Below are 71837 nucleotides of genomic sequence, written 5' to 3' on the forward strand. Positions count from 1 at the left end.
CTGTTGCTGGTCTTCACCTTCCCGTGGTAGCCCACACACAGGAACAACAGCACTAGGGATAAGTGCTTTCCCAGAGATGTCATATCTCATGGTGCTCGTCCTCGGCAGAGCCTGTTTCCGAAAAGGCAAACGTCTGGCAATTCCTCCTACGAGGAAGGAGACAGCCCTGAAAGCTGTTGCTGGTCTTCACCTTCCCGTGGTAGCCCACACACAGGAACAACAGCACTAGGGATAAGTGCTTACCCAGAGATGTCATATCTCATGGTGCTCGTTCACGACAGAGCCTGTTTCCGAAAAGACATACGACTGGCTCCTTCTCCCACAAGGAATGTGCCAGCCCTGAAAGCTGTTGCTGGTCCTGACCTTGCCATAGTAGCCCATACACAGGAACAACAGTACTGGGGATCTGTGCTTTCCCACAAATGTCATGTGTCATGGTGCTCGGTCTCGGCAGAGCCTGTTTCCGAAAAGGCAAACGTCTGGCTATTCCTCCTACGAGGAAGGAGACAGCCATGAAAGCTGTTGCTGGTCTTCACCTTCCCGTGGTAGCCCACACACAGGAACAACAGCACTAGGGATAAGTGCTTACCCAGAGATGTCATATCTCATGGTGCTCGTTCACGACAGAGCCTGTTTCCGAAAAAACATACGACTGGCTCCTTCTCCCACAAGGAATGTGCCAGCCCTGAAAGCTGTTGCTGGTCCTGACCTTCCCATAGTAGCCCATACACAGGAACAACAGTACTGGGGATCTGTGCTTTCCCACAAATGTCATGTGTCATGGTGCTCGGTCTCGGCAGAGCCTGTTTCCGAAAAGGCAAACGTCTGGCTATTCCTCCTACGAGGAAGGAGACAGCCCTGTAAGCTGTTGCTGGTGTTTACCTTCCCTTGGTGACCTACTCACAGGCACAACAACACTGGGGATCTGTGCTTTCCCAGAGATGTCATATCTCATGGTGCTCGTCCTCGGCAGAGCCTGTTTCTGAAAAGGCAAACGACTGGCTCCTTCTCCCACAAGGAATGTGCCAGCCCTGAAAGCTGTTGCTGGTCTTCACCTTCCCTTGGCATCCTACTCACAGGCACAACAGCACTGGGGATCTGTGCTTTCCCAGAGATGTCATATCTCATGGTGCTCGTTCTCGGCAGAGCCTGTTTCCGAAAAGACATACGACCGGCTCCTTCTCCCACAAGGAATGTGCCAGCCCTGAAAGCGGTTGCTGGTCTTCACCTTCCCTTGGTAGCCCACACACAGGAATAACAGCACTAGGGATCTGTGCTTTCCCAGAGATGTCATATCTCATGGTGCTCGTCCTCGGCAGAGCCTGTTTCCGAAAAGGCAAACGTCTGGCTATTCCTCCTACGAGGAAGGAGACAGCCCTGAAAGCTGTTGCTGGTCTTCACCTTCCCGTGGTAGCCCACACACAGGAACAACAGCACTAGGGATAAGTGCTTTCCCAGAGATGTCATATCTCATGGTGCTCGTCCTCGGCAGAGCCTGTTTCCGAAAAGGCAAACGTCTGGCTATTCATCCTACGAGGAAGGAGACAGCCCTGAAAGCTGTTGCTGGTCTTCACCTTCCCGTGGTAGCCCACACACAGGAACAACAGCACTAGGGATAAGTGCTTACCCAGAGATGTCATATCTCATGGTGCTCGTTCTCGGCAGAGCCTGTTTCCGAAAAGACATACGACCGGCTCCTTCTCCCACAAGGAATGTGCCAGCCCTGAAAGCGGTTGCTGGTCTTCACCTTCCCTTGGTAGCCCACACACAGGAATAACAGCACTAGGGATCTGTGCTTTCCCAGAGATGTCATATCTCATGGTGCTCGTCCTCGGCAGAGCTTGTTTCCGAAAAGGCAAACGTCTGGCTATTCCTCCTACGAGGAAGGAGACAGCCCTGAAAGCTGTTGCTGGTCTTCACCTTCCCGTGGTAGCCCACACACAGGAACAACAGCACTAGGGATAAGTGCTTTCCCAGAGATGTCATATCTCATGGTGCTCGTTCACGACAGAGCCTGTTTCCGAAAAGACATACGACTGGCTCCTTCTCCCACAAGGAATGTGCCAGCCCTGAAAGCTGTTGCTGGTCCTGACCTTCCCATAGTAGCCCATACACAGGAACAACAGTACTGGGGATCTGTGCTTTCCCACAAATGTCATGTGTCATGGTGCTCGGTCTCGGCAGAGCCTGTTTCCGAAAAGGCAAACGTCTGGCTATTCCTCCTACGAGGAAGGAGACAGCCCTGTAAGCTGTTGCTGGTGTTTACCTTCCCTTGGTGACCTACTCACAGGCACAACAACACTGGGGATCTGTGCTTTCCCAGAGATGTCATATCTCATGGTGCTCGTTCTCGGCAGAGCCTGTTTCCGAAAAGACATACGACCGGCTCCTTCTCCCACAAGGAATGTGCCAGCCCTGAAAGCGGTTGCTGGTCTTCACCTTCCCGTGGTAGCCCACACACAGGAATAACAGCACTAGGGATCTGTGCTTTCCCAGAGATGTCATATCTCATGGTGCTCGTCCTCGGCAGAGCCTGTTTCCGAAAAGGCAAACGTCTGGCTATTCCTCCTACGAGGAAGGAGACAGCCCTGAAAGCTGTTGCTGGTCTTCACCTTCCCGTGGTAGCCCACACACAGGAACAACAGCACTAGGGATAAGTGCTTTCCCAGAGATGTCATATCTCATGGTGCTCGTCCTCGGCAGAGCCTGTTTCCGAAAAGGCAAACGTCTGGCAATTCCTCCTACGAGGAAGGAGACAGCCCTGAAAGCTGTTGCTGGTCTTCACCTTCCCGTGGTAGCCCACACACAGGAACAACAGCACTAGGGATAAGTGCTTACCCAGAGATGTCATATCTCATGGTGCTCGTTCACGACAGAGCCTGTTTCCGAAAAGACATACGACTGGCTCCTTCTCCCACAAGGAATGTGCCAGCCCTGAAAGCTGTTGCTGGTCCTGACCTTCCCATAGTAGCCCATACACAGGAACAACAGTACTGGGGATCTGTGCTTTCCCACAAATGTCATGTGTCATGGTGCTCGGTCTCGGCAGAGCCTGTTTCCGAAAAGGCAAACGTCTGGCTATTCCTCCTACGAGGAAGGAGACAGCCCTGAAAGCTGTTGCTGGTCTTCACCTTCCCGTGGTAGCCCACACACAGGAACAACAGCACTAGGGATAAGTGCTTACCCAGAGATGTCATATCTCATGGTGCTCGTTCTCGGCAGAGCCTGTTTCCGAAAAGACATACGACCGGCTCCTTCTCCCACAAGGAATGTGCCAGCCCTGAAAGCTGTTGCTGGTCCTGACCTTCCCATAGTAGCCCATACACAGGAACAACAGTACTGGGGATCTGTGCTTTCCCACAAATGTCATGTGTCATGGTGCTCGGTCTCGGCAGAGCCTGTTTCCGAAAAGGCAAACGTCTGGCTATTCCTCCTACGAGGAAGGAGACAGCCCTGAAAGCTGTTGCTGGTCTTCACCTTCCCGTGGTAGCCCACACACAGGAACAACAGCACTAGGGATAAGTGCTTACCCAGAGATGTCATATCTCATGGTGCTCGTTCACGACAGAGCCTGTTTCCGAAAAGACATACGACTGGCTCCTTCTCCCACAAGGAATGTGCCAGCCCTGAAAGCTGTTGCTGGTCCTGACCTTCCCATAGTAGCCCATACACAGGAACAACAGTACTGGGGATCTGTGCTTTCCCACAAATGTCATGTGTCATGGTGCTCGGTCTCGGCAGAGCCTGTTTCCGAAAAGGCAAACGTCTGGCTATTCCTCCTACGAGGAAGGAGACAGCCCTGTAAGCTGTTGCTGGTGTTTACCTTCCCTTGGTGACCTACTCACAGGCACAACAACACTGGGGATCTGTGCTTTCCCAGAGATGTCATATCTCATGGTGCTCGTTCTCGGCAGAGCCTGTTTCCGAAAAGACATACGACCGGCTCCTTCTCCCACAAGGAATGTGCCAGCCCTGAAAGCGGTTGCTGGTCTTCACCTTCCCGTGGTAGCCCACACACAGGAATAACAGCACTAGGGATCTGTGCTTTCCCAGAGATGTCATATCTCATGGTGCTCGTCCTCGGCAGAGCCTGTTTCCGAAAAGGCAAACGTCTGGCTATTCCTCCTACGAGGAAGGAGACAGCCCTGAAAGCTGTTGCTGGTCTTCACCTTCCCGTGGTAGCCCACACACAGGAACAACAGCACTAGGGATAAGTGCTTTCCCAGAGATGTCATATCTCATGGTGCTCGTCCTCGGCAGAGCCTGTTTCCGAAAAGGCAAACGTCTGGCAATTCCTCCTACGAGGAAGGAGACAGCCCTGAAAGCTGTTGCTGGTCTTCACCTTCCCGTGGTAGCCCACACACAGGAACAACAGCACTAGGGATAAGTGCTTACCCAGAGATGTCATATCTCATGGTGCTCGTTCACCACAGAGCCTGTTTCCGAAAAGACATACGACTGGCTCCTTCTCCCACAAGGAATGTGCCAGCCCTGAAAGCTGTTGCTGGTCCTGACCTTCCCATAGTAGCCCATACACAGGAACAACAGTACTGGGGATCTGTGCTTTCCCACAAATGTCATGTGTCATGGTGCTCGGTCTCGGCAGAGCCTGTTTCCGAAAAGGCAAACGTCTGGCTATTCCTCCTACGAGGAAGGAGACAGCCCTGAAAGCTGTTGCTGGTCTTCACCTTCCCGTGGTAGCCCACACACAGGAACAACAGCACTAGGGATAAGTGCTTACCCAGAGATGTCATATCTCATGGTGCTCGTTCACGACAGAGCCTGTTTCCGAAAAGACATACGACTGGCTCCTTCTCCCACAAGGAATGTGCCAGCCCTGAAAGCTGTTGCTGGTCCTGACCTTCCCATAGTAGCCCATACACAGGAACAACAGTACTGGGGATCTGTGCTTTCCCACAAATGTCATGTGTCATGGTGCTCGGTCTCGGCAGAGCCTGTTTCCGAAAAGGCAAACGTCTGGCTATTCCTCCTACGAGGAAGGAGACAGCCCTGTAAGCTGTTGCTGGTGTTTACCTTCCCTTGGTGACCTACTCACAGGCACAACAACACTGGGGATCTGTGCTTTCCCAGAGATGTCATATCTCATGGTGTCCGTCCTCGGCAGAGCCTGTTTCTGAAAAGGCAAACGACTGGCTCCTTCTCCCACAAGGAATGTGCCAGCCCTGAAAGCTGTTGCTGGTCTTCACCTTCCCTTGGCATCCTACTCACAGGCACAACAGCACTGGGGATCTGTGCTTTCCCAGAGATGTCATATCTCATGGTGCTCGTTCTCGGCAGAGCCTGTTTCCGAAAAGACATACGACCGGCTCCTTCTCCCACAAGGAATGTGCCAGCCCTGAAAGCGGTTGCTGGTCTTCACCTTCCCTTGGTAGCCCACACACAGGAATAACAGCACTAGGGATCTGTGCTTTCCCAGAGATGTCATATCTCATGGTGCTCGTCCTCGGCAGAGCCTGTTTCCGAAAAGGCAAACGTCTGGCTATTCCTCCTACGAGGAAGGAGACAGCCCTGAAAGCTGTTGCTGGTCTTCACCTTCCCGTGGTAGCCCACACACAGGAACAACAGCACTAGGGATAAGTGCTTTCCCAGAGATGTCATATCTCATGGTGCTCGTCCTCGGCAGAGCCTGTTTCCGAAAAGGCAAACGTCTGGCTATTCATCCTACGAGGAAGGAGACAGCCCTGAAAGCTGTTGCTGGTCTTCACCTTCCCGTGGTAGCCCACACACAGGAACAACAGCACTAGGGATAAGTGCTTACCCAGAGATGTCATATCTCATGGTGCTCGTTCTCGGCAGAGCCTGTTTCCGAAAAGACATACGACCGGCTCCTTCTCCCACAAGGAATGTGCCAGCCCTGAAAGCGGTTGCTGGTCTTCACCTTCCCTTGGTAGCCCACACACAGGAATAACAGCACTAGGGATCTGTGCTTTCCCAGAGATGTCATATCTCATGGTGCTCGTCCTCGGCAGAGCTTGTTTCCGAAAAGGCAAACGTCTGGCTATTCCTCCTACGAGGAAGGAGACAGCCCTGAAAGCTGTTGCTGGTCTTCACCTTCCCGTGGTAGCCCACACACAGGAACAACAGCACTAGGGATAAGTGCTTTCCCAGAGATGTCATATCTCATGGTGCTCGTTCACGACAGAGCCTGTTTCCGAAAAGACATACGACTGGCTCCTTCTGCCACAAGGAATGTGCCAGCCCTGAAAGCTGTTGCTGGTCCTGACCTTCCCATAGTAGCCCATACACAGGAACAACAGTACTGGGGATCTGTGCTTTCCCACAAATGTCATGTGTCATGGTGCTCGGTCTCGGCAGAGCCTGTTTCCGAAAAGGCAAACGTCTGGCTATTCCTCCTACGAGGAAGGAGACAGCCCTGTAAGCTGTTGCTGGTGTTTACCTTCCCTTGGTGACCTACTCACAGGCACAACAGCACTGGGGATCTGTGCTTTCCCAGAGATGTCATATCTCATGGTGCTCGTTCTCGGCAGAGCCTGTTTCCGAAAAGGCAAACGTCTGGCTATTCCTCCTACGAGGAAGGAGACAGCCCTGAAAGCTGTTGCTGGTCTTCACCTTCCCGTGGTAGCCCACACACAGGAACAACAGCACTAGGGATAAGTGCTTTCCCAGAGATGTCATATCTCATGGTGCTCGTTCACGACAGAGCCTGTTTCCGAAAAGACATACGACTGGCTCCTTCTCCCACAAGGAATGTGCCAGCCCTGAAAGCTGTTGCTGGTCCTGACCTTCCCATAGTAGCCCATACACAGGAACAACAGTACTGGGGATCTGTGCTTTCCCACAAATGTCATGTGTCATGGTGCTCGGTCTCGGCAGAGCCTGTTTCCGAAAAGGCAAACGTCTGGCTATTCCTCCTACGAGGAAGGAGACAGCCCTGTAAGCTGTTGCTGGTGTTTACCTTCCCTTGGTGACCTACTCACAGGCACAACAGCACTGGGGATCTGTGCTTTCCCAGAGATGTCATATCTCATGGTGCTCGTTCTCGGCAGAGCCTGTTTCCGAAAAGGCAAACGTCTGGCTATTCCTCCTACGAGGAAGGAGACAGCCCTGAAAGCTGTTGCTGGTCTTCACCTTCCCGTGGTAGCCCACACACAGGAACAACAGCACTAGGGATAAGTGCTTACCCAGAGATGTCATATCTCATGGTGCTCGTTCACGACAGAGCCTGTTTCCGAAAAGACATACGACTGGCTCCTTCTCCCACAAGGAATGTGCCAGCCCTGAAAGCTGTTGCTGGTCCTGACCTTCCCATAGTAGCCCATACACAGGAACAACAGTACTGGGGATCTGTGCTTTCCCACAAATGTCATGTGTCATGGTGCTCGGTCTCGGCAGAGCCTGTTTCCGAAAAGGCAAACGTCTGGCTATTCCTCCTACGAGGAAGGAGACAGCCCTGTAAGCTGTTGCTGGTGTTTACCTTCCCTTGGTGACCTACTCACAGGCACAACAACACTGGGGATCTGTGCTTTCCCAGAGATGTCATATCTCATGGTGCTCGTTCTCGGCAGAGCCTGTTTCCGAAAAGGCAAACGTCTGGCTATTCCTCCTACGAGGAAGGAGACAGCCCTGAAAGCTGTTGCTGGTCTTCACCTTCCCGTGGTAGCCCACACACAGGAACAACAGCACTAGGGATAAGTGCTTTCCCAGAGATGTCATATCTCATGGTGCTCGTCCTCGGCAGAGCCTGTTTCCGAAAAGGCAAACGTCTGGCTATTCCTCCTACGAGGAAGGAGACAGCCCTGAAAGCTGTTGCTGGTCTTCACCTTCCCGTGGTAGCGCACACACAGGAACAACAGCACTAGGGATAAGTGCTTTCCCAGAGATGTCATATCTCATGGTGCTCGTTCTCGGCAGAGCCTGTTTCCGAAAAGACATACGACTGGCTCCTTCTCCCACAAGGAATGTGCCAGCCCTGAAAGCGGTTGCTGGTCTTCACCTTCCCTTTGTAGCCACACACAGGAATAACAGCACTAGGGATCTGTGCTTTCCCAGAGATGTCATATCTCATGGTGCTCGTCCTCGGCAGAGCCTGTTTCCGAAAAGGCAAACGTCTGGCTATTCCTCCTACGAGGAAGGAGACAGCCCTGTAAGCTGTTGCTGGTGTTTACCTTCCCTTGGTGACCTACTCACAGGCACAACAACACTGGGGATCTGTGCTTTCCCAGAGATGTCATATCTCATGGTGCTCGTTCTCGGCAGAGCCTGTTTCCGAAAAGACATACGACCGGCTCCTTCTCCCACAAGGAATGTGCCAGCCCTGAAAGCGGTTGCTGGTCTTCACCTTCCCGTGGTAGCCCACACACAGGAATAACAGCACTAGGGATCTGTGCTTTCCCAGAGATGTCATATCTCATGGTGCTCGTCCTCGGCAGAGCCTGTTTCCGAAAAGGCAAACGTCTGGCTATTCCTGCTACGAGGAAGGAGACAGCCATGAAAGCTGTTGCTGGTCTTCACCTTCCCGTGGTAGCCCACACACAGGAACAACAGCACTAGGGATAAGTGCTTTCCCAGAGATGTCATATCTCATGGTGCTCGTCCTCGGCAGAGCCTGTTTCCGAAAAGGCAAACGTCTGGCTATTCATCCTACGAGGAAGGAGACAGCCCTGAAAGCTGTTGCTGGTCTTCACATTCCCGTGGTAGCGCACACACAGGAACAACAGCACTAGGGATAAGTGCTTTCCCAGAGATGTCATATCTCATGGTGCTCGTCCTCGGCAGAGCCTGTTTCCGAAAAGGCAAACGTCTGGCTATTCCTGCTACGAGGAATGTGCAAGCCCTGAAAGCTGTTGCTGGTCTTCACCTTCCCGTGGTAGCCCACACACAGGAACAACAGCACTAGGGATAAGTGCTTTCCCAGAGATGTCATATCTCATGGTGCTCGTTCTCGGCAGAGCCTGTTTCCGAAAAGACATACGACCGGCTCCTTCTCCCACAAGGAATGTGCCAGCCCTGAAAGCGGTTGCTGGTCTTCACCTTCCCTTTGTAGCCACACACAGGAATAACAGCACTAGGGATCTGTGCTTTCCCAGAGATGTCATATCTCATGGTGCTCGTCCTCGGCAGAGCCTGTTTCCGAAAAGGCAAACGTCTGGCTATTCCTCCTACGAGGAAGGAGACAGCCCTGAAAGCTGTTGCTGGTCTTCACCTTCCCGTGGTAGCCCACACACAGGAACAACAGCACTAGGGATAAGTGCTTTCCCAGAGATGTCATATCTCATGGTGCTCGTTCACGACAGAGCCTGTTTCCGAAAAGACATACGACTGGCTCCTTCTGCCACAAGGAATGTGCCAGCCCTGAAAGCTGTTGCTGGTCCTGACCTTCCCATAGTAGCCCATACACAGGAACAACAGTACTGGGGATCTGTGCTTTCCCACAAATGTCATGTGTCATGGTGCTCGGTCTCGGCAGAGCCTGTTTCCGAAAAGGCAAACGTCTGGCTATTCCTCCTACGAGGAAGGAGACAGCCCTGTAAGCTGTTGCTGGTGTTTACCTTCCCTTGGTGACCTACTCACAGGCACAACAGCACTGGGGATCTGTGCTTTCCCAGAGATGTCATATCTCATGGTGCTCGTTCTCGGCAGAGCCTGTTTCCGAAAAGACATACGACCGGCTCCTTCTCCCACAAGGAATGTGCCAGCCCTGAAAGCGGTTGCTGGTCTTCACCTTCCCTTGGTAGCCCACACACAGGAATAACAGCACTAGGGATCTGTGCTTTCCCAGAGATGTCATATCTCATGGTGCTTGTTCTCGGCAGAGCCTGTTTCCGAAAAAGCAAACGTCTGGCTATTCCTTTTACGAGGAATGTGCCAGCCCTGAAAGCTGTTGCTGGTCTTTACCTTCCCGTGGCGACATACTCACAATAGCAACAGCACTAGGGATAAGTGCTTTCCCAGAGATGTCATGTCTCATGGTGCTCGGTCTCGGCAGAGCCTGTTTCCGAAAAGGCAAACGGATGGCTCCTTCTCCCACAAGGAATGTGCCAGCCCTGAAAGCTGTTGCTGGTCTTCACCTTCCCTTGGCATCCTACTCACAGGCACAACAGCACTGGGGTTCTGTGCTTTCCCAGAGATGTCATATCTCATGGTGCTCGTTCTCGGCAGAGCCTGTTTCCGAAAAGACATACGACCGGCTCCTTCTCCCACAAGGAATGTGCCAGCCCTGAAAGCGGTTGCTGGTCTTCACCTTCCCTTGGTAGCCCACACACAGGAATAACAGCACTAGGGATCTGTGCTTTCCCAGAGATGTCATATCTCATGGTGCTCGTCCTCGGCAGAGCCTGTTTCCGAAAAGGCAAACGTCTGGCTATTCCTCCTACGAGGAAGGAGACAGCCCTGAAAGCTGTTGCTGGTCTTCACCTTCCCGTGGTAGCCCACACACAGGAACAACAGCACTAGGGATAAGTGCTTTCCCAGAGATGTCATATCTCATGGTGCTCGTCCTCGGCAGAGCCTGTTTCCGAAAAGGCAAACGTCTGTCTATTCCTCCTACGAGGAAGGAGACAGCCCTGAAAGCTGTTGCTGGTCTTCACCTTCCCGTGGTAGCCCACACACAGGAACAACAGCACTAGGGATAAGTGCTTACCCAGAGATGTCATATGTCATGGTGCTCGTTCTCGGCAGAGCCTGTTTCCGAAAAGACATACGACCGGCTCCTTCTCCCACAAGGAATGTGCCAGCCCTGAAAGCTGTTGCTGGTCCTGACCTTCCCATAGTAGCCCATACACAGGAACAACAGTACTGGGGATCTGTGCTTTCCCACAAATGTCATGTGTCATGGTGCTCGGTCTCGGCAGAGCCTGTTTCCGAAAAGGCAAACGTCTGGCTATTCCTCCTACGAGGAAGGAGACAGCCCTGAAAGCTGTTGCTGGTCTTCACCTTCCCGTGGTAGCCCACACACAGGAACAACAGCACTAGGGATAAGTGCTTTCCCAGAGATGTCATATCTCATGGTGCTCGTTCACGACAGAGCCTGTTTCCGAAAAGACATACGACTGGCTCCTTCTCCCACAAGGAATGTGCCAGCCCTGAAAGCTGTTGCTGGTCCTGACCTTCCCATAGTAGCCCATACACAGGAACAACAGTACTGGGGATCTGTGCTTTCCCACAAATGTCATGTGTCATGGTGCTCGGTCTCGGCAGAGCCTGTTTCCGAAAAGGCAAACGTCTGGCTATTCCTCCTACGAGGAAGGAGACAGCCCTGTAAGCTGTTGCTGGTGTTTACCTTCCCTTGGTGACCTACTCACAGGCACAACAACACTGGGGATCTGTGCTTTCCCAGAGATGTCATATCTCATGGTGCTCGTTCTCGGCAGAGCCTGTTTCCGAAAAGACATACGACCGGCTCCTTCTCCCACAAGGAATGTGCCAGCCCTGAAAGCGGTTGCTGGTCTTCACCTTCCCGTGGTAGCCCACACACAGGAATAACAGCACTAGGGATCTGTGCTTTCCCAGAGATGTCATATCTCATGGTGCTCGTCCTCGGCAGAGCCTGTTTCCGAAAAGGCAAACGTCTGGCTATTCCTGCTACGAGGAAGGAGACAGCCCTGAAAGCTGTTGCTGGTCTTCACCTTCCCGTGGTAGCCCACACACAGGAACAACAGCACTAGGGATAAGTGCTTTCCCAGAGATGTCATATCTCATGGTGCTCGTCCTCGGCAGAGCCTGTTTCCGAAAAGGCAAACGTCTGGCAATTCCTCCTACGAGGAAGGAGACAGCCCTGAAAGCTGTTGCTGGTCTTCACCTTCCCGTGGTAGCCCACACACAGGAACAACAGCACTAGGGATAAGTGCTTACCCAGAGATGTCATATCTCATGGTGCTCGTTCACGACAGAGCCTGTTTCCGAAAAGACATACGACTGGCTCCTTCTCCCACAAGGAATGTGCCAGCCCTGAAAGCTGTTGCTGGTCCTGACCTTCCCATAGTAGCCCATACACAGGAACAACAGTACTGGGGATCTGTGCTTTCCCACAAATGTCATGTGTCATGGTGCTCGTTCTCGGCAGAGCCTGTTTCCGAAAAGGCAAACGTCTGGCTATTCCTCCTACGAGGAAGGAGACAGCCCTGAAAGCTGTTGCTGGTCTTCACCTTCCCGTGGTAGCCCACACACAGGAACAACAGCACTAGGGATAAGTGCTTACCCAGAGATGTCATATCTCATGGTGCTCGTTCACGACAGAGCCTGTTTCCGAAAAGACATACGACTGGCTCCTTCTCCCACAAGGAATGTGCCAGCCCTGAAAGCTGTTGCTGGTCCTGACCTTCCCATAGTAGCCCATACACAGGAACAACAGTACTGGGGATCTGTGCTTTCCCACAAATGTCATGTGTCATGGTGCTCGGTCTCGGCAGAGCCTGTTTCCGAAAAGGCAAACGTCTGGCTATTCCTTCTACGAGGAAGGAGACAGCCCTGTAAGCTGTTGCTGGTGTTTACCTTCCCTTGGTGACCTACTCACAGGCACAACAACACTGGGGATCTGTGCTTTCCCAGAGATGTCATATCTCATGGTGCTCGTCCTCGGCAGAGCCTGTTTCTGAAAAGGCAAACGACTGGCTCCTTCTCCCACAAGGAATGTGCCAGCCCTGAAAGCTGTTGCTGGTCTTCACCTTCCCTTGGCATCCTACTCACAGGCACAACAGCACTGGGGATCTGTGCTTTCCCAGAGATGTCATATCTCATGGTGCTCGTTCTCGGCAGAGCCTGTTTCCGAAAAGACATACGACCGGCTCCTTCTCCCACAAGGAATGTGCCAGCCCTGAAAGCGGTTGCTGGTCTTCACCTTCCCTTGGTAGCCCACACACAGGAATAACAGCACTAGGGATCTGTGCTTTCCCAGAGATGTCATATCTCATGGTGCTCGTCCTCGGCAGAGCCTGTTTCCGAAAAGGCAAACGTCTGGCTATTCCTCCTACGAGGAAGGAGACAGCCCTGAAAGCTGTTGCTGGTCTTCACCTTCCCGTGGTAGCCCACACACAGGAACAACAGCACTAGGGATAAGTGCTTTCCCAGAGATGTCATATCTCATGGTGCTCGTCCTCGGCAGAGCCTGTTTCCGAAAAGGCAAACGTCTGGCTATTCATCCTACGAGGAAGGAGACAGCCCTGAAAGCTGTTGCTGGTCTTCACCTTCCCGTGGTAGCCCACACACAGGAACAACAGCACTAGGGATAAGTGCTTACCCAGAGATGTCATATCTCATGGTGCTCGTTTTCGGCAGAGCCTGTTTCCGAAAAGACATACGACCGGCTCCTTCTCCCACAAGGAATGTGCCAGCCCTGAAAGCGGTTGCTGGTCTTCACCTTCCCGTGGTAGCCCACACACAGGAATAACAGCACTAGGGATCTGTGCTTTCCCAGAGATGTCATATCTCATGGTGCTCGTCCTCGGCAGAGCTTGTTTCCGAAAAGGCAAACGTCTGGCTATTCCTCCTACGAGGAAGGAGACAGCCCTGAAAGCTGTTGCTGGTCTTCACCTTCCCGTGGTAGCCCACACACAGGAACAACAGCACTAGGGATAAGTGCTTTCCCAGAGATGTCATATCTCATGGTGCTCGTTCACGACAGAGCCTGTTTCCGAAAAGACATACGACTGGCTCCTTCTCCCACAAGGAATGTGCCAGCCCTGAAAGCTGTTGCTGGTCCTGACCTTCCCATAGTAGCCCATACACAGGAACAACAGTACTGGGGATCTGTGCTTTCCCACAAATGTCATGTGTCATGGTGCTCGGTCTCGGCAGAGCCTGTTTCCGAAAAGGCAAACGTCTGGCTATTCCTCCTACGAGGAAGGAGACAGCCCTGAAAGCTGTTGCTGGTGTTTACCTTCCCTTGGTGACCTACTCACAGGCACAACAGCACTGGGGATCTGTGCTTTCCCAGAGATGTCATATCTCATGGTGCTCGTTCTCGGCAGAGCCTGTTTCCGAAAAGGCAAACGTCTGGCTATTCCTCCTACGAGGAAGGAGACAGCCCTGAAAGCTGTTGCTGGTCTTCACCTTCCCGTGGTAGCCCACACACAGGAACAACAGCACTAGGGATAAGTGCTTTCCCAGAGATGTCATATCTCATGGTGCTCGTTCACGACAGAGCCTGTTTCCGAAAAGACATACGACTGGCTCCTTCTCCCACAAGGAATGTGCCAGCCCTGAAAGCTGTTGCTGGTCCTGACCTTCCCATAGTAGCCCATACACAGGAACAACAGTACTGGGGATCTGTGCTTTCCCACAAATGTCATGTGTCATGGTGCTCGGTCTCGGCAGAGCCTGTTTCCGAAAAGGCAAACGTCTGGCTATTCCTCCTACGAGGAAGGAGACAGCCCTGTAAGCTGTTGCTGGTGTTTACCTTCCCTTGGTGACCTACTCACAGGCACAACAGCACTGGGGATCTGTGCTTTCCCAGAGATGTCATATCTCATGGTGCTCGTTCTCGGCAGAGCCTGTTTCCGAAAAGGCAAACGTCTGGCTATTCCTCCTACGAGGAAGGAGACAGCCCTGAAAGCTGTTGCTGGTCTTCACCTTCCCGTGGTAGCCCACACACAGGAACAACAGCACTAGGGATAAGTGCTTACCCAGAGATGTCATATCTCATGGTGCTCGTTCACGACAGAGCCTGTTTCCGAAAAGACATACGACTGGCTCCTTCTCCCACAAGGAATGTGCCAGCCCTGAAAGCTGTTGCTGGTCCTGACCTTCCCATAGTAGCCCATACACAGGAACAACAGTACTGGGGATCTGTGCTTTCCCACAAATGTCATGTGTCATGGTGCTCGGTCTCGGCAGAGCCTGTTTCCGAAAAGGCAAACGTCTGGCTATTCCTCCTACGAGGAAGGAGACAGCCCTGTAAGCTGTTGCTGGTGTTTACCTTCCCTTGGTGACCTACTCACAGGCACAACAACACTGGGGATCTGTGCTTTCCCAGAGATGTCATATCTCATGGTGCTCGTTCTCGGCAGAGCCTGTTTCCGAAAAGACATACAACCGGCTCCTTCTCCCACAAGGAATGTGCCAGCCCTGAAAGCGGTTGCTGGTCTTCACCTTCCTGTGGTAGCCCACACACAGGAATAACAGCACTAGGGATCTGTGCTTTCCCAGAGATGTCATATCTCATGGTGCTCGTCCTCGGCAGAGCCTGTTTCCGAAAAGGCAAACGTCTGGCTATTCCTGCTACGAGGAAGGAGACAGCCATGAAAGCTGTTGCTGGTCTTCACCTTCCCGTGGTAGCCCACACACAGGAACAACAGCACTAGGGATAAGTGCTTTCCCAGAGATGTCATATCTCATGGTGCTCGTCCTCGGCAGAGCCTGTTTCCGAAAAGGCAAACGTCTGGCTATTCATCCTACGAGGAAGGAGACAGCCCTGAAAGCTGTTGCTGGTCTTCACCTTCCCGTGGTAGCGCACACACAGGAACAACAGCACTAGGGATAAGTGCTTTCCCAGAGATGTCATATGTCATGGTGCTCGTTCTCGGCAGAGCCTGTTTCCGAAAAGACATACGACCGGCTCCTTCTCCCACGAGGAATGTGCCAGCCCTGAAAGCGGTTGCTGGTCTTCACCTTCCCGTGGTAGCCCACACACAGGAATAACAGCACTAGGGATCTGTGCTTTCCCAGAGATGTCATATCTCATGGTGCTCGTCCTCGGCAGAGCCTGTTTCCGAAAAGGCAAACGTCTGGCTATTCCTCCTACGAGGAAGGAGACAGCCCTGAAAGCTGTTGCTGGTCTTCACCTTCCCGTGGTAGCCCACACACAGGAACAACAGCACTAGGGATAAGTGCTTTCCCAGAGATGTCATATCTCATGGTGCTCGTTCACGACAGAGCCTGTTTCCGAAAAGACATACGACTGGCTCCTTCTCCCACAAGGAATGTGCCAGCCCTGAAAGCTGTTGCTGGTCCTGACCTTCCCATAGTAGCCCATACACAGGAACAACAGTACTGGGGATCTGTGCTTTCCCACAAATGTCATTTGTCATGGTGCTCGGTCTCGGCAGAGCCTGTTTCCGAAAAGGCAAACGTCTGGCTATTCCTCCTACGAGGAAGGAGACAGCCCTGTAAGCTGTTGCTGGTGTTTACCTTCCCTTGGTGACCTACTCACAGGCACAACAGCACTGGGGATCTGTGCTTTCCCAGAGATGTCATATCTCATGGTGCTCGTTCTCGGCAGAGCCTGTTTCCGAAAAGGCAAACGTCTGGCTAGTCATCCTACGAGGAATGTGCCAGCCCTGAAAGCGGTTGCTGGTCTTCACCTTCCCGTGGTAGCCCACACAGCGGAACAACAGCACTAGGGATAAGTGCTTTCCCAGAGATGTCATATCTCATGGTGCTTGGTCTCGGCAGAGCCTGTTTCTGAAAAGGCAAACGACTGGCTCCTTCTCCCACAAGGAATGTGCCAGCCCTGAAAGCTGTTGCTGGTGTTTACCTTCCCTTGGTGACCTACTCACAGGCACAACAGCACTGGGGATCTGTGCTTTCCCAGAGATGTCATATCTCATGGTGCTCGTTCTCGGCAGAGCCTGTTTCCGAAAAGGCAAACGTCTGGCTATTCCTCCTACGAGGAAGGAGACAGCCCTGAAAGCTGTTGCTGGTCTTCACCTTCCCGTGGTAGCCCACACACAGGAACAACAGCACTAGGGATAAGTGCTTTCCCAGAGATGTCATATCTCATGGTGCTTGTTCTCGGCAGAGCCTGTTTCCGAAAAAGCAAACGTCTGGCTATTCCTTTTACGAGGAATGTGCCAGCCCTGAAAGCTGTTGCTGGTCTTTACCTTCCCGTGGCGACATACTCACAATAGCAACAGCACTAGGGATAAGTGCTTTCCCAGAGATGTCATGTCTCATGGTGCTCGGTCTCGGCAGAGCCTGTTTCCGAAAAGGCAAACGGATGGCTCCTTCTCCCACAAGGAATGTGCCAGCCCTGAAAGCTGTTGCTGGTCTTCACCTTCCCTTGGCATCCTACTCACAGGCACAACAGCACTGGGGATCTGTGCTTTCCCAGAGATGTCATATCTCATGGTGCTCGTTCTCGGCAGAGCCTGTTTCCGAAAAGACATACGACCGGCTCCTTCTCCCACAAGGAATGTGCCAGCCCTGAAAGCTGTTGCTGGTCTTCACCTTCCCGTGGTAGCCCACACACAGGAACAACAGCACTAGGGATAAGTGCTTTCCCAGAGATGTCATATCTCATGGTGCTCGTCCTCGGCAGAGCCTGTTTCCGAAAAGGCAAACGTCTGGCTATTCCTCGTACGAGGAAGGAGACAGCCCTGAAAGCTGTTGCTGGTCTTCACCTTCCCGTGGTAGCCCACACACAGGAACAACAGCACTAGGGATAAGTGCTTACCCAGAGATGTCATATGTCATGGTGCTCGTTCTCGGCAGAGCCTGTTTCCGAAAAGACATACGACCGGCTCCTTCTCCCACAAGGAATGTGCCAGCCCTGAAAGCTGTTGCTGGTCCTGACCTTCCCATAGTAGCCCATACACAGGAACAACAGTACTGGGGATCTGTGCTTTCCCACAAATGTCATGTGTCATGGTGCTCGGTCTCGGCAGAGCCTGTTTCCGAAAAGGCAAACGTCTGGCTATTCCTCCTACGAGGAAGGAGACAGCCCTGAAAGCTGTTGCTGGTCTTCACCTTCCCGTGGTAGCCCACACACAGGAACAACAGCACTAGGGATAAGTGCTTTCCCAGAGATGTCATATCTCATGGTGCTCGTTCACGACAGAGCCTGTTTCCGAAAAGACATACGACTGGCTCCTTCTCCCACAAGGAATGTGCCAGCCCTGAAAGCTGTTGCTGGTCCTGACCTTCCCATAGTAGCCCATACACAGGAACAACAGTACTGGGGATCTGTGCTTTCCCACAAATGTCATGTGTCATGGTGCTCGGTCTCGGCAGAGCCTGTTTCCGAAAAGGCAAACGTCTGGCTATTCCTCCTACGAGGAAGGAGACAGCCCTGTAAGCTGTTGCTGGTGTTTACCTTCCCTTGGTGACCTACTCACAGGCACAACAACACTGGGGATCTGTGCTTTCCCAGAGATGTCATATCTCATGGTGCTCGTCCTCGGCAGAGCCTGTTTCTGAAAAGGCAAACGACTGGCTCCTTCTCCCACAAGGAATGTGCCAGCCCTGAAAGCTGTTGCTGGTGTTTACCTTCCCTTGGTGACCTACTCACAGGCACAACAGCACTGGGGATCTGTGCTTTCCCAGAGATGTCATATCTCATGGTGCTCGTTCTCGGCAGAGCCTGTTTCCGAAAAGGCAAACGTCTGGCTATTCCTCCTACGAGGAAGGAGACAGCCCTGAAAGCTGTTGCTGGTCTTCACCTTCCCGTGGTAGCCCACACACAGGAACAACAGCACTAGGGATAAGTGCTTTCCCAGAGATGTCATATCTCATGGTGCTTGTTCTCGGCAGAGCCTGTTTCCGAAAAAGCAAACGTCTGGCTATTCCTTTTACGAGGAATGTGCCAGCCCTGAAAGCTGTTGCTGGTCTTTACCTTCCCGTGGCGACATACTCACAATAGCAACAGCACTAGGGATAAGTGCTTTCCCAGAGATGTCATGTCTCATGGTGCTCGGTCTCGGCAGAGCCTGTTTCCGAAAAGGCAAACGGATGGCTCCTTCTCCCACAAGGAATGTGCCAGCCCTGAAAGCTGTTGCTGGTCTTCACCTTCCCTTGGCATCCTACTCACAGGCACAACAGCACTGGGGATCTGTGCTTTCCCAGAGATGTCATATCTCATGGTGCTCGTTCTCGGCAGAGCCTGTTTCCGAAAAGACATACGACCGGCTCCTTCTCCCACAAGGAATGTGCCAGCCCTGAAAGCTGTTGCTGGTCTTCACCTTCCCGTGGTAGCCCACACACAGGAACAACAGCACTAGGGATAAGTGCTTTCCCAGAGATGTCATATCTCATGGTGCTCGTCCTCGGCAGAGCCTGTTTCCGAAAAGGCAAACGTCTGGCTATTCCTCGTACGAGGAAGGAGACAGCCCTGAAAGCTGTTGCTGGTCTTCACCTTCCCGTGGTAGCCCACACACAGGAACAACAGCACTAGGGATAAGTGCTTACCCAGAGATGTCATATGTCATGGTGCTCGTTCTCGGCAGAGCCTGTTTCCGAAAAGACATACGACCGGCTCCTTCTCCCACAAGGAATGTGCCAGCCCTGAAAGCTGTTGCTGGTCCTGACCTTCCCATAGTAGCCCATACACAGGAACAACAGTACTGGGGATCTGTGCTTTCCCACAAATGTCATGTGTCATGGTGCTCGGTCTCGGCAGAGCCTGTTTCCGAAAAGGCAAACGTCTGGCTATTCCTCCTACGAGGAAGGAGACAGCCCTGAAAGCTGTTGCTGGTCTTCACCTTCCCGTGGTAGCCCACACACAGGAACAACAGCACTAGGGATAAGTGCTTTCCCAGAGATGTCATATCTCATGGTGCTCGTTCACGACAGAGCCTGTTTCCGAAAAGACATACGACTGGCTCCTTCTCCCACAAGGAATGTGCCAGCCCTGAAAGCTGTTGCTGGTCCTGACCTTCCCATAGTAGCCCATACACAGGAACAACAGTACTGGGGATCTGTGCTTTCCCACAAATGTCATGTGTCATGGTGCTCGGTCTCGGCAGAGCCTGTTTCCGAAAAGGCAAACGTCTGGCTATTCCTCCTACGAGGAAGGAGACAGCCCTGTAAGCTGTTGCTGGTGTTTACCTTCCCTTGGTGACCTACTCACAGGCACAACAACACTGGGGATCTGTGCTTTCCCAGAGATGTCATATCTCATGGTGCTCGTTCTCGGCAGAGCCTGTTTCCGAAAAGACATACGACCGGCTCCTTCTCCCACAAGGAATGTGCCAGCCCTGAAAGCGGTTGCTGGTCTTCACCTTCCCGTGGTAGCCCACACACAGGAATAACAGCACTAGGGATCTGTGCTTTCCCAGAGATGTCATATCTCATGGTGCTCGTCCTCGGCAGAGCCTGTTTCCGAAAAGGCAAACGTCTGGCTATTCCTCCTACGAGGAAGGAGACAGCCCTGAAAGCTGTTGCTGGTCTTCACCTTCCCGTGGTAGCCCACACACAGGAACAACAGCACTAGGGATAAGTGCTTTCCCAGAGATGTCATATCTCATGGTGCTCGTCCTCGGCAGAGCCTGTATCCGAAAAGGCAAACGTCTGGCTATTCATCCTACGAGGAAGGAGACAGCCCTGAAAGCTGTTGCTGGTCTTCACCTTCCCGTGGTAGCCCACACACAGGAACAACAGCACTAGGGATAAGTGCTTACCCAGAGATGTCATATCTCATGGTGCTCGTTCTCGGCAGAGCCTTTTTCCGAAAAGACATACGACCGGCTCCTTCTCCCACAAGGAATGTGCCAGCCCTGAAAGCGGTTGCTGGTCTTCACCTTCCCTTGGTAGCCCACACACAGGAATAACAGCACTAGGGATCTGTGCTTTCCCAGAGATGTCATATCTCATGGTGCTCGTCCTCGGCAGAGCTTGTTTCCGAAAAGGCAAACGTCTGGCTATTCCTCCTACGAGGAAGGAGACAGCCCTGAAAGCTGTTGCTGGTCTTCACCTTCCCGTGGTAGCCCACACACAGGAACAACAGCACTAGGGATAAGTGCTTTCCCAGAGATGTCATATCTCATGGTGCTCGTTCACGACAGAGCCTGTTTCCGAAAAGACATACGACTGGCTCCTTCTCCCACAAGGAATGTGCCAGCCCTGAAAGCTGTTGCTGGTCCTGACCTTCCCATAGTAGCCCATACACAGGAACAACAGTACTGGGGATCTGTGCTTTCCCACAAATGTCATGTGTCATGGTGCTCGGTCTCGGCAGAGCCTGTTTCCGAAAAGGCAAACGTCTGGCTATTCCTCCTACGAGGAAGGAGACAGCCCTGAAAGCTGTTGCTGGTGTTTACCTTCCCTTGGTGACCTACTCACAGGCACAACAGCACTGGGGATCTGTGCTTTCCCAGAGATGTCATATCTCATGGTGCTCGTTCTCGGCAGAGCCTGTTTCCGAAAAGGCAAACGTCTGGCTATTCCTCCTACGAGGAAGGAGACAGCCCTGAAAGCTGTTGCTGGTCTTCACCTTCCCGTGGTAGCCCACACACAGGAACAACAGCACTAGGGATAAGTGCTTACCCAGAGATGTCATATCTCATGGTGCTCGTTCACGACAGAGCCTGTTTCCGAAAAGACATACGACTGGCTCCTTCTCCCACAAGGAATGTGCCAGCCCTGAAAGCTGTTGCTGGTCCTGACCTTCCCATAGTAGCCCATACACAGGAACAACAGTACTGGGGATCTGTGCTTTCCCACAAATGTCATGTGTCATGGTGCTCGGTCTCGGCAGAGCCTGTTTCCGAAAAGGCAAACGTCTGGCTATTCCTCCTACGAGGAAGGAGACAGCCCTGTAAGCTGTTGCTGGTGTTTACCTTCCCTTGGTGACCTACTCACAGGCACAACAACACTGGGGATCTGTGCTTTCCCAGAGATGTCATATCTCATGGTGCTCGTCCTCGGCAGAGCCTGTTTCCGAAAAGGCAAACGACCGGCTCCTTCTCCCACAAGGAATGTGCCAGCCCTGAAAGCTGTTGCTGGTCTTCACCTTCCCTTGGCATCCTACTCACAGGCACAACAGCACTGGGGATCTGTGCTTTCCCAGAGATGTCATATCTCATGGTGCTCGTCCTCGGCAGAGCCTGTTTCCGAAAAGGCAAACGTCTGGCTATTCATCCTACGAGGAAGGAGACAGCCCTGAAAGCTGTTGCTGGTCTTCACCTTCCCGTGGTAGCGCACACACAGGAACAACAGCACTAGGGATAAGTGCTTTCCCAGAGATGTCATATGTCATGGTGCTCGTTCTCGGCAGAGCCTGTTTCCGAAAAGACATACGACCGGCTCCTTCTCCCACAAGGAATGTGCCAGCCCTGAAAGCTGTTGCTGGTCCTGACCTTCCCATAGTAGCCCATACACAGGAACAACAGTACTGGGGATCTGTGCTTTCCCACAAATGTCATGTGTCATGGTGCTCGTTCTCGGCAGAGCCTGTTTCCGAAAAGGCAAACGTCTGGCTATTCCTCCTACGAGGAAGGAGACAGCCCTGAAAGCTGTTGCTGGTCTTCACCTTCCCGTGGTAGCCCACACACAGGAACAACAGCACTAGGGATAAGTGCTTTCCCAGAGATGTCATATCTCATGGTGCTCGTTTTCGGCAGAGCCTGTTTCCGAAAAGACATACGACTGGCTCCTTCTCCCACAAGGAATGGGCCAGCCCTGAAAGCTGTTGCTGGTCCTGACCTTCCCATAGTAGCCCATACACAGGAACAACAGTACTGGGGATCTGTGCTTTCCCACAAATGTCATGTGTCATGGTGCTCGGTCTCGGCAGAGCCTGTTTCCGAAAAGGCAAACGTCTGGCTATTCCTCCTACGAGGAAGGAGACAGCCCTGTAAGCTGTTGCTGGTGTTTACCTTCCCTTGGTGACCTACTCACAGGCACAACAACACTGGGGATCTGTGCTTTCCCAGAGATGTCATATCTCATGGTGCTCGTTCTCGGCAGAGCCTGTTTCCGAAAAGACATACGACCGGCTCCTTCTCCCACAAGGAATGTGCCAGCCCTGAAAGCGGTTGCTGGTCTTCACCTTCCCGTGGTAGCCCACACACAGGAATAACAGCACTAGGGATCTGTGCTTTCCCAGAGATGTCATATCTCATGGTGCTCGTCCTCGGCAGAGCCTGTTTCCGAAAAGGCAAACGTCTGGCTATTCCTGCTACGAGGAAGGAGACAGCCATGAAAGCTGTTGCTGGTCTTCACCTTCCCGTGGTAGCCCACACACAGGAACAACAGCACTAGGGATAAGTGCTTTCCCAGAGATGTCATATCTCATGGTGCTCGTCCTCGGCAGAGCCTGTTTCCGAAAAGGCAAACGTCTGGCAATTCCTCCTACGAGGAAGGAGACAGCCCTGAAAGCTGTTGCTGGTCTTCACCTTCCCGTGGTAGCCCACACACAGGAACAACAGCACTAGGGATCTGTGCTTTCCCAGAGATGTCATATCTCATGGTGCTCGTTCACGACAGAGCCTGTTTCCGAAAAGACATACGACTGGCTCCTTCTCCCACAAGGAATGTGCCAGCCCTGAAAGCTGTTGCTGGTCCTGACCTTCCCATAGTAGCCCATACACAGGAACAACAGTACTGGGGATCTGTGCTTTCCCACAAATGTCATGTGTCATGGTGCTCGGTCTCGGCAGAGCCTGTTTCCGAAAAGGCAAACGTCTGGCTATTCCTCCTACGAGGAAGGAGACAGCCCTGTAAGCTGTTGCTGGTGTTTACCTTCCCTTGGTGACCTACTCACAGGCACAACAACACTGGGGATCTGTGCTTTCCCAGAGATGTCATATCTCATGGTGCTCGTCCTCGGCAGAGCCTGTTTCTGAAAAGGCAAACGACTGGCTCCTTCTCCCACAAGGAATGTGCCAGCCCTGAAAGCTGTTGCTGGTCTTCACCTTCCCTTGGCATCCTACTCACAGGCACAACAGCACTGGGGATCTGTGCTTTCCCAGAGATGTCATATCTCATGGTGCTCGTTCTCGGCAGAGCCTGTTTCCGAAAAGACATACGACCGGCTCCTTCTCCCACAAGGAATGTGCCAGCCCTGAAAGCGGTTGCTGGTCTTCACCTTCCCGTGGTAGCCCACACACAGGAATAACAGCACTAGGGATCTGTGCTTTCCCAGAGATGTCATATCTCATGGTGCTCGTCCTCGGCAGAGCCTGTTTCCGAAAAGGCAAACGTCTGGCTATTCCTGCTACGAGGAAGGAGACAGCCATGAAAGCTGTTGCTGGTCTTCACCTTCCCGTGGTAGCCCACACACAGGAACAACAGCACTAGGGATAAGTGCTTTCCCAGAGATGTCATATCTCATGGTGCTCGTCCTCGGCAGAGCCTGTTTCCGAAAAGGCAAACGTCTGGCAATTCCTCCTACGAGGAAGGAGACAGCCCTGAAAGCTGTTGCTGGTCTTCACCTTCCCGTGGTAGCCCACACACAGGAACAACAGCACTAGGGATCTGTGCTTTCCCAGAGATGTCATATCTCATGGTGCTCGTTCACGACAGAGCCTGTTTCCGAAAAGACATACGACTGGCTCCTTCTCCCACAAGGAATGTGCCAGCCCTGAAAGCTGTTGCTGGTCCTGACCTTCCCATAGTAGCCCATACACAGGAACAACAGTACTGGGGATCTGTGCTTTCCCACAAATGTCATGTGTCATGGTGCTCGGTCTCGGCAGAGCCTGTTTCCGAAAAGGCAAACGTCTGGCTATTCCTCCTACGAGGAAGGAGACAGCCCTGTAAGCTGTTGCTGGTGTTTACCTTCCCTTGGTGACCTACTCACAGGCACAACAACACTGGGGATCTGTGCTTTCCCAGAGATGTCATATCTCATGGTGCTCGTCCTCGGCAGAGCCTGTTTCTGAAAAGGCAAACGACTGGCTCCTTCTCCCACAAGGAATGTGCCAGCCCTGAAAGCTGTTGCTGGTCTTCACCTTCCCTTGGCATCCTACTCACAGGCACAACAGCACTGGGGATCTGTGCTTTCCCAGAGATGTCATATCTCATGGTGCTCGTTCTCGGCAGAGCCTGTTTCCGAAAAGACATACGACCGGCTCCTTCTCCCACAAGGAATGTGCCAGCCCTGAAAGCGGTTGCTGGTCTTCACCTTCCCTTGGTAGCCCACACACAGGAATAACAGCACTAGGGATCTGTGCTTTCCCAGAGATGTCATATCTCATGGTGCTCGTCCTCGGCAGAGCCTGTTTCCGAAAAGGCAAACGTCTGGCTATTCCTCCTACGAGGAAGGAGACAGCCCTGTAAGCTGTTGCTGGTGTTTACCTTCCCTTGGTGACCTACTCACAGGCACAACAACACTGGGGATCTGTGCTTTCCCAGAGATGTCATATCTCATGGTGCTCGTTCTCGGCAGAGCCTGTTTCCGAAAAGACATACGACCGGCTCCTTCTCCCACAAGGAATGTGCCAGCCCTGAAAGCGGTTGCTGGTCTTCACCTTCCCGTGGTAGCCCACACACAGGAATAACAGCACTAGGGATCTGTGCTTTCCCAGAGATGTCATATCTCATGGTGCTCGTCCTCGGCAGAGCCTGTTTCCGAAAAGGCAAACGTCTGGCTATTCCTGCTACGAGGAAGGAGACAGCCATGAAAGCTGTTGCTGGTCTTCACCTTCCCGTGGTAGCCCACACACAGGAACAACAGCACTAGGGATAAGTGCTTTCCCAGAGATGTCATATCTCATGGTGCTCGTCCTCGGCAGAGCCTGTTTCCGAAAAGGCAAACGTCTGGCTATTCATCCTACGAGGAAGGAGACAGCCCTGAAAGCTGTTGCTGGTCTTCACCTTCCCGTGGTAGCGCACACACAGGAACAACAGCACTAGGGATAAGTGCTTTCCCAGAGATGTCATATGTCATGGTGCTCGTTCTCGGCAGAGCCTGTTTCCGAAAAGACATACGACCGGCTCCTTCTCCCACAAGGAATGTGCCAGCCCTGAAAGCGGTTGCTGGTCTTCACCTTCCCTTTGTAGCCACACACAGGAATAACAGCACTAGGGATCTGTGCTTTCCCAGAGATGTCATATCTCATGGTGCTCGTCCTCGGCAGAGCCTGTTTCCGAAAAGGCAAACGTCTGGCTATTCCTCCTACGAGGAAGGAGACAGCCCTGAAAGCTGTTGCTGGTCTTCACCTTCCCGTGGTAGCCCACACACAGGAACAACAGCACTAGGGATAAGTGCTTTCCCAGAGATGTCATATCTCATGGTGCTCGTTCACGACAGAGCCTGTTTCCGAAAAGACATACGACTGGCTCCTTCTGCCACAAGGAATGTGCCAGCCCTGAAAGCTGTTGCTGGTCCTGACCTTCCCATAGTAGCCCATACACAGGAACAACAGTACTGGGGATCTGTGCTTTCCCACAAATGTCATATGTCATGGTGCTCGGTCTCGGCAGAGCCTGTTTCCGAAAAGGCAAACGTCTGGCTATTCCTCCTACGAGGAAGGAGACAGCCCTGTAAGCTGTTGCTGGTGTTTACCTTCCCTTGGTGACCTACTCACAGGCACAACAGCACTGGGGATCTGTGCTTTCCCAGAGATGTCATATCTCATGGTGCTCGTTCTCGGCAGAGCCTGTTTCCGAAAAGACATACGACCGGCTCCTTCTCCCACAAGGAATGTGCCAGCCCTGAAAGCGGTTGCTGGTCTTCACCTTCCCTTGGTAGCCCACACACAGGAATAACAGCACTAGGGATCTGTGCTTTCCCAGAGATGTCATATCTCATGGTGCTCGTCCTCGGCAGAGCCTGTTTCCGAAAAGGCAAACGTCTGGCTATTCCTCCTACGAGGAAGGAGACAGCCCTGAAAGCTGTTGCTGGTCTTCACCTTCCCGTGGTAGCCCACACACAGGAACAACAGCACTAGGGATAAGTGCTTTCCCAGAGATGTCATATCTCATGGTGCTCGTTCACGACAGAGCCTGTTTCCGAAAAGGCAAACGACTGGCTCCTTCTCCCACAAGGAATGTGCCAGCCCTGAAAGCTGTTGCTGGTCCTGACCTTCCCATAGTAGCCCATACACAGGAACAACAGTACTGGGGATCTGTGCTTTCCCACAAATGTCATGTGTCATGGTGCTCGGTCTCGGCAGAGCCTGTTTCCGAAAAGGCAAACGTCTGGCTATTCCTCCTACGAGGAAGGAGACAGCCCTGTAAGCTGTTGCTGGTGTTTACCTTCCCTTGGTGACCTACTCACAGGCACAACAACACTGGGGATCTGTGCTTTCCCAGAGATGTCATATCTCATGGTGCTCGTCCTCGGCAGAGCCTGTTTCTGAAAAGGCAAACGACTGGCTCCTTCTCCCACAAGGAATGTGCCAGCCCTGAAAGCTGTTGCTGGTCTTCACCTTCCCTTGGCATCCTACTCACAGGCACAACAGCACTGGGGATCTGTGCTTTCCCAGAGATGTCATATCTCATGGTGCTCGTTCTCGGCAGAGCCTGTTTCCGAAAAGACATACGACCGGCTCCTTCTCCCACAAGGAATGTGCCAGCCCTGAAAGCGGTTGCTGGTCTTCACCTTCCCTTGGTAGCCCACACACAGGAATAACAGCACTAGGGATCTGTGCTTTCCCAGAGATGTCATATCTCATGGTGCTCGTCCTCGGCAGAGCCTGTTTCCGAAAAGGCAAACGTCTGGCTATTCCTCCTACGAGGAAGGAGACAGCCCTGAAAGCTGTTGCTGGTCTTCACCTTCCCGTGGTAGCCCACACACAGGAACAACAGCACTAGGGATAAGTGCTTTCCCAGAGATGTCATATCTCATGGTGCTCGTCCTCGGCAGAGCCTGTTTCCGAAAAGGCAAACGTCTGGCTATTCATCCTACGAGGAAGGAGACAGCCCTGAAAGCTGTTGCTGGTCTTCACCTTCCCGTGGTAGCCCACACACAGGAACAACAGCAGTAGGGATAAGTGCTTACCCAGAGATGTCATATCTCATGGTGCTCGTTCTCGGCAGAGCCTGTTTCCGAAAAGACATACGACCGGCTCCTTCTCCCACAAGGAATGTGCCAGCCCTGAAAGCGGTTGCTGGTCTTCACCTTCCCTTGGTAGCCCACACACAGGAATAACAGCACTAGGGATCTGTGCTTTCCCAGAGATGTCATATCTCATGGTGCTCGTCCTCGGCAGAGCTTGTTTCCGAAAAGGCAAACGTCTGGCTATTCCTCCTACGAGGAAGGAGACAGCCCTGAAAGCTGTTGCTGGTCTTCACCTTCCCGTGGTAGCCCACACACAGGAACAACAGCACTAGGGATAAGTGCTTTCCCAGAGATGTCATATCTCATGGTGCTCGTTCACGACAGAGCCTGTTTCCGAAAAGACATACGACTGGCTCCTTCTGCCACAAGGAATGTGCCAGCCCTGAAAGCTGTTGCTGGTCCTGACCTTCCCATAGTAGCCCATACACAGGAACAACAGTACTGGGGATCTGTGCTTTCCCACAAATGTCATGTGTCATGGTGCTCGGTCTCGGCAGAGCCTGTTTCCGAAAAGGCAAACGTCTGGCTATTCCTCCTACGAGGAAGGAGACAGCCCTGTAAGCTGTTGCTGGTGTTTACCTTCCCTTGGTGACCTACTCACAGGCACAACAGCACTGGGGATCTGTGCTTTCCCAGAGATGTCATATCTCATGGTGCTCGTTCTCGGCAGAGCCTGTTTCCGAAAAGGCAAACGTCTGGCTATTCCTCCTACGAGGAAGGAGACAGCCCTGAAAGCTGTTGCTGGTCTTCACCTTCCCGTGGTAGCCCACACACAGGAACAACAGTACTGGGGATCTGTGCTTTCCCACAAATGTCATGTGTCATGGTGCTCGGTCTCGGCAGAGCCTGTTTCCGAAAAGGCAAACGTCTGGCTATTCCTCCTACGAGGAAGGAGACAGCCCTGTAAGCTGTTGCTGGTGTTTACCTTCCCTTGGTGACCTACTCACAGGCACAACAGCACTGGGGATCTGTGCTTTCCCAGAGATGTCATATCTCATGGTGCTCGTTCTCGGCAGAGCCTGTTTCCGAAAAGGCAAACGTCTGGCTATTCCTCCTACGAGGAAGGAGACAGCCCTGAAAGCTGTTGCTGGTCTTCACCTTCCCGTGGTAGCCCACACACAGGAACAACAGCACTAGGGATAAGTGCTTACCCAGAGATGTCATATCTCATGGTGCTCGTTCACGACAGAGCCTGTTTCCGAAAAGACATACGACTGGCTCCTTCTCCCACAAGGAATGTGCCAGCCCTGAAAGCTGTTGCTGGTCCTGACCTTCCCATAGTAGCCCATACACAGGAACAACAGTACTGGGGATCTGTGCTTTCCCACAAATGTCATGTGTCATGGTGCTCGGTCTCGGCAGAGCCTGTTTCCGAAAAGGCAAACGTCTGGCTATTCCTCCTACGAGGAAGGAGACAGCCCTGAAAGCTGTTGCTGGTCTTCACCTTCCCGTGGTAGCCCACACACAGGAACAACAACACTGGGGATCTGTGCTTTCCCAGAGATGTCATATCTCATGGTGCTTGTTCTCGGCAGAGCCTGTTTCCGAAAAGACATACGACCGGCTCCTTCTCCCACAAGGAATGTGCCAGCCCTGAAAGCGGTTGCTGGTCTTCACCTTCCCGTGGTAGCCCACACACAGGAATAACAGCACTAGGGATCTGTGCTTTCCCAGAGATGTCATATCTCATGGTGCTCGTCCTCGGCAGAGCCTGTTTCTGAAAAGGCAAACGTCTGGCTATTCCTGCTACGAGGAAGGAGACAGCCATGAAAGCTGTTGCTGGTCTTCACCTTCCCGTGGTAGCCCACACACAGGAACAACAGCACTAGGGATAAGTGCTTTCCCAGAGATGTCATATCTCATGGTGCTCGTCCTCGGCAGAGCCTGTTTCCGAAAAGGCAAACGTCTGGCTATTCATCCTACGAGGAAGGAGACAGCCCTGAAAGCTGTTGCTGGTCTTCACCTTCCCGTGGTAGCGCACACACAGGAACAACAGCACTAGGGATAAGTGCTTTCCCAGAGATGTCATATCTCATGGTGCTCGTCCTCGGCAGAGCCTGTTTCCGAAAAGGCAAACGTCTGGCTATTCCTGCTACGAGGAATGTGCAAGCCCTGAAAGCTGTTGCTGGTCTTCACCTTCCCGTGGTAGCCCACACACAGGAACAACAGCACTAGGGATAAGTGCTTTCCCAGAGATGTCATATGTCATGGTGCTCGTTCTCGGCAGAGCCTGTTTCCGAAAAGACATACGACCGGCTCCTTCTCCCACAAGGAATGTGCCAGCCCTGAAAGCGGTTGCTGGTCTTCACCTTCCCTTGGTAGCCCACACACAGGAATAACAGCACTAGGGATCTGTGCTTTCCCAGAGATGTCATATCTCATGGTGCTCGTCCTCGGCAGAGCCTGTTTCCGAAAAGGCAAACGTCTGGCTATTCCTCCTACGAGGAAGGAGACAGCCCTGAAAGCTGTTGCTGGTCTTCACCTTCCCGTGGTAGCCCACACACAGGAACAACAGCACTAGGGATAAGTGCTTTCCCAGAGATGTCATATCTCATGGTGCTCGTTCACGACAGAGCCTGTTTCCGAAAAGACATACGACTGGCTCCTTCTCCCACAAGGAATGTGCCAGCCCTGAAAGCTGTTGCTGGTCCTGACCTTCCCATAGTAGCCCATACACAGGAACAACAGTACTGGGGATCTGTGCTTTCCCACAAATGTCATTTGTCATGGTGCTCGGTCTCGGCAGAGCCTGTTTCCGAAAAGGCAAACGTCTGGCTATTCCTCCTACGAGGAAGGAGACAGCCCTGTAAGCTGTTGCTGGTGTTTACCTTCCCTTGGTGACCTACTCACAGGCACAACAGCACTGGGGATCTGTGCTTTCCCAGAGATGTCATATCTCATGGTGCTCGTTCTCGGCAGAGCCTGTTTCCGAAAAGGCAAACGTCTGGCTATTCATCCTACGAGGAATGTGCCAGCCCTGAAAGCGGTTGCTGGTCTTCACCTTCCCGTGGTAGCCCACACAGCGGAACAACAGCACTAGGGATAAGTGCTTTCCCAGAGATGTCATATCTCATGGTGCTTGGTCTCGGCAGAGCCTGTTTCTGAAAAGGCAAACGACTGGCTCCTTCTCCCACAAGGAATGTGCCAGCCCTGAAAGCTGTTGCTGGTGTTTACCTTCCCTTGGTGACCTACTCACAGGCACAACAGCACTGGGGATCTGTGCTTTCCCAGAGATGTCATATCTCATGGTGCTCGTTCTCGGCAGAGCCTGTTTCCGAAAAGGCAAACGTCTGGCTATTCCTCCTACGAGGAAGGAGACAGCCCTGAAAGCTGTTGCTGGTCTTCACCTTCCCGTGGTAGCCCACACACAGGAACAACAGCACTAGGGATAAGTGCTTTCCCAGAGATGTCATATCTCATGGTGCTCGTTCACGACAGAGCCTGTTTCCGAAAAAGCAAACGTCTGGCTATTACTTTTACGAGGAATGTGCCAGCCCTGAAAGCTGTTGCTGGTCTTTACCTTCCCGTGGCGACATACTCACAATAGCAACAGCACTAGGGATAAGTGCTTTCCCAGAGATGTCATGTCTCATGGTGCTCGGTCTCGGCAGAGCCTGTTTCCGAAAAGGCAAACGGATGGCTCCTTCTCCCACAAGGAATGTGCCAGCCCTGAAAGCTGTTGCTGGTCTTCACCTTCCCTTGGCATCCTACTCACAGGCACAACAGCACTGGGGATCTGTGCTTTCCCAGAGATGTCATATCTCATGGTGCTCGTTCTCGGCAGAGCCTGTTTCCGAAAAGACATACGACCGGCTCCTTCTCCCACAAGGAATGTGCCAGCCCTGAAAGCGGTTGCTGGTCTTCACCTTCCCTTGGTAGCCCACACACAGGAATAACAGCACTAGGGATCTGTGCTTTCCCAGAGATGTCATATCTCATGGTGCTCGTCCTCGGCAGAGCCTGTTTCCGAAAAGGCAAACGTCTGGCTATTCCTCCTACGAGGAAGGAGACAGCCCTGAAAGCTGTTGCTGGTCTTCACCTTCCCGTGGTAGCCCACACACAGGAACAACAGCACTAGGGATAAGTGCTTTCCCAGAGATGTCATATCTCATGGTGCTCGTCCTCGGCAGAGCCTGTTTCCGAAAAGGCAAACGTCTGGCTATTCCTCCTACGAGGAAGGAGACAGCCCTGAAAGCTGTTGCTGGTCTTCACCTTCCCGTGGTAGCCCACACACAGGAACAACAGCACTAGGGATAAGTGCTTACCCAGAGATGTCATATCTCATGGTGCTCGTTCTCGGCAGAGCCTGTTTCCGAAAAGACATACGACCGGCTCCTTCTCCCACAAGGAATGTGCCAGCCCTGAAAGCTGTTGCTGGTCCTGACCTTCCCATAGTAGCCCATACACAGGAACAACAGTACTGGGGATCTGTGCTTTCCCACAAATGTCATGTGTCATGGTGCTCGGTCTCGGCAGAGCCTGTTTCCGAAAAGGCAAACGTCTGGCTATTCCTCCTACGAGGAAGGAGACAGCCCTGAAAGCTGTTGCTGGTCTTCACCTTCCCGTGGTAGCCCACACACAGGAACAACAGCACTAGGGATAAGTGCTTTCCCAGAGATGTCATATCTCATGGTGCTCGTTCACGACAGAGCCTGTTTCCGAAAAGACATACGACTGGCTCCTTCTGCCACAAGGAATGTGCCAGCCCTGAAAGCTGTTGCTGGTCCTGACCTTCCCATATTAGCCCATACACAGGAACAACAGTACTGGGGATCTGTGCTTTCCCACAAATGTCATGTGTCATGGTGCTCGGTCTCGGCAGAGCCTGTTTCCGAAAAGGCAAACGTCTGGCTATTCCTCCTACGAGGAAGGAGACAGCCCTGTAAGCTGTTGCTGGTGTTTACCTTCCCTTGGTGACCTACTCACAGGCACAACAACACTGGGGATCTGTGCTTTCCCAGAGATGTCATATCTCATGGTGCTCGTTCTCGGCAGAGCCTGTTTCCGAAAAGACATACGACCGGCTCCTTCTCCCACAAGGAATGTGCCAGCCCTGAAAGCGGTTGCTGGTCTTCACCTTCCCGTGGTAGCCCACACACAGGAATAACAGCACTAGGGATCTGTGCTTTCCCAGAGATGTCATATCTCATGGTGCTCGTCCTCGGCAGAGCCTGTTTCCGAAAAGGCAAACGTCTGGCTATTCCTCCTACGAGGAAGGAGACAGCCATGAAAGCTGTTGCTGGTCTTCACCTTCCCGTGGTAGCCCACAGACAGGAACAACAGCACTAGGGATAAGTGCTTACCCAGAGATGTCATATCTCATGGTGCTCGTTCACGACAGAGCCTGTTTCCGAAAAGACATACGACTGGCTCCTTCTCCCACAAGGAATGTGCCAGCCCTGAAAGCTGTTGCTGGTCCTGACCTTCCCATAGTAGCCCATACACAGGAACAACAGTACTGGGGATCTGTGCTTTCCCACAAATGTCATGTGTCATGGTGCTCGTCCTCGGCAGAGCCTGTTTCCGAAAAGGCAAACGTCTGGCTATTCCTGCTACGAGGAATGTGCAAGCCCTGAAAGCTGTTGCTGGTGTTTACCTTCCCTTGGTGACCTACTCACAGGCACAACAGCACTGGGGATCTGTGCTTTCCCAGAGATGTCATATCTCATGGTGCTCGTTCTCGGCAGAGCCTGTTTCCGAAAAGGCAAACGTCTGGCTATTCCTCCTACGAGGAAGGAGACAGCCCTGAAAGCTGTTGCTGGTCTTCACCTTCCCGTGGTAGCCCACACACAGGAACAACAGCACTAGGGATAAGTGCTTACCCAGAGATGTCATATCTCATGGTGCTCGTTCACGACAGAGCCTGTTTCCGAAAAGACATACGACTGGCTCCTTCTCCCACAAGGAATGTGCCAGCCCTGAAAGCTGTTGCTGGTCCTGACCTTCCCATAGTAGCCCATACACAGGAACAACAGTACTGGGGATCTGTGCTTTCCCACAAATGTCATGTGTCATGGTGCTCGGTCTCGGCAGAGCCTGTTTCCGAAAAGGCAAACGTCTGGCTATTCCTCCTACGAGGAAGGAGACAGCCCTGTAAGCTGTTGCTGGTGTTTACCTTCCCTTGGTGACCTACTCACAGGCACAACAACACTGGGGATCTGTGCTTTCCCAGAGATGTCATATCTCATGGTGCTCGTTCTCGGCAGAGCCTGTTTCCGAAAAGACATACGACCGGCTCCTTCTCCCACAAGGAATGTGCCAGCCCTGAAAGCGGTTGCTGGTCTTCACCTTCCCGTGGTAGCCCACACACAGGAATAACAGCACTAGGGATCTGTGCTTTCCCAGAGATGTCATATCTCATGGTGCTCGTCCTCGGCAGAGCCTGTTTCCGAAAAGGCAAACGTCTGGCTATTCCTGCTACGAGGAAGGAGACAGCCATGAAAGCTGTTGCTGGTCTTCACCTTCCCGTGGTAGCCCACACACAGGAACAACAGCACTAGGGATAAGTGCTTTCCCAGAGATGTCATATCTCATGGTGCTCGTCCTCGGCAGAGCTTGTTTCCGAAAAGGCAAACGTCTGGCTATTCATCCTACGAGGAAGGAGACAGCCCTGAAAGCTGTTGCTGGTCTTCACCTTCCCGTGGTAGCGCACACACAGGAACAACAGCACTAGGGATAAGTGCTTTCCCAGAGATGTCATATCTCATGGTGCTCGTCCTCGGCAGAGCCTGTTTCCGAAAAGGCAAACGTCTGGCTATTCCTGCTACGAGGAATGTGCAAGCCCTGAAAGCTGTTGCTGGTCTTCACCTTCCCGTGGTAGCCCACACACAGGAACAACAGCACTAGGGATAAGTGCTTTCCCAGAGATGTCATATGTCATGGTGCTCGTTCTCGGCAGAGCCTGTTTCCGAAAAGACATACGACCGGCTCCTTCTCCCACAAGGAATGTGCCAGCCCTGAAAGCGGTTGCTGGTCTTCACCTTCCCTTTGTAGCCACACACAGGAATAACAGCACTAGGGATCTGTGCTTTCCCAGAGATGTCATATCTCATGGTGCTCGTCCTCGGCAGAGCCTGTTTCCGAAAAGGCAAACGTCTGGCTATTCCTCCTACGAGGAAGGAGACAGCCCTGAAAGCTGTTGCTGGTCTTCACCTTCCCGTGGTAGCCCACACACAGGAACAACAGCACTAGGGATAAGTGCTTTCCCAGAGATGTCATATCTCATGGTGCTCGTTCACGACAGAGCCTGTTTCCGAAAAGACATACGACTGGCTCCTTCTGCCACAAGGAATGTGCCAGCCCTGAAAGCTGTTGCTGGTCCTGACCTTCCCATAGTAGCCCATACACAGGAACAACAGTACTGGGGATCTGTGCTTTCCCACAAATGTCATGTGTCATGGTGCTCGGTCTCGGCAGAGCCTGTTTCCGAAAAGGCAAACGTCTGGCTATTCCTCCTACGAGGAAGGAGACAGCCCTGTAAGCTGTTGCTGGTGTTTACCTTCCCTTGGTGACCTACTCACAGGCACAACAGCACTGGGGATCTGTGCTTTCCCAGAGATGTCATATCTCATGCTGCTCGTTCTCGGCAGAGCCTGTTTCCGAAAAAGCAAACGTCTGGCTATTCCTTTTACGAGGAATGTGCCAGCCCTGAAAGCTGTTGCTGGTCTTTACCTTCCCGTGGCGACATATTCACAATAGCAACAGCACTAGGGATAAGTGCTTTCCCAGAGATGTCATGTCTCATGGTGCTCGGTCTCGGCAGAGCCTGTTTCCGAAAAGGCAAACGGATGGCTCCTTCTCCCACAAGGAATGTGCCAGCCCTGAAAGCTGTTGCTGGTCTTCACCTTCCCTTGGCATCCTACTCACAGGCACAACAGCACTGGGGATCTGTGCTTTCCCAGAGATGTCATATCTCATGGTGCTCGTTCTCGGCAGAGCCTGTTTCCGAAAAGACATACGACCGGCTCCTTCTCCCACAAGGAATGTGCCAGCCCTGAAAGCGGTTGCTGGTCTTCACCTTCCCTTGGTAGCCCACACACAGGAATAACAGCACTAGGGATCTGTGCTTTCCCAGAGATGTCATATCTCATGGTGCTCGTCCTCGGCAGAGCCTGTTTCCGAAAAGGCAAACGTCTGGCTATTCCTCCTACGAGGAAGGAGACAGCCCTGAAAGCTGTTGCTGGTCTTCACCTTCCCGTGGTAGCCCACACACAGGAACAACAGCACTAGGGATAAGTGCTTTCCCAGAGATGTCATATCTCATGGTGCTCGTCCTCGGCAGAGCCTGTTTCCGAAAAGGCAAACGTCTGGCTATTCCTCCTACGAGGAAGGAGACAGCCCTGAAAGCTGTTGCTGGTCTTCACCTTCCCGTGGTAGCCCACACACAGGAACAACAGCACTAGGGATAAGTGCTTTCCCAGAGATGTCATATCTCATGGTGCTCGTTCACGACAGAGCCTGTTTCCGAAAAGACATACGACTGGCTCCTTCTCCCACAAGGAATGTGCCAGCCCTGAAAGCTGTTGCTGGTCCTGACCTTCCCATATTAGCCCATACACAGGAACAACAGTACTGGGGATCTGTGCTTTCCCACAAATGTCATGTGTCATGGTGCTCGGTCTCGGCAGAGCCTGTTTCCGAAAAGGCAAACGTCTGGCTATTCCTCCTACGAGGAAGGAGACAGCCCTGTAAGCTGTTGCTGGTGTTTACCTTCCCTTGGTGACCTACTCACAGGCACAACAACACTGGGGATCTGTGCTTTCCCAGAGATGTCATATCTCATGGTGCTCGTTCTCGGCAGAGCCTGTTTCCGAAAAGGCAAACGTCTGGCTATTCCTCCTACGAGGAAGGAGACAGCCCTGAAAGCTGTTGCTGGTCTTCACCTTCCCGTGGTAGCCCACACACAGGAACAACAGCACTAGGGATAAGTGCTTACCCAGAGATGTCATATCTCATGGTGCTCGTTCACGACAGAGCCTGTTTCCGAAAAGACATACGACTGGCTCCTTCTCCCACAAGGAATGTGCCAGCCCTGAAAGCTGTTGCTGGTCCTGACCTTCCCATAGTAGCCCATACACAGGAACAACAGTACTGGGGATCTGTGCTTTCCCACAAATGTCATGTGTCATGGTGCTCGGTCTCGGCAGAGCCTGTTTCCGAAAAGGCAAACGTCTGGCTATTCCTCCTACGAGGAAGGAGACAGCCCTGTAAGCTGTTGCTGGTGTTTACCTTCCCTTGGTGACCTACTCACAGGCACAACAACACTGGGGATCTGTGCTTTCCCAGAGATGTCATATCTCATGGTGCTCGTTCTCGGCAGAGCCTGTTTCCGAAAAGACATACGACTGGCTCCTTCTCCCACAAGGAATGTGCCAGCCCTGAAAGCGGTTGCTGGTCTTCACCTTCCCGTGGTAGCCCACACACAGGAATAACAGCACTAGGGATCTGTGCTTTCCCAGAGATGTCATATCTCATGGTGCTCGTCCTCGGCAGAGCCTGTTTCCGAAAAGGCAAACGTCTGGCTATTCCTGCTACGAGGAAGGAGACAGCCATGAAAGCTGTTGCTGGTCTTCACCTTCCCGTGGTAGCCCACACACAGGAACAACAGCACTAGGGATAAGTGCTTTCCCAGAGATGTCATATCTCATGGTGCTCGTCCTCGGCAGAGCCTGTTTCCGAAAAGGCAAACGTCTGGCTATTCCTCCTACGAGGAAGGAGACAGCCCTGAAAGCTGTTGCTGGTCTTCACCTTCCCGTGGTAGCCCACACACAGGAACAACAGCACTAGGGATAAGTGCTTTCCCAGAGATGTCATATCTCATGGTGCTCGTTCACGACAGAGCCTGTTTCCGAAAAGACATACGACTGGCTCCTTCTCCCACAAGGAATGTGCCAGCCCTGAAAGCTGTTGCTGGTCCTGACCTTCCCATATTAGCCCATACACAGGAACAACAGTACTGGGGATCTGTGCTTTCCCACAAATGTCATGTGTCATGGTGCTCGGTCTCGGCAGAGCCTGTTTCCGAAAAGGCAAACGTCTGGCTATTCCTCCTACGAGGAAGGAGACAGCCCTGTAAGCTGTTGCTGGTGTTTACCTTCCCTTGGTGACCTACTCACAGGCACAACAACACTGGGGATCTGTGCTTTCCCAGAGATGTCATATCTCATGGTGCTCGTTCTCGGCAGAGCCTGTTTCCGAAAAGGCAAACGTCTGGCTATTCCTCCTACGAGGAAGGAGACAGCCCTGAAAGCTGTTGCTGGTCTTCACCTTCCCGTGGTAGCCCACACACAGGAACAACAGCACTAGGGATAAGTGCTTACCCAGAGATGTCATATCTCATGGTGCTCGTTCACGACAGAGCCTGTTTCCGAAAAGACATACGACTGGCTCCTTCTCCCACAAGGAATGTGCCAGCCCTGAAAGCTGTTGCTGGTCCTGACCTTCCCATAGTAGCCCATACACAGGAACAACAGTACTGGGGATCTGTGCTTTCCCACAAATGTCATGTGTCATGGTGCTCGGTCTCGGCAGAGCCTGTTTCCGAAAAGGCAAACGTCTGGCTATTCCTCCTACGAGGAAGGAGACAGCCCTGTAAGCTGTTGCTGGTGTTTACCTTCCCTTGGTGACCTACTCACAGGCACAACAACACTGGGGATCTGTGCTTTCCCAGAGATGTCATATCTCATGGTGCTCGTTCTCGGCAGAGCCTGTTTCCGAAAAGACATACGACCGGCTCCTTCTCCCACAAGGAATGTGCCAGCCCTGAAAGCGGTTGCTGGTCTTCACCTTCCCGTGGTAGCCCACACACAGGAATAACAGCACTAGGGATCTGTGCTTTCCCAGAGATGTCATATCTCATGGTGCTCGTCCTCGGCAGAGCCTGTTTCCGAAAAGGCAAACGTCTGGCTATTCCTGCTACGAGGAAGGAGACAGCCATGAAAGCTGTTGCTGGTCTTCACCTTCCCGTGGTAGCCCACACACAGGAACAACAGCACTAGGGATAAGTGCTTTCCCAGAGATGTCATATCTCATGGTGCTCGTCCTCGGCAGAGCTTGTTTCCGAAAAGGCAAACGTCTGGCTATTCATCCTACGAGGAAGGAGACAGCCCTGAAAGCTGTTGCTGGTCTTCACCTTCCCGTGGTAGCGCACACACAGGAACAACAGCACTAGGGATAAGTGCTTTCCCAGAGATGTCATATCTCATGGTGCTCGTCCTCGGCAGAGCCTGTTTCCGAAAAGGCAAACGTCTGGCTATTCCTGCTACGAGGAATGTGCAAGCCCTGAAAGCTGTTGCTGGTCTTCACCTTCCCGTGGTAGCCCACACACAGGAACAACAGCACTAGGGATAAGTGCTTTCCCAGAGATGTCATATGTCATGGTGCTCGTTCTCGGCAGAGCCTGTTTCCGAAAAGACATACGACCGGCTCCTTCTCCCACAAGGAATGTGCCAGCCCTGAAAGCGGTTGCTGGTCTTCACCTTCCCTTTGTAGCCACACACAGGAATAACAGCACTAGGGATCTGTGCTTTCCCAGAGATGTCATATCTCATGGTGCTCGTCCTCGGCAGAGCCTGTTTCCGAAAAGGCAAACGTCTGGCTATTCCTCCTACGAGGAAGGAGACAGCCCTGAAAGCTGTTGCTGGTCTTCACCTTCCCGTGGTAGTCCACACACAGGAACAACAGCACTAGGGATAAGTGCTTTCCCAGAGATGTCATATCTCATGGTGCTCGTTCACGACAGAGCCTGTTTCCGAAAAGACATACGACTGGCTCCTTCTCCCACAAGGAATGTGCCAGCCCTGAAAGCTGTTGCTGGTCCTGACCTTCCCATAGTAGCCCATACACAGGAACAACAGTACTGGGGATCTGTGCTTTCCCACAAATGTCATGTGTCATGGTGCTCGGTCTCGGCAGAGCCTGTTTCCGAAAAGGCAAACGTCTGGCTATTCCTCCTACGAGGAAGGAGACAGCCCTGTAAGCTGTTGCTGGTGTTTACCTTCCCTTGGTGACCTACTCACAGGCACAACAGCACTGGGGATCTGTGCTTTCCCAGAGATGTCATATCTCATGGTGCTCGTTCTCGGCAGAGCCTGTTTCCGAAAAGGCAAACGTCTGGCTATTCATCCTACGAGGAATGTGCCAGCCCTGAAAGCGGTTGCTGGTCTTCACCTTCCCGTGGTAGCCCACACAGCGGAACAACAGCACTAGGGATAAGTGCTTTCCCAGAGATGTCATATCTCATGGTGCTTGGTCTCGGCAGAGCCTGTTTCTGAAAAGGCAAACGACTGGCTCCTTCTCCCACAAGGAATGTGCCAGCCCTGAAAGCTGTTGCTGGTGTTTACCTTCCCTTGGTGACCTACTCACAGGCACAACAGCACTGGGGATCTGTGCTTTCCCAGAGATGTCATATCTCATGGTGCTCGTTCTCGGCAGAGCCTGTTTCCGAAAAGGCAAACGTCTGGCTATTCCTCCTACGAGGAAGGAGACAGCCCTGAAAGCTGTTGCTGGTGTTTACCTTCCCGTGGTAGCCCACACACAGGAACAACAGCACTAGGGATAAGTGCTTTCCCAGAGATGTCATATCTCATGGTGCTTGTTCTCGGCAGAGCCTGTTTCCGAAAAAGCAAACGTCTGGCTATTCCTTTTACGAGGAATGTGCCAGCCCTGAAAGCTGTTGCTGGTCTTTACCTTCCCGTGGCGACATACTCACAATAGCAACAGCACTAGGGATAAGTGCTTTCCCAGAGATGTCATGTCTCATGGTGCTCGGTCTCGGCAGAGCCTGTTTCCGAAAAGGCAAACGGATGGCTCCTTCTCCCGCAAGGAATGTGCCAGCCCTGAAAGCTGTTGCTGGTCTTCACCTTCCCTTGGCATCCTACTCACAGGCACAACAGCACTGGGGATCTGTGCTTTCCCAGAGATGTCATATCTCATGCTGCTCGTTCTCGGCAGAGCCTGTTTCCGAAAAGACATTTGACCGGCTCCTTCTCCCACAAGGAATGTGCCAGCCCTGAAAGCGGTTGCTGGTCTTCACCTTCCCTTGGTAGCCCACACACAGGAATAACAGCACTAGGGATCTGTGCTTTCCCAGAGATGTCATATCTCATGGTGCTCGTCCTCGGCAGAGCCTGTTTCCGAAAAGGCAAACGTCTGGCTATTCATCCTACGAGGAAGGAGACAGCCCTGAAAGCTGTTGCTGGTCTTCACCTTCCCGTGGTAGCCCACACACAGGAACAACAGCACTAGGGATAAGTGCTTACCCAGAGATGTCATATCTCATGGTGCTCGTTCTCGGCAGAGCCTGTTTCCGAAAAGACATACGACCGGCTCCTTCTCCCACAAGGAATGTGCCAGCCCTGAAAGCGGTTGCTGGTCTTCACCTTCCCTTGGTAGCCCACACACAGGAATAACAGCACTAGGGATCTGTGCTTTCCCAGAGATGTCATATCTCATGGTGCTCGTCCTCGGCAGAGCTTGTTTCCGAAAAGTCAAACGTCTGGCTATTCCTCCTACGAGGAAGGAGACAGCCCTGTAAGCTGTTGCTGGTGTTTACCTTCCCTTGGTGACCTACTCACAGGCACAACAGCACTGGGGATCTGTGCTTTCCCAGAGATGTCATATCTCATGGTGCTCGTTCTCGGCAGAGCCTGTTTCCGAAAAGGCAAACGTCTGGCTATTCCTCCTACGAGGAAGGAGACAGCCCTGAAAGCTGTTGCTGGTCTTCACCTTCCCGTGGTAGCCCACACACAGGAACAACAGCACTAGGGATAAGTGCTTTCCCAGAGATGTCATATCTCATGGTGCTCGTTCACGACAGAGCCTGTTTCCGAAAAGACATACGACTGGCTCCTTCTCCCACAAGGAATGTGCCAGCCCTGAAAGCTGTTGCTGGTCCTGACCTTCCCATAGTAGCCCATACACAGGAACAACAGTACTGGGGATCTGTGCTTTCCCACAAATGTCATGTGTCATGGTGCTCGGTCTCGGCAGAGCCTGTTTCCGAAAAGGCAAACGTCTGGCTATTCCTCCTACGAGGAAGGAGACAGCCCTGTAAGCTGTTGCTGGTGTTTACCTTCCCTTGGTGACCTACTCACAGGCACAACAACACTGGGGATCTGTGCTTTCCCAGAGATGTCATATCTCATGGTGCTCGTTCTCGGCAGAGCCTGTTTCCGAAAAGACATACGACCGGCTCCTTCTCCCACAAGGAATGTGCCAGCCCTGAAAGCGGTTGCTGGTCTTCACCTTCCCGTGGTAGCCCACACACAGGAATAACAGCACTAGGGATCTGTGCTTTCCCAGAGATGTCATATCTCATGGTGCTCGTCCTCGGCAGAGCCTGTTTCCGAAAAGGCAAACGTCTGGCTATTCCTCCTACGAGGAAGGAGACAGCCATGAAAGCTGTTGCTGGTCTTCACCTTCCCGTGGTAGCCCACACACAGGAACAACAGCACTAGGGATAAGTGCTTTCCCAGAGATGTCATATCTCATGGTGCTCGTCCTCGGCAGAGCCTGTTTCCGAAAAGGCAAACGTCTGGCAATTCCTCCTACGAGGAAGGAGACAGCCCTGAAAGCTGTTGCTGGTCTTCACCTTCCCGTGGTAGCCCACACACAGGAACAACAGCACTAGGGATAAGTGCTTACCCAGAGATGTCATATCTCATGGTGCTCGTTCACGACAGAGCCTGTTTCCGAAAAGACATACGACTGGCTCCTTCTCCCACAAGGAATGTGCCAGCCCTGAAAGCTGTTGCTGGTCCTGACCTTCCCATAGTAGCCCATACACAGGAACAACAGTACTGGGGATCTGTGCTTTCCCACAAATGTCATGTGTCATGGTGCTCGGTCTCGGCAGAGCCTGTTTCCGAAAAGGCAAACGTCTGGCTATTCCTCCTACGAGGAAGGAGACAGCCCTGTAAGCTGTTGCTGGTGTTTACCTTCCCTTGGTGACCTACTCACAGGCACAACAACACTGGGGATCTGTGCTTTCCCAGAGATGTCATATCTCATGGTGCTCGTCCTCGGCAGAGCCTGTTTCTGAAAAGGCAAACGACTGGCTCCTTCTCCCACAAGGAATGTGCCAGCCCTGAAAGCTGTTGCTGGTCTTCACCTTCCCTTGGCATCCTACTCACAGGCACAACAGCACTGGGGATCTGTGCTTTCCCAGAGATGTCATATCTCATGGTGCTCGTTCTCGGCAGAGCCTGTTTCCGAAAAGACATACGACCGGCTCCTTCTCCCACAAGGAATGTGCCAGCCCTGAAAGCGGTTGCTGGTCTTCACCTTCCCTTGGTAGCCCACACACAGGAATAACAGCACTAGGGATCTGTGCTTTCCCAGAGATGTCATATCTCATGGTGCTCGTCCTCGGCAGAGCCTGTTTCCGAAAAGGCAAACGTCTGGCTATTCCTGCTACGAGGAAGGAGACAGCCCTGAAAGCTGTTGCTGGTCTTCACCTTCCCGTGGTAGCCCACACACAGGAACAACAGCACTAGGGATAAGTGCTTTCCCAGAGATGTCATATCTCATGGTGCTCGTCCTCGGCAGAGCCTGTTTCCGAAAAGGCAAACGTCTGGCTATTCATCCTACGAGGAAGGAGACAGCCCTGAAAGCTGTTGCTGGTCTTCACCTTCCCGTGGTAGCCCACACACAGGAACAACAGCACTAGGGATAAGTGCTTACCCAGAGATGTCATATCTCATGGTGCTCGTTCTCGGCAGAGCCTGTTTCCGAAAAGACATACGACCGGCTCCTTCTCCCACAAGGAATGTGCCAGCCCTGAAAGCGGTTGCTGGTCTTCACCTTCCCTTGGCATCCTACTCACAGGAATAACAGCACTAGGGATCTGTGCTTTCCCACAAATGTCATGTGTCATGGTGCTCGGTCTCGGCAGAGCCTGTTTCCGAAAAGGCAAACGTCTGGCTATTCCTCCTACGAGGAATGTGCCAGCCCTGTAAGCTGTTGCTGGTGTTTACCTTCCCTTGGTGACCTACTCACAGGCACAACAGCACTGGGGATCAGTGCTTTCCCAGAGATGTCATATCTCATGGTGCTCGTCCTCGGCAGAGCTTGTTTCCGAAAAGGCAAACGTCTGGCTATTCCTCCTACGAGGAAGGAGACAGCCCTGAAAGCTGTTGCTGGTCTTCACCTTCCCGTGGTAGCCCACACACAGGAACAACAGCACTAGGGATAAGTGCTTTCCCAGAGATGTCATATCTCATGGTGCTCGTTCACGACAGAGCCTGTTTCCGAAAAGACATACGACTGGCTCCTTCTCCCACAAGGAATGTGCCAGCCCTGAAAGCTGTTGCTGGTCCTGACCTTCCCATAGTAGCCCATACACAGGAACAACAGTACTGGGGATCTGTGCTTTCCCACAAATGTCATGTGTCATGGTGCTCGGTCTCGGCAGAGCCTGTTTCCGAAAAGGCAAACGTCTGGCTATTCCTCCTACGAGGAAGGAGACAGCCCTGAAAGCTGTTGCTGGTCTTCACCTTCCCGTGGTAGCCCACACACAGGAACAACAGCACTAGGGATAAGTGCTTACCCAGAGATGTCATATCTCATGGTGCTCGTTCACGACAGAGCCTGTTTCCGAAAAGACATACGACTGGCTCCTTCTCCCACAAGGAATGTGCCAGCCCTGAAAGCTGTTGCTGGTCCTGACCTTCCCATAGTAGCCCATACACAGGAACAACAGTACTGGGGATCTGTGCTTTCCCACAAATGTCATGTGTCATGGTGCTCGGTCTCGGCAGAGCCTGTTTCCGAAAAGGCAAACGTCTGGCTATTCCTCCTACGAGGAAGGAGACAGCCCTGTAAGCTGTTGCTGGTGTTTACCTTCCCTTGGTGACCTACTCACAGGCACAACAACACTGGGGATCTGTGCTTTCCCAGAGATGTCATATCTCATGGTGCTCGTCCTCGGCAGAGCCTGTTTCTGAAAAGGCAAACGACTGGCTCCTTCTCCCACAAGGAATGTGCCAGCCCTGAAAGCTGTTGCTGGTCTTCACCTTCCCTTGGCATCCTACTCACAGGCACAACAGCACTGGGGATCTGTGCTTTCCCAGAGATGTCATATCTCATGGTGCTCGTTCTCGGCAGAGCCTGTTTCCGAAAAGACATACGACCGGCTCCTTCTCCCACAAGGAATGTGCCAGCCCTGAAAGCTGTTGCTGGTCTTCACCTTCCCTTGGTAGCCCACACACAGGAATAACAGCACTAGGGATCTGTGCTTTCCCAGAGATGTCATATCTCATGGTGCTCGTCCTCGGCAGAGCTTGTTTCCGAAAAGGCAAACGTCTGGCTATTCCTCCTACGAGGAAGGAGACAGCCCTGTAAGCTGTTGCTGGTGTTTACCTTCCCTTGGTGACCTACTCACAGGCACAACAGCACTGGGGATCTGTGCTTTCCCAGAGATGTCATATCTCATGGTGCTCGTTCTCGGCAGAGCCTGTTTCCGAAAAGGCAAACGTCTGGCTATTCCTCCTACGAGGAAGGAGACAGCCCTGAAAGCTGTTGCTGGTCTTCACCTTCCCGTGGTAGCCCACACACAGGAACAACAGCACTAGGGATAAGTGCTTTCCCAGAGATGTCATATCTCATGGTGCTCGTTCACGACAGAGCCTGTTTCCGAAAAGACATACGACTGGCTCCTTCTCCCACAAGGAATGTGCCAGCCCTGAAAGCTGTTGCTGGTCCTGACCTTCCCATAGTAGCCCATACACAGGAACAACAGTACTGGGGATCTGTGCTTTCCCACAAATGTCATGTGTCATGATGCTCGGTCTCGGCAGAGCCTGTTTCCGAAAAGGCAAACGTCTGGCTATTCCTCCTACGAGGAAGGAGACAGCCCTGAAAGCTGTTGCTGGTCTTCACCTTCCCGTGGTAGCCCACACACAGGAACAACAGCACTAGGGATAAGTGCTTACCCAGAGATGTCATATCTCATGGTGCTCGTTCACGACAGAGCCTGTTTCCGAAAAGACATACGACTGGCTCCTTCTCCCACAAGGAATGTGCCAGCCCTGAAAGCTGTTGCTGGTCCTGACCTTCCCATAGTAGCCCATACACAGGAACAACAGTACTGGGGATCTGTGCTTTCCCACAAATGTCATGTGTCATGGTGCTCGGTCTCGGCAGAGCCTGTTTCCGAAAAGGCAAACGTCTGGCTATTCCTCCTACGAGGAAGGAGACAGCCCTGTAAGCTGTTGCTGGTGTTTACCTTCCCTTGGTGACCTACTCACAGGCACAACAGCACTGGGGATCTGTGCTTTCCCAGAGATGTCATATCTCATGGTGCTCGTTCTCGGCAGAGCCTGTTTCCGAAAAGGCAAACGTCTGGCTATTCCTCCTACGAGGAAGGAGACAGCCCTGAAAGCTGTTGCTGGTCTTCACCTTCCCGTGGTAGCCCACACACAGGAACAACAGCACTAGGGATAAGTGCTTTCCCAGAGATGTCATATCTCATGGTGCTCGTTCACGACAGAGCCTGTTTCCGAAAAGACATACGACTGGCTCCTTCTCCCACAAGGAATGTGCCAGCCCTGAAAGCTGTTGCTGGTCCTGACCTTCCCATAGTAGCCCATACACAGGAACAACAGTACTGGGCATCTGTGCTTTCCCACAAATGTCATGTGTCATGGTGCTCGGTCTCGGCAGAGCCTGTTTCCGAAAAGGCAAACGTCTGGCTATTCCTCCTACGAGGAAGGAGACAGCCCTGTAAGCTGTTGCTGGTGTTTACCTTCCCTTGGTGACCTACTCACAGGCACAACAGCACTGGGGATCTGTGCTTTCCCAGAGATGTCATATCTCATGGTGCTCGTTCTCGGCAGAGCCTGTTTCCGAAAAGGCAAACGTCTGGCTATTCCTCCTACGAGGAAGGAGACAGCCCTGAAAGCTGTTGCTGGTCTTCACCTTCCCGTGGTAGCCCACACACAGGAACAACAGCACTAGGGATAAGTGCTTACCCAGAGATGTCATATCTCATGGTGCTCGTTCACGACAGAGCCTGTTTCCGAAAAGACATACGACTGGCTCCTTCTCCCACAAGGAATGTGCCAGCCCTGAAAGCTGTTGCTGGTCCTGACCTTCCCATAGTAGCCCATACACAGGAAAAACAGTACTGGGGATCTGTGCTTTCCCACAAATGTCATGTGTCATGGTGCTCGGTCTCGGCAGAGCCTGTTTCCGAAAAGGCAAACGTCTGGCTATTCCTCCTACGAGGAAGGAGACAGCCCTGTAAGCTGTTGCTGGTGTTTACCTTCCCTTGGTGACCTACTCACAGGCACAACAACACTGGGGATCTGTGCTTTCCCAGAGATGTCATATCTCATGGTGCTCGTCCTCGGCAGAGCCTGTTTCTGAAAAGGCAAACGACTGGCTCCTTCTCCCACAAGGAATGTGCCAGCCCTGAAAGCTGTTGCTGGTCTTCACCTTCCCTTGGCATCCTACTCACAGGCACAACAGCACTGGGGATCTGTGCTTTCCCAGAGATGTCATATCTCATGGTGCTCGTTCTCGGCAGAGCCTGTTTCCGAAAAGACATACGACTGGCTCCTTCTCCCACAAGGAATGTGCCAGCCCTGAAAGCGGTTGCTGGTCTTCACCTTCCTGTGGTAGCCCACACACAGGAATAACAGCACTAGGGATCTGTGCTTTCCCAGAGATGTCATATCTCATGGTGCTCGTCCTCGGCAGAGCCTGTTTCCGAAAAGGCAAACGTCTGGCTATTCCTCCTACGAGGAAGGAGACAGCCCTGAAAGCTGTTGCTGGTCTTCACCTTCCCGTGGTATCCCACACACAGGAACAACAGCACTAGGGATAAGTGCTTTCCCAGAGATGTCATATCTCATGGTGCTCGTCCTCGGCAGAGCCTGTTTCCGAAAAGGCAAACGTCTGGCTATTCATCCTACGAGGAAGGAGACAGCCCTGAAAGCTGTTGCTGGTCTTCACCTTCCCGTGGTAGCCCACACACAGGAACAACAGCACTAGGGATAAGTGCTTACCCAGAGATGTCATATCTCATGGTGCTCGTTCTCGGCAGAGCCTGTTTCCGAAAAGACATACGACCGGCTCCTTCTCCCACAAGGAATGTGCCAGCCCTGAAAGCGGTTGCTGGTCTTCACCTTCCCTTGGTAGCCCACACACAGGAATAACAGCACTAGGGATCTGTGCTTTCCCAGAGATGTCATATCTCATGGTGCTCGTCCTCGGCAGAGCTTGTTTCCGAAAAGGCAAACGTCTGGCTATTCCTCCTACGAGGAAGGAGACAGCCCTGAAAGCTGTTGCTGGTCTTCACCTTCCCGTGGTAGCCCACACACAGGAACAACAGCACTAGGGATAAGTGCTTTCCCAGAGATGTCATATCTCATGGTGCTCGTTCACGACAGAGCCTGTTTCCGAAAAGACATACGACTGGCTCCTTCTCCCACAAGGAATGTGCCAGCCCTGAAAGCTGTTGCTGGTCCTGACCTTCCCATAGTAGCCCATACACAGGAACAACAGTACTGGGGATCTGTGCTTTCCCACAAATGTCATGTGTCATGGTGCTCGGTCTCGGCAGAGCCTGTTTCCGAAAAGGCAAACGTCTGGCTATTCCTCCTACGAGGAAGGAGACAGCCCTGTAAGCTGTTGCTGGTGTTTACCTTCCCTTGGTGACCTACTCACAGGCACAACAGCACTGGGGATCTGTGCTTTCCCAGAGATGTCATATCTCATGGTGCTCGTTCTCGGCAGAGCCTGTTTCCGAAAAGGCAAACGTCTGGCTATTCCTCCTACGAGGAAGGAGACAGCCCTGAAAGCTGTTGCTGGTCTTCACCTTCCCGTGGTAGCCCACACACAGGAACAACAGCACTAGGGATAAGTGCTTTCCCAGAGATGTCATATCTCATGGTGCTCGTTCTCGGCAGAGCCTGTTTCCGAAAAGACATACGGCTGGCTCCTTCTCCCACAAGGAATGTGCCAGCCCTGAAAGCTGTTGCTGGTCCTGACCTTCCCATAGTAGCCCATACACAGGAACAACAGTACTGGGGATCTGTGCTTTCCCACAAATGTCATGTGTCATGGTGCTCGGTCTCGGCAGAGCCTGTTTCCGAAAAGGCAAACGTCTGGCTATTCCTCCTACGAGGAAGGAGACAGCCCTGTAAGCTGTTGCTGGTGTTTACCTTCCCTTGGTGACCTACTCACAGGCACAACAGCACTGGGGATCTGTGCTTTCCCAGAGATGTCATATCTCATGGTGCTCGTTCTCGGCAGAGCCTGTTTCCGAAAAGGCAAACGTCTGGCTATTCCTCCTACGAGGAAGGAGACAGCCCTGAAAGCTGTTGCTGGTCTTCACCTTCCCGTGGTAGCCCACACACAGGAACAACAGCACTAGGGATAAGTGCTTACCCAGAGATGTCATATCTCATGGTGCTCGTTCACGACAGAGCCTGTTTCCGAAAAGACATACGACTGGCTCCTTCTCCCACAAGGAATGTGCCAGCCCTGAAAGCTGTTGCTGGTCCTGACCTTCCCATAGTAGCCCATACACAGGAACAACAGTACTGGGGATCTGTGCTTTCCCACAAATGTCATGTGTCATGGTGCTCGGTCTCGGCAGAGCCTGTTTCCGAAAAGGCAAACGTCTGGCTATTCCTCCTACGAGGAAGGAGACAGCCCTGAAAGCTGTTGCTGGTGTTTACCTTCCCTTGGTGACCTACTCACAGGCACAACAACACTGGGGATCTGTGCTTTCCCAGAGATGTCATATCTCATGGTGCTCGTTCTCGGCAGAGCCTGTTTCCGAAAAGACATACGACCGGCTCCTTCTCCCACAAGGAATGTGCCAGCCCTGAAAGCGGTTGCTGGTCTTCACCTTCCCGTGGTAGCCCACACACAGGAATAACAGCACTAGGGATCTGTGCTTTCCCAGAGATGTCATATCTCATGGTGCTCGTCCTCGGCAGAGCCTGTTTCCGAAAAGGCAAACGTCTGGCTATTCCTGCTACGAGGAAGGAGACAGCCATGAAAGCTGTTGCTGGTCTTCACCTTCCCGTGGTAGCCCACACACAGGAACAACAGCACTAGGGATAAGTGCTTTCCCAGAGATGTCATATCTCATGGTGCTCGTCCTCGGCAGAGCCTGTTTCCGAAAAGGCAAACGTCTGGCTATTCATCCTACGAGGAAGGAGACAGCCCTGAAAGCTGTTGCTGGTCTTCACCTTCCCGTGGTAGCGCACACACAGGAACAACAGCACTAGGGATAAGTGCTTTCCCAGAGATGTCATATCTCATGGTGCTCGTTCACGACAGAGCCTGTTTCCGAAAAGACATACGACTGGCTCCTTCTCCCACAAGGAATGTGCCAGCCCTGAAAGCTGTTGCTGGTCCTGACCTTCCCATAGTAGCCCATACACAGGAACAACAGTACTGGGGATCTGTGCTTTCCCACAAATGTCATGTGTCATGGTGCTCGGTCTCGGCAGAGCCTGTTTCCGAAAAGGCAAACGACTGGCTATTCCTCCTACGAGGAAGGAGACAGCCCTGTAAGCTGTTGCTGGTGTTTACCTTCCCTTGGTGACCTACTCACAGGCACAACAACACTGGGGATCTGTGCTTTCCCAGAGATGTCATATCTCATGGTGCTCGTTCTCGGCAGAGCCTGTTTCCGAAAAGGCATACGACCGGCTCTTTCTCCCACAAGGAATGTGCCAGCCCTGAAAGCTGTTGCTGGTCTTCACCTTCCCGTGGTAGCCCACACACAGGAATAACAGCACTAGGGATCTGTGCTTTCCCAGAGATGTCATATCTCATGGTGCTCGTCCTCGGCAGAGCCTGTTTCCGAAAAGGCAAACGTCTGGCTATTCCTCCTACGAGGAAGGAGACAGCCATGAAAGCTGTTGCTGGTCTTCACCTTCCCGTGGTAGCCCACACACAGGAACAACAGCACTAGGGATAAGTGCTTTCCCAGAGATGTCATATCTCATGGTGCTCGTCCTCGGCAGAGCCTGTTTCCGAAAAGGCAAACGTCTGGCTATTCATCCTACGAGGAAGGAGACAGCCCTGAAAGCTGTTGCTGGTCTTCACCTTCCCGTGGTAGCGCACACACAGGAACAACAGCACTAGGGATAAGTGCTTTCCCAGAGATGTCATATCTCATGGTGCTCGTCCTCGGCAGAGCCTGTTTCCGAAAAGGCAAACGTCTGGCTATTCCTGCTACGAGGAATGTGCAAGCCCTGAAAGCTGTTGCTGGTCTTCACCTTCCCGTGGTAGCCCACACACAGGAACAACAGCACTAGGGATAAGTGCTTTCCCAGAGATGTCATATGTCATGGTGCTCGTTCTCGGCAGAGCCTGTTTCCGAAAAGACATACGACCGGCTCCTTCTCCCACAAGGAATGTGCCAGCCCTGAAAGCGGTTGCTGGTCTTCACCTTCCCTTTGTAGCCACACACAGGAATAACAGCACTAGGGATCTGTGCTTTCCCAGAGATGTCATATCTCATGGTGCTCGTCCTCGGCAGAGCCTGTTTCCGAAAAGGCAAACGTCTGGCTATTCCTGCTACGAGGAAGGAGACAGCCCTGAAAGCTGTTGCTGGTCTTCACCTTCCCGTGGTAGCCCACACACAGGAACAACAGCACTAGGGATAAGTGCTTTCCCAGAGATGTCATATCTCATGGTGCTCGTTCACGACAGAGCCTGTTTCCGAAAAGACATACGACTGGCTCCTTCTGCCACAAGGAATGTGCCAGCCCTGAAAGCTGTTGCTGGTCCTGACCTTCCCATAGTAGCCCATACACAGGAACAACAGTACTGGGGATCTGTGCTTTCCCACAAATGTCATGTGTCATGGTGCTCGGTCTCGGCAGAGCCTGTTTCCGAAAAGGCAAACGTCTGGCTATTCCTCCTACGAGGAAGGAGACAGCCCTGTAAGCTGTTGCTGGTGTTTACCTTCCCTTGGTGACCTACTCACAGGCACAACAGCACTGGGGATCTGTGCTTTCCCAGAGATGTCATATCTCATGGTGCTCGTTCTCGGCAGAGCCTGTTTCCGAAAAGACATACGACCGGCTCCTTCTCCCACAAGGAATGTGCCAGCCCTGAAAGCGGTTGCTGGTCTTCACCTTCCCTTGGTAGCCCACACACAGGAATAACAGCACTAGGGATCTGTGCTTTCCCAGAGATGTCATATCTCATGGTGCTCGTCCTCGGCAGAGCCTGTTTCCGAAAAGGCAAACGTCTGGCTATTCCTCCTACGAGGAAGGAGACAGCCCTGAAAGCTGTTGCTGGTCTTCACCTTCCCGTGGTAGCCCACACACAGGAACAACAGCACTAGGGATAAGTGCTTTCCCAGAGATGTCATATCTCATGGTGCTCGTTCACGACAGAGCCTGTTTCCGAAAAGACATACGACTGGCTCCTTCTCCCACAAGGAATGTGCCAGCCCTGAAAGCTGTTGCTGGTCCTGACCTTCCCATAGTAGCCCATACACAGGAACAACAGTACTGGGGATCTGTGCTTTCCCACAAATGTCATTTGTCATGGTGCTCGGTCTCGGCAGAGCCTGTTTCCGAAAAGGCAAACGTCTGGCTATTCCTCCTACGAGGAAGGAGACAGCCCTGTAAGCTGTTGCTGGTGTTTACCTTCCCTTGGTGACCTACTCACAGGCACAACAGCACTGGGGATCTGTGCTTTCCCAGAGATGTCATATCTCATGGTGCTCGTTCTCGGCAGAGCCTGTTTCCGAAAAGGCAAACGTCTGGCTATTCATCCTACGAGGAATGTGCCAGCCCTGAAAGCGGTTGCTGGTCTTCACCTTCCCGTGGTAGCCCACACAGCGGAACAACAGCACTAGGGATAAGTGCTTTCCCAGAGATGTCATATCTCATGGTGCTTGGTCTCGGCAGAGCCTGTTTCTGAAAAGGCAAACGTCTGGCTCCTTCTCCCACAAGGAATGTGCCAGCCCTGAAAGCTGTTGCTGGTGTTTACCTTCCCTTGGTGACCTACTCACAGGCACAACAGCACTGGGGATCTGTGCTTTCCCAGAGATGTCATATCTCATGGTGCTCGTTCTCGGCAGAGCCTGTTTCTGAAAAGGCAAACGTCTGGCTATTCCTCCTACGAGGAAGGAGACAGCCCTGAAAGCTGTTGCTGGTCTTCACCTTCCCTTGGTAGCCCACACACAGGAACAACAGCACTAGGGATAAGTGCTTTCCCAGAGATGTCATATCTCATGGTGCTTGTTCTCGGCAGAGCCTGTTTCCGAAAAAGCAAACGTCTGGCTATTCCTTTTACGAGGAATGTGCCAGCCCTGAAAGCTGTTGCTGGTCTTTACCTTCCCGTGGCGACATACTCACAATAGCAACAGCACTAGGGATAAGTGCTTTCCCAGAGATGTCATGTCTCATGGTGCTCGGTCTCGGCAGAGCCTGTTTCCGAAAAGGCAAACGGATGGCTCCTTCTCCCACAAGGAATGTGCCAGCCCTGAAAGCTGTTGCTGGTCTTCACCTTCCCTTGGCATCCTACTCACAGGCACAACAGCACTGGGGATCTGTGCTTTCCCAGAGATGTCATATCTCATGGTGCTCGTTCTCGGCAGAGCCTGTTTCCGAAAAGACATACGACCGGCTCCTTCTCCCACAAGGAATGTGCCAGCCCTGAAAGCGGTTGCTGGTCTTCACCTTCCCTTGGTAGCCCACACACAGGAATAACAGCACTACGGATCTGTGCTTTCCCAGAGATGTCATATCTCATGGTGCTCGTCCTCGGCAGAGCCTCTTTCCGAAAAGGCAAACGTCTGGCTATTCCTCCTACGAGGAAGGAGACAGCCCTGAAAGCTGTTGCTGGTCTTCACCTTCCCGTGGTAGCCCACACACAGGAACAACAGCACTAGGGATAAGTGCTTTCCCAGAGATGTCATATCTCATGGTGCTCGTCCTCGGCAGAGCCTGTTTCCGAAAAGGCAAACGTCTGGCTATTCCTCCTACGAGGAAGGAGACAGCCCTGAAAGCTGTTGCTGGTCTTCACCTTCCCGTGGTAGCCCACACACAGGAACAACAGCACTAGGGATAAGTGCTTACCCAGAGATGTCATATCTCATGGTGCTCGTTCTCGGCAGAGCCTGTTTCCGAAAAGACATACGACCGGCTCCTTCTCCCACAAGGAATGTGCCAGCCCTGAAAGCTGTTGCTGGTCCTGACCTTCCCATAGTAGCCCATACACAGGAACAACAGTACTGGGGATCTGTGCTTTCCCACAAATGTCATGTGTCATGGTGCTCGGTCTCGGCAGAGCCTGTTTCCGAAAAGGCAAACGTCTGGCTATTCCTCCTACGAGGAAGGAGACAGCCCTGAAAGCTGTTGCTGGTCTTCACCTTCCCGTGGTAGCCCACACACAGGAACAACAGCACTAGGGATAAGTGCTTTCCCAGAGATGTCATATCTCATGGTGCTCGTTCACGACAGAGCCTGTTTCCGAAAAGACATACGACTGGCTCCTTCTCCCACAAGGAATGTGCCAGCCCTGAAAGCTGTTGCTGGTCCTGACCTTCCCATAGTAGCCCATACACAGGAACAACAGTACTGGGGATCTGTGCTTTCCCACAAATGTCATGTGTCATGGTGCTCGGTCTCGGCAGAGCCTGTTTCCGAAAAGGCAAACGTCTGGCTATTCCTCCTACGAGGAAGGAGACAGCCCTGTAAGCTGTTGCTGGTGTTTACCTTCCCTTGGTGACCTACTCACAGGCACAACAGCACTGGGGATCTGTGCTTTCCCAGAGATGTCATATCTCATGGTGCTCGTTCTCGGCAGAGCCTGTTTCCGAAAAGATATACGACCGGCTCCTTCTCCCACAAGGAATGTGCCAGCCCTGAAAGCGGTTGCTGGTCTTCACCTTCCCTTGGTAGCCCACACACAGGAATAACAGCACTAGGGATCTGTGCTTTCCCAGAGATGTCATATCTCATGGTGCTCGTCCTCGGCAGAGCCTGTTTCCGAAAAGGCAAACGTCTGGCTATTCCTCCTACGAGGAAGGAGACAGCCATGAAAGCTGTTGCTGGTCTTCACCTTCCCGTGGTAGCCCACACACAGGAACAACAGCACTAGGGATAAGTGCTTTCCCAGAGATGTCATATCTCATGGTGCTCGTCCTCGGCAGAGCCTGTTTCCGAAAAGGCAAACGTCTGGCAATTCCTCCTACGAGGAAGGAGACAGCCCTGAAAGCTGTTGCTGGTCTTCACCTTCCCGTGGTAGCCCACACACAGGAACAACAGCACTAGGGATAAGTGCTTACCCAGAGATGTCATATCTCATGGTGCTCGTTCACGACAGAGCCTGTTTCCGAAAAGACATACGACTGGCTCCTTCTCCCACAAGGAATGTGCCAGCCCTGAAAGCTGTTGCTGGTCCTGACCTTCCCATAGTAGCCCATACACAGGAACAACAGTACTGGGGATCTGTGCTTTCCCACAAATGTCATGTGTCATGGTGCTCGTTCTCGGCAGAGCCTGTTTCCGAAAAGGCAAACGTCTGGCTATTCCTCCTACGAGGAAGGAGACAGCCCTGAAAGCTGTTGCTGGTCTTCACCTTCCCGTGGTAGCCCACACACAGGAACAACAGCACTAGGGATAAGTGCTTACCCAGAGATGTCATATCTCATGGTGCTCGTTCACGACAGAGCCTGTTTCCGAAAAGACATACGACTGGCTCCTTCTCCCACAAGGAATGTGCCAGCCCTGAAAGCTGTTGCTGGTCCTGACCTTCCCATAGTAGCCCATACACAGGAACAACAGTACTGGGGATCTGTGCTTTCCCACAAATGTCATGTGTCATGGTGCTCGGTCTCGGCAGAGCCTGTTTCCGAAAAGGCAAACGTCTGGCTATTCCTCCTACGAGGAAGGAGACAGCCCTGTAAGCTGTTGCTGGTGTTTACCTTCCCTTGGTGACCTACTCACAGGCACAACAACACTGGGGATCTGTGCTTTCCCAGAGATGTCATATCTCATGGTGCTCGTCCTCGGCAGAGCCTGTTTCTGAAAAGGCAAACGACTGGCTCCTTCTCCCACAAGGAATGTGCCAGCCCTGAAAGCGGTTGCTGGTCTTCACCTTCCCTTGGTAGCCCACACACAGGAATAACAGCACTAGGGATCTGTGCTTTCCCAGAGATGTCATATCTCATGGTGCTCGTCCTCGGCAGAGCCTGTTTCCGAAAAGGCAAACGTCTGGCTATTCCTCCTACGAGGAAGGAGACAGCCCTGAAAGCTGTTGCTGGTCTTCACCTTCCCGTGGTAGCCCACACACAGGAACAACAGCACTAGGGATAAGTGCTTTCCCAGAGATGTCATATCTCATGGTGCTCGTCCTCGGCAGAGCCTGTTTCCGAAAAGGCAAACGTCTGGCTATTCATCCTACGAGGAAGGAGACAGCCCTGAAAGCTGTTGCTGGTCTTCACCTTCCCGTGGTAGCCCACACACAGGAACAACAGCACTAGGGATAAGTGCTTACCCAGAGATGTCATATCTCATGGTGCTCGTTCTCGGCAGAGCCTGTTTCCGAAAAGACATACGACCGGCTCCTTCTCCCACAAGGAATGTGCCAGCCCTGAAAGCGGTTGCTGGTCTTCACCTTCCCTTGGTAGCCCACACACAGGAATAACAGCACTAGGGATCTGTGCTTTCCCAGAGATGTCATATCTCATGGTGCTCGTCCTCGGCAGAGCTTGTTTCCGAAAAGGCAAACGTCTGGCTATTCCTCCTACGAGGAAGGAGACAGCCCTGAAAGCTGTTGCTGGTCTTCACCTTCCCGTGGTAGCCCACACACAGGAACAACAGCACTAGGGATAAGTGCTTTCCCAGAGATGTCATATCTCATGGTGCTCGTTCACGACAGAGCCTGTTTCCGAAAAGACATACGACTGGCTCCTTCTCCCACAAGGAATGTGCCAGCCCTGAAAGCTGTTGCTGGTCCTGACCTTCCCATAGTAGCCCATACACAGGAACAACAGTACTGGGGATCTGTGCTTTCCCACAAATGTCATGTGTCATGGTGCTCGGTCTCGGCAGAGCCTGTTTCCGAAAAGGCAAACGTCTGGCTATTCCTCCTACGAGGAAGGAGACAGCCCTGAAAGCTGTTGCTGGTGTTTACCTTCCCTTGGTGACCTACTCACAGGCACAACAGCACTGGGGATCTGTGCTTTCCCAGAGATGTCATATCTCATGGTGCTCGTTCTCGGCAGAGCCTGTTTCCGAAAAGGCAAACGTCTGGCTATTCCTCCTACGAGGAAGGAGACAGCCCTGAAAGCTGTTGCTGGTCTTCACCTTCCCGTGGTAGCCCACACACAGGAACAACAGCACTAGGGATAAGTGCTTTCCCAGAGATGTCATATCTCATGGTGCTCGTTCACGACAGAGCCTGTTTCCGAAAAGACATACGACTGGCTCCTTCTCCCACAAGGAATGTGCCAGCCCTGAAAGCTGTTGCTGGTCCTGACCTTCCCATAGTAGCCCATACACAGGAACAACAGTACTGGGGATCTGTGCTTTCCCACAAATGTCATGTGTCATGGTGCTCGGTCTCGGCAGAGCCTGTTTCCGAAAAGGCAAACGTCTGGCTATTCCTCCTACGAGGAAGGAGACAGCCCTGAAAGCTGTTGCTGGTGTTTACCTTCCCTTGGTGACCTACTCACAGGCACAACAACACTGGGGATCTGTGCTTTCCCAGAGATGTCATATCTCATGGTGCTCGTTCTCGGCAGAGCCTGTTTCCGAAAAGACATACGACCGGCTCCTTCTCCCACAAGGAATGTGCCAGCCCTGAAAGCGGTTGCTGGTCTTCACCTTCCCGTGGTAGCCCACACACAGGAATAACAGCACTAGGGATCTGTGCTTTCCCAGAGATGTCATATCTCATGGTGCTCGTCCTCGGCAGAGCCTGTTTCCGAAAAGGCAAACGTCTGGCTATTCCTGCTACGAGGAAGGAGACAGCCATGAAAGCTGTTGCTGGTCTTCACCTTCCCGTGGTAGCCCACACACAGGAACAACAGCACTAGGGATAAGTGCTTTCCCAGAGATGTCATATCTCATGGTGCTCGTCCTCGGCAGAGCCTGTTTCCGAAAAGGCAAACGTCTGGCTATTCATCCTACGAGGAAGGAGACAGCCCTGAAAGCTGTTGCTGGTCTTCACCTTCCCGTGGTAGCGCACACACAGGAACAACAGCACTAGGGATAAGTGCTTTCCCAGAGATGTCATATCTCATGGTGCTCGTTCACGACAGAGCCTGTTTCCGAAAAGACATACGACTGGCTCCTTCTCCCACAAGGAATGTGCCAGCCCTGAAAGCTGTTGCTGGTCCTGACCTTCCCATAGTAGCCCATACACAGGAACAACAGTACTGGGGATCTGTGCTTTCCCACAAATGTCATGTGTCATGGTGCTCGGTCTCGGCAGAGCCTGTTTCCGAAAAGGCAAACGTCTGGCTATTCCTCCTACGAGGAAGGAGACAGCCCTGTAAGCTGTTGCTGGTGTTTACCTTCCCTTGGTGACCTACTCACAGGCACAACAACACTGGGGATCTGTGCTTTCCCAGAGATGTCATATCTCATGGTGCTCGTTCTCGGCAGAGCCTGTTTCCGAAAAGGCATACGACCGGCTCCTTCTCCCACAAGGAATGTGCCAGCCCTGAAAGCTGTTGCTGGTCTTCACCTTCCCGTGGTAGCCCACACACAGGAATAACAGCACTAGGGATCTGTGCTTTCCCAGAGATGTCATATCTCATGGTGCTCGTCCTCGGCAGAGCCTGTTTCCGAAAAGGCAAACGTCTGGCTATTCCTGCTACGAGGAAGGAGACAGCCATGAAAGCTGTTGCTGGTCTTCACCTTCCCGTGGTAGCCCACACACAGGAACAACAGCACTAGGGATAAGTGCTTTCCCAGAGATGTCATATCTCATGGTGCTCGTCCTCGGCAGAGCCTGTTTCCGAAAAGGCAAACGTCTGGCTATTCATCCTACGAGGAAGGAGACAGCCCTGAAAGCTGTTGCTGGTCTTCACCTTCCCGTGGTAGCGCACACACAGGAACAACAGCACTAGGGATAAGTGCTTTCCCAGAGATGTCATATCTCATGGTGCTCGTCCTCGGCAGAGCCTGTTTCCGAAAAGGCAAACGTCTGGCTATTCCTCCTACGAGGAAGGAGACAGCCCTGTAAGCTGTTGCTGGTGTTTACCTTCCCTTGGTGACCTGCTCACAGGCACAACAGCACTGGGGATCTGTGCTTTCCCAGAGATGTCATATCTCATGGTGCTCGTTCTCGGCAGAGCCTGTTTCCGAAAAGACATACGACCGGCTCCTTCTCCCACAAGGAATGTGCCAGCCCTGAAAGCGGTTGCTGGTCTTCACCTTCCCTTTGTAGCCACACACAGGAATAACAGCACTAGGGATCTGTGCTTTCCCAGAGATGTCATATCTCATGGTGCTCGTCCTCGGCAGAGCCTGTTTCCGAAAAGGCAAACGTCTGGCTATTCCTGCTACGAGGAAGGAGACAGCCCTGAAAGCTGTTGCTGGTCTTCACCTTCCCGTGGTAGCCCACACACAGGAACAACAGCACTAGGGATAAGTGCTTTCCCAGAGATGTCATATCTCATGGTGCTCGTTCACGACAGAGCCTGTTTCCGAAAAGACATACGACTGGCTCCTTCTCCCACAAGGAATGTGCCAGCCCTGAAAGCTGTTGCTGGTCCTGACCTTCCCATAGTAGCCCATACACAGGAACAACAGTACTGGGGATCTGTGCTTTCCCACAAATGTCATGTGTCATGGTGCTCGGTCTCGGCAGAGCCTGTTTCCGAAAAGGCAAACGTCTGGCTATTCCTCCTACGAGGAAGGAGACAGCCCTGTAAGCTGTTGCTGGTGTTTACCTTCCCTTGGTGACCTACTCACAGGCACAACAGCACTGGGTATCTGTGCTTTCCCAGAGATGTCATATCTCATGGTGCTCGTTCTCGGCAGAGCCTGTTTCCGAAAAGACATACGACCGGCTCCTTCTCCCACAAGGAATGTGCCAGCCCTGAAAGCGGTTGCTGGTCTTCACCTTCCCTTGGTAGCCCACACACAGGAATAACAGCACTAGGGATCTGTGCTTTCCCAGAGATGTCATATCTCATGGTGCTCGTCCTCGGCAGAGCCTGTTTCCGAAAAGGCAAACGTCTGGCTATTCCTCCTACGAGGAAGGAGACAGCCCTGAAAGCTGTTGCTGGTCTTCACCTTCCCGTGGTAGCCCACACACAGGAACAACAGCACTAGGGATAAGTGCTTTCCCAGAGATGTCATATGTCATGGTGCTCGTTCTCGGCAGAGCCTGTTTCCGAAAAGACATACGACCGGCTCCTTCTCCCACAAGGAATGTGCCAGCCCTGAAAGCGGTTGCTGGTCTTCACCTTCCCTTGGTAGCCCACACACAGGAATAACAGCACTAGGGATCTGTGCTTTCCCAGAGATGTCATATCTCATGGTGCTCGTCCTCGGCAGAGCCTGTTTCCGAAAAGGCAAACGTCTGGCTATTCCTGCTACGAGGAAGGAGACAGCCCTGAAAGCTGTTGCTGGTCTTCACCTTCCCGTGGTAGCCCACACACAGGAACAACAGCACTAGGGATAAGTGCTTTCCCAGAGATGTCATATCTCATGGTGCTCGTCCTCGGCAGAGCCTGTTTCCGAAAAGGCAAACGTCTGGCTATTCATCCTACGAGGAAGGAGACAGCCCTGAAAGCTGTTGCTGGTCTTCACCTTCCCGTGGTAGCCCACACACAGGAACAACAGCACTAGGGATAAGTGCTTACCCAGAGATGTCATATCTCATGGTGCTCGTTCTCGGCAGAGCCTGTTTCCGAAAAGACATACGACCGGCTCCTTCTCCCACAAGGAATGTGCCAGCCCTGAAAGCGGTTGCTGGTCTTCACCTTCCCTTGGTAGCCCACACACAGGAATAACAGCACTAGGGATCTGTGCTTTCCCAGAGATGTCATATCTCATGGTGCTCGTCCTCGGCAGAGCCTGTTTCCGAAAAGGCAAACGTCTGGCTATTCCTCCTACGAGGAAGGAGACAGCCCTGTAAGCTGTTGCTGGTGTTTACCTTCCCTTGGTGACCTACTCACAGGCACAACAGCACTGGGGATCTGTGCTTTCCCAGAGATGTCATATCTCATGGTGCTCGTTCTCGGCAGAGCCTGTTTCCGAAAAGGCAAACGTCTGGCAATTCCTCCTACGAGGAAGGAGACAGCCCTGAAAGCTGTTGCTGGTCTTCACCTTCCCGTGGTAGCCCACACACAGGAACAACAGCACTAGGGATAAGTGCTTTCCCAGAGATGTCATATCTCATGGTGCTCGTTCACGACAGAGCCTGTTTCCGAAAAGACATACGACTGGCTCCTTCTCCCACAAGGAATGTGCCAGCCCTGAAAGCTGTTGCTGGTCCTGACCTTCCCATAGTAGCCCATACACAGGAACAACAGTACTGGGGATCTGTGCTTTCCCACAAATGTCATGTGTCATGGTGCTCGGTCTCGGCAGAGCCTGTTTCCGAAAAGGCAAACGTCTGGCTATTCCTCCTACGAGGAAGGAGACAGCCCTGAAAGCTGTTGCTGGTCTTCACCTTCCCGTGGTAGCCCACACACAGGAACAACAGCACTAGGGATAAGTGCTTACCCAGAGATGTCATATCTCATGGTGCTCGTTCACGACAGAGCCTGTTTCCGAAAAGACATACGACTGGCTCCTTCTCCCACAAGGAATGTGCCAGCCCTGAAAGCTGTTGCTGGTCCTGACCTTCCCATAGTAGCCCATACACAGGAACAACAGTACTGGGGATCTGTGCTTTCCCACAAATGTCATGTGTCATGGTGCTCGGTCTCGGCAGAGCCTGTTTCCGAAAAGGCAAACGTCTGGCTATTCCTCCTACGAGGAAGGAGACAGCCCTGTAAGCTGTTGCTGGTGTTTACCTTCCCTTGGTGACCTACTCACAGGCACAACAACACTGGGGATCTGTGCTTTCCCAGAGATGTCATATCTCATGGTGCTCGTCCTCGGCAGAGCCTGTTTCTGAAAAGGCAAACGACTGGCTCCTTCTCCCACAAGGAATGTGCCAGCCCTGAAAGCTGTTGCTGGTCTTCACCTTCCCTTGGCATCCTACTCACAGGCACAACAGCACTGGGGATCTGTGCTTTCCCAGAGATGTCATATCTCATGGTGCTCGTTCTCGGCAGAGCCTGTTTCCGAAAAGACATACGACCGGCTCCTTCTCCCACAAGGAATGTGCCAGCCCTGAAAGCTGTTGCTGGTCTTCACCTTCCCTTGGTAGCCCACACACAGGAATAACAGCACTAGGGATCTGTGCTTTCCCAGAGATGTCATATCTCATGGTGCTCGTCCTCGGCAGAGCTTGTTTCCGAAAAGGCAAACGTCTGGCTATTCCTCCTACGAGGAAGGAGACAGCCCTGTAAGCTGTTGCTGGTGTTTACCTTCCCTTGGTGACCTACTCACAGGCACAACAGCACTGGGGATCTGTGCTTTCCCAGAGATGTCATATCTCATGGTGCTCGTTCTCGGCAGAGCCTGTTTCCGAAAAGGCAAACGTCTGGCTATTCCTCCTACGAGGAAGGAGACAGCCCTGAAAGCTGTTGCTGGTCTTCACCTTCCCGTGGTAGCCCACACACAGGAACAACAGCACTAGGGATAAGTGCTTTCCCAGAGATGTCATATCTCATGGTGCTCGTTCACGACAGAGCCTGTTTCCGAAAAGACATACGACTGGCTCCTTCTGCCACAAGGAATGTGCCAGCCTGAAAGCTGTTGCTGGTCCTGACCTTCCCATAGTAGCCCATACACAGGAACAACAGTACTGGGGATCTGTGCTTTCCCACAAATGTCATGTGTCATGGTGCTCGGTCTCGGCAGAGCCTGTTTCCGAAAAGGCAAACGTCTGGCTATTCCTCCTACGAGGAAGGAGACAGCCCTGAAAGCTGTTGCTGGTCTTCACCTTCCCGTGGTAGCCCACACACAGGAACAACAGCACTAGGGATAAGTGCTTACCCAGAGATGTCATATCTCATGGTGCTCGTTCACGACAGAGCCTGTTTCCGAAAAGACATACGACCGGCTCCTTCTCCCACAAGGAATGTGCCAGCCCTGAAAGCTGTTGCTGGTCCTGACCTTCCCATAGTAGCCCATACACAGGAACAACAGTACTGGGGATCTGTGCTTTCCCACAAATGTCATGTGTCATGGTGCTCGGTCTCGGCAGAGCCTGTTTCCGAAAAGGCAAACGTCTGGCTATTCCTCCTACGAGGAAGGAGACAGCCCTGTAAGCTGTTGCTGGTGTTTACCTTCCCTTGGTGACCTACTCACAGGCACAACAGCACTGGGGATCTGTGCTTTCCCAGAGATGTCATATCTCATGGTGCTCGTTCTCGGCAGAGCCTGTTTCCGAAAAGGCAAACGTCTGGCTATTCCTCCTACGAGGAAGGAGACAGCCCTGAAAGCTGTTGCTGGTCTTCACCTTCCCGTGGTAGCCCACACACAGGAACAACAGCACTAGGGATAAGTGCTTACCCAGAGATGTCATATCTCATGGTGCTCGTTCACGACAGAGCCTGTTTCCGAAAAGACATACGACTGGCTCCTTCTCCCACAAGGAATGTGCCAGCCCTGAAAGCTGTTGCTGGTCCTGACCTTCCCATAGTAGCCCATACACAGGAACAACAGTACTGGGGATCTGTGCTTTCCCACAAATGTCATGTGTCATGGTGCTCGGTCTCGGCAGAGCCTGTTTCCGAAAAGGCAAACGTCTGGCTATTCCTCCTACGAGGAAGGAGACAGCCCTGTAAGCTGTTGCTGGTGTTTACCTTCCCTTGGTGACCTACTCACAGGCACAACAACACTGGGGATCTGTGCTTTCCCAGAGATGTCATATCTCATGGTGCTCGTCCTCGGCAGAGCCTGTTTCTGAAAAGGCAAACGACTGGCTCCTTCTCCCACAAGGAATGTGCCAGCCCTGAAAGCTGTTGCTGGTCTTCACCTTCCCTTGGCATCCTACTCACAGGCACAACAGCACTGGGGATCTGTGCTTTCCCAGAGATGTCATATCTCATGGTGCTCGTTCTCGGCAGAGCCTGTTTCCGAAAAGACATACGACCGGCTCCTTCTCCCACAAGGAATGTGCCAGCCCTGAAAGCGGTTGCTGGTCTTCACCTTCCCTTGGTAGCCCACACACAGGAATAACAGCACTAGGGATCTGTGCTTTCCCAGAGATGTCATATCTCATGGTGCTCGTCCTCGGCAGAGCCTGTTTCCGAAAAGGCAAACGTCTGGCTATTCCTCCTACGAGGAAGGAGACAGCCCTGAAAGCTGTTGCTGGTCTTCACCTTCCCGTGGTAGCCCACACACAGGAACAACAGCACTAGGGATAAGTGCTTTCCCAGAGATGTCATATCTCATGGTGCTCGTCCTCGGCAGAGCCTGTTTCCGAAAAGGCAAACGTCTGGCTATTCATCCTACGAGGAAGGAGACAGCCCTGAAAGCTGTTGCTGGTCTTCACCTTCCCGTGGTAGCCCACACACAGGAACAACAGCACTAGGGATAAGTGCTTACCCAGAGATGTCATATCTCATGGTGCTCGTTCTCGGCAGAGCCTGTTTCCGAAAAGACATACGACCGGCTCCTTCTCCCACAAGGAATGTGCCAGCCCTGAAAGCGGTTGCTGGTCTTCACCTTCCCTTGGTAGCCCACACACAGGAATAACAGCACTAGGGATCTGTGCTTTCCCAGAGATGTCATATCTCATGGTGCTCGTCCTCGGCAGAGCTTGTTTCCGAAAAGGCAAACGTCTGGCTATTCCTCCTACGAGGAAGGAGACAGCCCTGAAAGCTGTTGCTGGTCTTCACCTTCCCGTGGTAGCCCACACACAGGAACAACAGCACTAGGGATAAGTGCTTTCCCAGAGATGTCATATCTCATGGTGCTCGTTCACGACAGAGCCTGTTTCCGAAAAGACATACGACTGGCTCCTTCTCCCACAAGGAATGTGCCAGCCCTGAAAGCTGTTGCTGGTCCTGACCTTCCCATAGTAGCCCATACACAGGAACAACAGTACTGGGGATCTGTGCTTTCCCACAAATGTCATGTGTCATGGTGCTCGGTCTCGGCAGAGCCTGTTTCCGAAAAGGCAAACGTCTGGCTATTCCTCCTACGAGGAAGGAGACAGCCCTGTAAGCTGTTGCTGGTGTTTACCTTCCCTTGGTGACCTACTCACAGGCACAACAGCACTGGGGATCTGTGCTTTCCCAGAGATGTCATATCTCATGGTGCTCGTTCTCGGCAGAGCCTGTTTCCGAAAAGGCAAACGTCTGGCTATTCCTCCTACGAGGAAGGAGACAGCCCTGAAAGCTGTTGCTGGTCTTCACCTTCCCGTGGTAGCCCACACACAGGAACAACAGCACTAGGGATAAGTGCTTTCCCAGAGATGTCATATCTCATGGTGCTCGTTCACGACAGAGCCTGTTTCCGAAAAGACATACGGCTGGCTCCTTCTCCCACAAGGAATGTGCCAGCCCTGAAAGCTGTTGCTGGTCCTGACCTTCCCATAGTAGCCCATACACAGGAACAACAGTACTGGGGATCTGTGCTTTCCCACAAATGTCATGTGTCATGGTGCTCGGTCTCGGCAGAGCCTGTTTCCGAAAAGGCAAACGTCTGGCTATTCCTCCTACGAGGAAGGAGACAGCCCTGTAAGCTGTTGCTGGTGTTTACCTTCCCTTGGTGACCTACTCACAGGCACAACAGCACTGGGGATCTGTGCTTTCCCAGAGATGTCATATCTCATGGTGCTCGTTCTCGGCAGAGCCTGTTTCCGAAAAGGCAAACGTCTGGCTATTCCTCCTACGAGGAAGGAGACAGCCCTGAAAGCTGTTGCTGGTCTTCACCTTCCCGTGGTAGCCCACACACAGGAACAACAGCACTAGGGATAAGTGCTTACCCAGAGATGTCATATCTCATGGTGCTCGTTCACGACAGAGCCTGTTTCCGAAAAGACATACGACTGGCTCCTTCTCCCACAAGGAATGTGCCAGCCCTGAAAGCTGTTGCTGGTCCTGACCTTCCCATAGTAGCCCATACACAGGAACAACAGTACTGGGGATCTGTGCTTTCCCACAAATGTCATGTGTCATGGTGCTCGGTCTCGGCAGAGCCTGTTTCCGAAAAGGCAAACGTCTGGCTATTCCTCCTACGAGGAAGGAGACAGCCCTGAAAGCTGTTGCTGGTGTTTACCTTCCCTTGGTGACCTACTCACAGGCACAACAGCACTGGGGATCTGTGCTTTCCCAGAGATGTCATATCTCATGGTGCTCGTTCTCGGCAGAGCCTGTTTCCGAAAAGGCAAACGTCTGGCTATTCCTCCTACGAGGAAGGAGACAGCCCTGAAAGCTGTTGCTGGTCTTCACCTTCCCGTGGTAGCCCACACACAGGAACAACAGCACTAGGGATAAGTGCTTACCCAGAGATGTCATATCTCATGGTGCTCGTTCACGACAGAGCCTGTTTCCGAAAAGACATACGACTGGCTCCTTCTCCCACAAGGAATGTGCCAGCCCTGAAAGCTGTTGCTGGTCCTGACCTTCCCATAGTAGCCCATACACAGGAACAACAGTACTGGGGATCTGTGCTTTCCCACAAATGTCATGTGTCATGGTGCTCGGTCTCGGCAGAGCCTGTTTCCGAAAAGGCAAACGTCTGGCTATTCCTCCTACGAGGAAGGAGACAGCCCTGAAAGCTGTTGCTGGTGTTTACCTTCCCTTGGTGACCTACTCACAGGCACAACAACACTGGGGATCTGTGCTTTCCCAGAGATGTCATATCTCATGGTGCTCGTTCTCGGCAGAGCCTGTTTCCGAAAAGACATACGACCGGCTCCTTCTCCCACAAGGAATGTGCCAGCCCTGAAAGCGGTTGCTGGTCTTCACCTTCCCGTGGTAGCCCACACACAGGAATAACAGCACTAGGGATCTGTGCTTTCCCAGAGATGTCATATCTCATGGTGCTCGTCCTCGGCAGAGCCTGTTTCCGAAAAGGCAAACGTCTGGCTATTCCTGCTACGAGGAATGTGCCAGCCATGAAAGCTGTTGCTGGTCTTCACCTTCCCGTGGTAGCCCACACACAGGAACAACAGCACTAGGGATAAGTGCTTTCCCAGAGATGTCATATCTCATGGTGCTCGTCCTCGGCAGAGCCTGTTTCCGAAAAGGCAAACGTCTGGCTATTCATCCTACGAGGAAGGAGACAGCCCTGAAAGCTGTTGCTGGTCTTCACCTTCCCGTGGTAGCGCACACACAGGAACAACAGCACTAGGGATAAGTGCTTTCCCAGAGATGTCATATCTCATGGTGCTCGTTCACGACAGAGCCTGTTTCCGAAAAGACATACGACTGGCTCCTTCTCCCACAAGGAATGTGCCAGCCCTGAAAGCTGTTGCTGGTCCTGACCTTCCCATAGTAGCCCATACACAGGAACAACAGTACTGGGGATCTGTGCTTTCCCACAAATGTCATGTGTCATGGTGCTCGGTCTCGGCAGAGCCTGTTTCCGAAAAGGCAAACGTCTGGCTATTCCTCCTACGAGGAAGGAGACAGCCCTGTAAGCTGTTGCTGGTGTTTACCTTCCCTTGGTGACCTACTCACAGGCACAACAGTACTGGGGATCTGTGCTTTCCCAGAGATGTCATATCTCATGGTGCTCGTTCTCGGCAGAGCCTGTTTCCGAAAAGGCATACGACCGGCTCCTTCTCCCACAAGGAATGTGCCAGCCCTGAAAGCTGTTGCTGGTCTTCACCTTCCCGTGGTAGCCCACACACAGGAATAACAGCACTAGGGATCTGTGCTTTCCCAGAGATGTCATATCTCATGGTGCTCGTCCTCGGCAGAGCCTGTTTCCGAAAAGGCAAACGTCTGGCTATTCCTGCTACGAGGAAGGAGACAGCCATGAAAGCTGTTGCTGGTCTTCACCTTCCCGTGGTAGCCCACACACAGGAACAACAGCACTAGGGATAAGTGCTTTCCCAGAGATGTCATATCTCATGGTGCTCGTCCTCGGCAGAGCCTGTTTCCGAAAAGGCAAACGTCTGGCTATTCATCCTACGAGGAAGGAGACAGCCCTGAAAGCTGTTGCTGGTCTTCACCTTCCCGTGGTAGCGCACACACAGGAACAACAGCACTAGGGATAAGTGCTTTCCCAGAGATGTCATATCTCATGGTGCTCGTCCTCGGCAGAGCCTGTTTCCGAAAAGGCAAACGTCTGGCCATTCCTGCTACGAGGAATGTGCAAGCCCTGAAAGCTGTTGCTGGTCTTCACCTTCCCGTGGTAGCCCACACACAGGAACAACAGCACTAGGGATAAGTGCTTTCCCAGAGATGTCATATCTCATGGTGCTCGTTCTCGGCAGAGCCTGTTTCCGAAAAGACATACGATCGGCTCCTTCTCCCACAAGGAATGTGCCAGCCCTGAAAGCGGTTGCTGGTCTTCACCTTCCCTTTGTAGCCACACACAGGAATAACAGCACTAGGGATCTGTGCTTTCCCAGAGATGTCATATCTCATGGTGCTCGTCCTCGGCAGAGCCTGTTTCCCTAAAGGCAAACGTCTGGCTATTCATCCTACGAGGAAGGAGACAGCCCTGAAAGCTGTTGCTGGTCTTCACCTTCCCGTGGTAGCGCACACACAGGAACAACAGCACTAGGGATAAGTGCTTTCCCAGAGATGTCATATCTCATGGTGCTCGTTCACGACAGAGCCTGTTTCCGAAAAGACATACGACTGGCTCCTTCTCCCACAAGGAATGTGCCAGCCCTGAAAGCTGTTGCTGGTCCTGACCTTCCCATAGTAGCCCATACACAGGAACAACAGTACTGGGGATCTGTGCTTTCCCACAAATGTCATGTGTCATGGTGCTCGGTCTCGGCAGAGCCTGTTTCCGAAAAGGCAAACGTCTGGCTATTCCTCCTACGAGGAAGGAGACAGCCCTGTAAGCTGTTGCTGGTGTTTACCTTCCCTTGGTGACCTACTCACAGGCACAACAGTACTGGGGATCTGTGCTTTCCCAGAGATGTCATATCTCATGGTGCTCGTTCTCGGCAGAGCCTGTTTCCGAAAAGGCATACGACCGGCTCCTTCTCCCACAAGGAATGTGCCAGCCCTGAAAGCTGTTGCTGGTCTTCACCTTCCCGTGGTAGCCCACACACAGGAATAACAGCACTAGGGATCTGTGCTTTCCCAGAGATGTCATATCTCATGGTGCTCGTCCTCGGCAGAGCCTGTTTCCGAAAAGGCAAACGTCTGGCTATTCCTGCTACGAGGAAGGAGACAGCCATGAAAGCTGTTGCTGGTCTTCACCTTCCCGTGGTAGCCCACACACAGGAACAACAGCACTAGGGATAAGTGCTTTCCCAGAGATGTCATATCTCATGGTGCTCGTCCTCGGCAGAGCCTGTTTCCGAAAAGGCAAACGTCTGGCTATTCATCCTACGAGGAAGGAGACAGCCCTGAAAGCTGTTGCTGGTCTTCACCTTCCCGTGGTAGCGCACACACAGGAACAACAGCACTAGGGATAAGTGCTTTCCCAGAGATGTCATATCTCATGGTGCTCGTCCTCGGCAGAGCCTGTTTCCGAAAAGGCAAACGTCTGGCCATTCCTGCTACGAGGAATGTGCAAGCCCTGAAAGCTGTTGCTGGTCTTCACCTTCCCGTGGTAGCCCACACACAGGAACAACAGCACTAGGGATAAGTGCTTTCCCAGAGATGTCATATCTCATGGTGCTCGTTCTCGGCAGAGCCTGTTTCCGAAAAGACATACGATCGGCTCCTTCTCCCACAAGGAATGTGCCAGCCCTGAAAGCGGTTGCTGGTCTTCACCTTCCCTTTGTAGCCACACACAGGAATAACAGCACTAGGGATCTGTGCTTTCCCAGAGATGTCATATCTCATGGTGCTCGTTCTCGGCAGAGCCTGTTTCCGAAAAGGCAAACGTCTGGCTATTCCTGCTACGAGGAAGGAGACAGCCCTGAAAGCTGTTGCTGGTCTTCACCTTCCCGTGGTAGCCCACACACAGGAACAACAGCACTAGGGATAAGTGCTTTCCCAGAGATGTCATATCTCATGGTGCTCGTTCACGACAGAGCCTGTTTCCGAAAAGACATACGACTGGCTCCTTCTCCCACAAGGAATGTGCCAGCCCTGAAAGCTGTTGCTGGTCCTGACCTTCCCATAGTAGCCCATACACAGGAACAACAGTACTGGGGATCTGTGCTTTCCCACAAATGTCATGTGTCATGGTGCTCGGTCTCGGCAGAGCCTGTTTCCGAAAAGGCAAACGTCTGGCTATTCCTCCTACGAGGAAGGAGACAGCCCTGTAAGCTGTTGCTGGTGTTTACCTTCCCTTGGTGACCTACTCACAGGCACAACAGCACTGGGGATCTGTGCTTTCCCAGAGATGTCATATCTCATGGTGCTCGTTCTCGGCAGAGCCTGTTTCCGAAAAGACATACGACCGGCTCCTTCTCCCACAAGGAATGTGCCAGCCCTGAAAGCGGTTGCTGGTCTTCACCTTCCCTTGGTAGCCCACACACAGGAATAACAGCACTAGGGATCTGTGCTTTCCCAGAGATGTCATATCTCATGGTGCTCGTCCTCGGCAGAGCCTGTTTCCGAAAAGGCAAACGTCTGGCTATTCCTCCTACGAGGAAGGAGACAGCCCTGAAAGCTGTTGCTGGTCTTCACCTTCCCGTGGTAGCCCACACACAGGAACAACAGCACTAGGGATAAGTGCTTTCCCAGAGATGTCATATCTCATGGTGCTCGTTCACGACAGAGCCTGTTTCCGAAAAGACATACGACTGGCTCCTTCTCCCACAAGGAATGTGCCAGCCCTGAAAGCTGTTGCTGGTCCTGACCTTCCCATAGTAGCCCATACACAGGAACAACAGTACTGGGGATCTGTGCTTTCCCACAAATGTCATTTGTCATGGTGCTCGGTCTCGGCAGAGCCTGTTTCCGAAAAGGCAAACGTCTGGCTATTCCTCCTACGAGGAAGGAGACAGCCCTGTAAGCTGTTGCTGGTGTTTACCTTCCCTTGGTGACCTACTCACAGGCACAACAGCACTGGGGATCTGTGCTTTCCCAGAGATGTCATATCTCATGGTGCTCGTTCTCGGCAGAGCCTGTTTCCGAAAAGGCAAACGTCTGGCTATTCATCCTACGAGGAATGTGCCAGCCCTGAAAGCGGTTGCTGGTCTTCACCTTCCCGTGGTAGCCCACACAGCGGAACAACAGCACTAGGGATAAGTGCTTTCCCAGAGATGTCATATCTCATGGTGCTTGGTCTCGGCAGAGCCTGTTTCTGAAAAGGCAAACGTCTGGCTCCTTCTCCCACAAGGAATGTGCCAGCCCTGAAAGCTGTTGCTGGTGTTTACCTTCCCTTGGTGACCTACTCACAGGCACAACAGCACTGGGGATCTGTGCTTTCCCAGAGATGTCATATCTCATGGTGCTCGTTCTCGGCAGAGCCTGTTTCCGAAAAGGCAAACGTCTGGCTATTCCTCCTACGAGGAAGGAGACAGCCCTGAAAGCTGTTGCTGGTCTTCACCTTCCCGTGGTAGCCCACACACAGGAACAACAGCACTAGGGATAAGTGCTTTCCCAGAGATGTCATATCTCATGGTGCTTGTTCTCGGCAGAGCCTGTTTCCGAAAAAGCAAACGTCTGGCTATTCCTTTTACGAGGAATGTGCCAGCCCTGAAAGCTGTTGCTGGTCTTTACCTTCCCGTGGCGACATACTCACAATAGCAACAGCACTAGGGATAAGTGCTTTCCCAGAGATGTCATGTCTCATGGTGCTCGGTCTCGGCAGAGCCTGTTTCCGAAAAGGCAAACGGATGGCTCCTTCTCCCACAAGGAATGTGCCAGCCCTGAAAGCTGTTGCTGGTCTTCACCTTCCCTTGGCATCCTACTCACAGGCACAACAGCACTGGGGATCTGTGCTTTCCCAGAGATGTCATATCTCATGGTGCTCGTTCTCGGCAGAGCCTGTTTCCGAAAAGACATACGACCGGCTCCTTCTCCCACAAGGAATGTGCCAGCCCTGAAAGCGGTTGCTGGTCTTCACCTTCCCTTGGTAGCCCACACACAGGAATAACAGCA

The sequence above is a fragment of the Buteo buteo genome, chromosome 18 (genome assembly GCF_964188355.1).
Source record: "Buteo buteo chromosome 18, bButBut1.hap1.1, whole genome shotgun sequence".
Taxonomy (NCBI): Eukaryota; Metazoa; Chordata; class Aves; order Accipitriformes; family Accipitridae; genus Buteo; species Buteo buteo.